Source organism: Thamnophis elegans, chromosome 5 (assembly GCF_009769535.1).
Source record: "Thamnophis elegans isolate rThaEle1 chromosome 5, rThaEle1.pri, whole genome shotgun sequence".
Classification (NCBI taxonomy): domain Eukaryota; kingdom Metazoa; phylum Chordata; class Lepidosauria; order Squamata; family Colubridae; genus Thamnophis; species Thamnophis elegans.
In genome coordinates, this window is record NC_045545.1 from 38730623 (window position 1) to 38793200 (window position 62578).

The 62578-nt window shown below is 42.0% G+C and overlaps 1 protein-coding gene across 7 annotated transcripts; it reads right to left on the bottom strand.

Annotated features, from left to right (window-relative positions):
• Positions 1 to 12473: 12473 nt before the first annotated feature.
• On the bottom strand, positions 12474 to 53941 carry LOC116509090 (vitamin D3 hydroxylase-associated protein-like). Of its 7 annotated transcripts, XM_032218041.1 has the most exons (18): positions 53774 to 53932; positions 42962 to 43060; positions 35483 to 35561; positions 34205 to 34470; positions 32476 to 32589; positions 30464 to 30607; positions 30022 to 30152; positions 27849 to 28055; positions 26333 to 26370; positions 25901 to 26025; positions 24679 to 24804; positions 22985 to 23082; positions 20665 to 20764; positions 18969 to 19012; positions 18108 to 18147; positions 17328 to 17436; positions 16251 to 16396; positions 12474 to 13552 (listed from the first exon to the last, which is right to left on the bottom strand). In XM_032218041.1, exons 4-18 carry the CDS (start codon positions 34433 to 34435, stop codon positions 13418 to 13420), a joined length of 1788 nt encoding a protein of 595 aa, XP_032073932.1. In that variant the 5' UTR covers positions 34436 to 34470; positions 35483 to 35561; positions 42962 to 43060; positions 53774 to 53932; the 3' UTR covers positions 12474 to 13417. The 7 variants fall into 7 exon arrangements, with proteins under 7 accessions (XP_032073932.1, XP_032073929.1, XP_032073933.1 ...); XM_032218038.1 differs by lacking the exon at positions 42962 to 43060; XM_032218042.1 differs by lacking the exons at positions 42962 to 43060; positions 53774 to 53932 and adding an exon at positions 51895 to 51945.
• Positions 53942 to 62578: the final 8637 nt, after the last annotated feature.

A 62578-nucleotide genomic window follows, 5' to 3' on the forward strand; every position in this document is an offset into this window, starting at 1 on the left:
CTAGGAGGGGGCTGGGTGCTAACTTCCTACAATATAAACCCAGATGTGGCAGTATTGTGTCTTTCACTCCACTTGGTTTCCCACAATTCCACTAAAATCAAGCAAAAATATCACAAAGGGACTCCTGCCATTGAGCTTTTTCAGTAATGATGCTTCAGTTACTATGCAAGAAGGGTCCCAGTGGGAGAAATTGCTAATTTTCTTCTTTTTGAATAGAATAAGAGTTGGAAGGGAGCTTGGAGGTCTTCTAGCACAACCCTCTGCTTAGGCAAACCCTACACAAGTTCAGACAAATGATTATCCAACATCTTCTTAAAGACTTCCAGTGTTGGAGCATTCACAACTTCTGGAGGCAAGCTGTTCTACTAATTGTTCTAACTCTCAGGAAATTTCTCCTCAGTTCTAAGTTGCTTCTCTCCTTGATTAGTTTCCACCCGTTGCTCCTTGTTCTACCCTCAGGTGCTTTTCTTAAATCACCCACTATTTTGATAGATAATTTTGAACAAGTCTGATTTGCATGTAACTCTGACTAGTAGCAAGTATGAGCTCTTTGTCTCTAAACCTGGCTAACCTTGCAACCTATACTTATTTTATTTAAAGAGGGAATATTTAGACTGTAAGCCGTGTCAATCTATAAAAATAATAATGTAATTCAAGTGCTATCTATTTTTCCCCATATGTATCAAACTCATTCAGGAAGGCTTTTCTTCCCTTCGAAAAAAATCCAAATCAAACCAGATTCTAGATAGTCTCTTTTTTATTTACAGCTCATTTGAAGTTTGGCAAGAATATTTAGAATATTAACAGCATGATTTGTATTTCATATCAGAAACTCAAGTTTACTCAAGTGAGTGAGTCCTTCCTTCCTTCCTTCCTTCCTTCCTTCCTTCCTTCCTTCCTTCCTTCCTCCCCCCCCCCTCTCTCTTCTCTTTTAAAAGAAAACACCAAACTGTATTTTCTGGGTATGTGAAATCAAATGACTGAACTGGTCAATCAATACTTGCTAGCTGCTGCCATCTAGCATCCATTCTGTATAGGAATGAGAAAGAAATAGAATGGCTCTGTGTTTATCCCTGACAAGTTTATTTGCTTAACCTTTGGTTGTATGCATATAGACACTGTGACACTGGAATCAATATGCAAGCACAGGGCACTCGTATAGCAGTGTTTCTCAACCATGGCAACTTGAAGATGTGTGGAGGTCAATTCTCAGAATTCCCCAGTTAGAATTTCTAGGATTCCCTACCCATCCACTGGCGAGGGAATTCTGGGACTTGAAGTCCACATCTTCAGGAGGGCAAGATTGAGAAATGCTAACCTATGGAATTGAATGCATTCATCTTCTTTGCTGCAGTACAGAATGCCTTGTACAGTAGTTGTATGAATGCCTCAATAAATGTCTTACTGGAACTTGGTAATATTTTTTTTAGTCCTGTCCCTAAGTCAGTTCTCGAAGCTGCACAGCTTCTCAGAGCTCTTTCAGAAGTTGTCACTGAATTATTTGTGAAGTGTCAGAAAGAGGAAAAGATAAATATGTAGGATGCAGATATGTTGATTTTTCTTACGCTGCTGATCTTCACTGGTCTTGAATTAGACAAGCAGGGTAAGAAATGAATAGTACTATGCTATCCATCCAGCTATTGAAATATTTTGTATTGTTTAGGTAAACATGAAAAGCATTTGAATGCCAATCTTCACATTCACCTTTATTGTGGAGAATCATCATCTCCCTCCTCCTCCTCCTCTCTTCCTCCTCCTCCTCCTCCTCTTCCTCCTCCTCCTCCTCCTGTTCTCCTCCTCCTCATTTCATTTCATTTTCATTTATTAAATTTATAGGCCGCCCAATCCCGGAGGACTCCGGGTAGCTTAATATGAAAGAAGAAAAGAAGAAAAGCAAAATAAGTTTTAAAAAATAGTTTAAAATACACAACACACATACGATCTAATCGGGGCTGGACCTTAACACTAAGGTCAACAGCCCCAGGCCTGCCAGAACAGCCAGGTTTTAATGGCTTTCCTGAAGGCCATGAGAGTGGGTAAGGTCTGGACCTCTGGGGGTAGCTGATTCCAAAGGGTCGGAGCAGCCACAGAGAAGGCTCTCCTCCAGGGGCCTGCCAGCCGACACTGACTGGCTGATGGTATCCGAAGGAGGCCCACCCTGTGGGATCTTATCGGTCATTGGGAGGTGTATGGCAGTAGGCGATCTCGCAGATAGGCTGGTCCTAAGTCATGTAGGGCTTTAAAGGTAATAATCAACACCTTGAATTGCGTCCAGAGACCAATTGGCAGCCAGTGCAGCTCGCGGAGGACAGGTGTAATATGGGTGTATCTCGGTACACCCAATATCGCTCGTGCGGCTGCATTCTGGACTAGCTGTAGTCTCTGAACACTTTTCAAGGGTAGCCCCATGTAGAGCACATTGCAATAATCAAGCCTTGAGGTGACAAGGGCCTGAGTGACCATCTGAAGTGCCCCCCTGTCCAAGTAGGGCCGCAATTGGTGTACCAGGCGAACCTGGGCAAAGGCCTCCCTGGTCACAGCCGACAGATGGTATTCAAGTGTCATCTGCGAATCCAGGAGGACCCCCAAATTGTGAGCCCTCTCTGAGGGGTGTAAATTTTCACCCCCCCAGGATCAAGGACGGACTGTCTGAACTGTCCCTCGGGGGCAACATCGAAAACCACTCAGTCTTGTCGGGATTGAGTACCAATTTGTTCATCCCCATCCAGATCCTGACAGCTTCCAGGCATCGGCACATCACGTCTGCCGCTACACTGAGCTGGCACGGGGCAGATAGATACAATTGTGTATCATCTGCATATTGATGGTACTTTATCCCGTGCTGTCGTATGATCTCACCCAGCGACTTCATGTAGATGTTGAATAGGAGGTGGGACAGGACCGAACCCTGTGGCACCCCACATTTGAGGGGCCTGGAGGTCGACCTCTGTCCCCAGACCAACACCGACTGCGACCTACTGGAGAGGTAAGAGGAGAATCACCGTAGAACGGTGCCTCCCACTCCCACCTCCTCAAGATGTTGCAGAAGGATACCATGGTCGATGGTATCGAAAGCCGCTGAGAGGTCAAGAAGCACCAGGATAGAGGAATGCCCTCTATCCCTGGTCTGCCAGAGATCATCGAACAGTGTGACCAAAGCGGTTTCAGTGCTGCACCCAGGCCTGAAACCAGACTGAAAGGAATCCAGATAATCCGCTTCATTCAAGGTCCATTGGAGTTGAAGCGCCACCACCTTCTCAACAACCTTCCCCAGAAAAGGAAGGTTGGAGACAGGACGGTAGTTTTTCAGGACGGCTGGATCCAGGGAAGGCTTCTTGAGGTCCCACCACTTCCTTTAGTGGTTGCGAGAAAGACCCCTCCTGCAAAGATGCATTGGTAATCTCCTGGAGCCAGCCTCGTGTCACCTCCCTGCTGGTCGAGACCAGCCAGGAGGGGCATGGGTCCAGTAAGCAGGTGGAGGCGCTCATCGCTCCCATGGCCTTGTCCACTTCCTCAGGGGTGACAAATTTGAACTCATTGCAGGAAGTCTGACTTTGACCTACCCTCGGCATCTCGGCTGGTATTGCCCAAGCGGAGTCAAGGTCTGTCCGTAACTGAGTGATTTTATCCGACAGAAACTGAACAAATTCCTCAGCTCTTCCCTGCAGGGGTTCCCCCACCCACTCACCTTTCAGGAGGGGGCGGGTCACCCTGAACAGGGCAGCTGGGCGGGATTCTGTGGACGCAATAAGAGCAGAAAAATGTGTGCATTTTGCCGCCCGTATCGCCACTAGGTAAGTCCTAATAAAGGCTCTTAGTAGTGTTCGATCAGATTCAGAGTTACTAGTCCTCCAACGTTGTTCTAGGCATCTCTTTTGGCGCTTCATCTCCCGGAGTTCCTCGGTAAACCAAGGTGCCCTCCTGGATCCACTGCCGCGGAGAGGCCTCAAAGGCACAATCCGGTCCAGTGCCTCAGTCGCCGCAACATTCCAGGCAGCGACTAAGGATTCGGTTGGATTGCGGGCAAGGGAGTCAGGTATCTCTCCAAGCTCCCTCTGAAATCCCATCGGGTCCATCAGGCACCTGAGGCGGAACCACTTAATCGGTTCCACCTCCCTGCAGTGAGGGAGTAGTGTCCTGAAGTCAAACCTCAGCAAGGAGTGATCTGACCATGACAAGGGTGAGGTCTCTATTCCCTTAATTCCAGATCACATCTCCACTGCCCCGAGAGAAACACAAGGTCGAGTGTGTGTCCCGCTCTATGAGTTGGACCCTGAACTACTTGGGTCAAGTTCATGGTTGTCATGGAGGCCATGAACTCCTGTGCCACCTCAGAGTGTTCGCCGAGAGATGGTAGATTAAAGTCCCCCAGCACCATTAGCCTGGGGAACTCCACCACCAACCCGGCTATTGCCTCTAGTAGCACAGGCAGGGCTGTCGTGATGCAGCTGGGAGGTAGGTACGTTAGGAACAAGCCCACTTGAACCCCTAGTTCCAACTTCAAGAGAAGAGACTCACACCCCACAATCTCCGGGGCAGGGATCCTGCGAGGGACTAACAACTCCCGGACAACCACTGCTACTCCCCCACCCCTTTCTCTGATGTTGTGGTTGGTGGAGCACCTGGAACCCATCTGGGCACATTTCTGAGAGGGGGACTCCTCCCTCTTGGCCCAGCCAGGTTTCAGTTATACATGCCAGGTCTGCCCCCTCGTCTAATATTAAGTCCCGGACGAGGGGAGCCTTATTCACAACAGACCTGGCATTTAGCAGCAGCAACCTGAGACCAGGGCCCTGATCTCCTCTGCCAGCAGGTTCTTGAGGTAAGCCTGAGGGGCCAGAACAAGGAATCGCTGTAATGTAGTGAGTCCTTCTTCCCTGGTAATGGCTAGCCCTACAGCTCCTGTCATATCTGCCCCTCCCGGTCGTAACCGAAATGCTCTGACCCTCTCCCCCATCCATAGACCCTCCCCCCTCTCCCATGGCCCCCATTCTTCCCGGCAGGCCACACATACCATTCACTCTAGGGTGAGGGGCGGATCCAGGCCCCCTCCACTTCTGTTTCTGCACTCAGTGGAGGGGGCTCCAGGTCGCAGCCCCAGTCCTATCATGTTCACCCAACAAACATTCTACTCAGGCGCACCCCACAGTAGTCATTAAAAATACAATACAATGATAAAAATAATTAAATTAATTAAATTAAAAGTGGGCACATTCACTCTCACAGTCGTACTATCATACACTCAGCACACTAGTTAAAATGCCGTTCTGGAGGCTGCAAAACAAAGGCGGTCCAGGCGGTCCAAAACAAAGGCAGTTACCTACATGAGTTCTAGGATTAGGGGGGGTTCAGAAATCCTCCTCGCCTCCTCTCCTCTCAATCACCCCTTCCATTTTAAAGTCCTAAATTAGATTCTCCTTTTCACTTGTGCTTTATTAGTGTATACAAAATATATTTTGTTGAGGCGGAGCCTGGATGCCATGACAAGACGATGTGCGATCTCAAAGCTCTGAGATTGCACTCGATACTTTTATTGCTGGCGGGTTCTAATGGACCTAAATCATCCCGAAGAGATGGTGAATAGGAAGATTACATCTTGCTGATCTCAGGGATATCGCAAAATCTCCGAGAAAAGCAGGATTAAAGTCTTCGGCTTGCAGTAAAAATTCCAGTCTTTCAAGGCTGACAAAGTCAGGGCAATTTGGAGAAGAAATGTTTAGCTGGTAAGAAACTTTTATTGTTTAAAGAAAAACGGACTGCCTAAAAAATCTTAAAACTAACTTAAATCAAAGAATAGAAGAACTTAGCAGTGATTTTGATCTTTCTAATGGTTTTGGACAGTGGTTATCTTACTTTTTAAAATGTTATTTACATGGATTGATTCTAAGTAAACCTTTTCAAATGGATGGATTACTCTAATATTTCTTCTGACTCTCCGTAAGCTAATTGACTACAAATTGACTGTTTACACCTTGGAACTTTTATTGCTTGGCTGTTCTGGGTTAAGATCTGATAAGATTGTACAGCTGTTCCCTTTGTAGTCTGCTTTCACTTGCGAATCAGTCTTGCTGAGCTTTTAAGAAAAAATACAACTGCATATAAACATGGCGTCTCTCCAAGTGATACTTTCAGCTTTGAAGAGGGTGTTTGATACAGAGGAAAGAATTCAGAGAAAATTGGATTATTTGGTGTTTTGGGCAACAAATTGTGAGGAAAAAATTGAGGATGTTTACCAAATGCAAAATAAGAAGATGGAAATCCAAAAAATTGAAATGGAAAACAGAGATAAAGAATTTGAGCTTGTTGATATTCGTTACAATTGGTTTATTTCTGAGGGAGGAAAGAATGGAATATTTGAAGAGGAGTTAAATGGAGAGAAAATTTACTTCAAAGGACAGGACATAGAAGGAGAAGAAAATACTAAAGAATTTATGGATTATGAAATACTATTTGCAAAACATTTGATAACACTGCTGAGAATTAAAGACAAGCTGATAAAGGAAACAAAAGGTGGGCGTCAACATTATATGAGAGATACCACAAACAAGAAAGTGTAAAGATTACTTTGTATGGACTCGTTCAAAAAGATGTTTGGAGAATTGGATCCACAAATGGCAGTAGATATAAGACTGTTCTGTTATTGGAGAGATACAGGTTGATAGATGGAAGAGTATAATTCAAAATTAGCTAAACTTAGTTAAATCCATTGGTAATAGGTATAGTTAAATAAAAATTGATAACGATAGTAATGTATACAATGTTAAGTTGTTATGATAAGTAATAATTGGATATGAGAAGGGAAGGTTAGAAATATTTTTGGACTATATATAAAGATTATTAATAACAATAATAATTATAATAAAAAACAAAACTATATACAGTTACATTTTAACCAATAAGGGGAAAATGTTATGATATAGAAATGTTATGAATGCAAAATAATAGTTAAACATCCATAATAGTTAAATAAAGAAAGGATAATGATAATAAATTATATACATGGAGGATTAGAAAATTTTGGTATTAAATATTATGGATGTTTAGCTAAAACAGGATATGAGGACTTAATGTTAATGGAGGATTTTACAAATAAGTAAATGAAATGCCAGCATGTGGCTTTGTATTGAATCTTGGTATACTTAAGGATGAAGGATTTTTAAATAACTGTAGTCAAATAAAAGTGGAGGTATGATGATGTTAATATAGTAAATATTTGAGTTAAGATATTTGAATTAATATGAATTATATTTGATGATGATGGAAGAGATGCACAAAAGCTTTTTGTAACCAGCTGATATACTTTCTACAATGTATGTTTGACACACACACACACACACACATACACACACATATATATATATATATATATTGTTCAGCCACAAAGAAAATGAGTCTATTTGCTCTGGTGTTAAGGTAAGGGATGAACCAGCCTCCCTTGGGTTTGTGGAATAATCAACTTCAGCATCAATGAGCTTTTCCAAAAGTAAATGACATATATGTAAATGTTCTACAATAAACTGTCTCCACCCATCTCTTGTATTCTTTGGAGGGGAGAGATTGCGGTAAACACAGTTCAGTGATGCTGCGCAACACATTTTTGCTGATGAATGCAGCCAATAATAACATAGTTTTATGTATCATTAATTCTTTTAGCATCCAAAACAATAGGTTTTTTTGAGTGCAGATAGTGCAGTAATCACTCACATTTGCCAATAGAATTATCGGCATTCAACTGTGTAAAACAACAGCTAGAATATGAGTTTTTAGTCTTTAAACGGCAGCAAAAGGAAATAAACTCCCCCTACTCTTTAACACTCACATTAAATGCAAAGCTTCATCAAAGCCGAATCCCATGGGTTAATGTCTGGCCTTCAAACATTGGACAGTGTAACAAGCCACAGTTCAAACCATTTTGGTGCAAAATAGCAGAGCTTGTATATTTTTGAACTGCTACCCCTTGTTTTCTACTAAAAAGGAATTATTTGAGATTGACAAGCAATATAGTGTAGCTTTGTCCAATTTGATGCCATCCAATGGTGGATTTCAACTCTCGCCATGTCAATCAATATGAACTACATGTATCCCTTTCACTGACTTCTATACTGTAGATGAACAGATACAGATACCTGAGATTAATACCTGGTACTAATCTCAAAATAGAGCACAAGCCAAGACAGCATTGCTATCAAAGCTTTTCAGCTACGGTACTTCAGTTTAGATCAATATGACAATATGATACCTCTTGTACTTGGCCAAATCTGCATTCTGATTCAAAGATAATGGGCTTCGCTGCAGTAAGACTACTATAATAAGCATAAAGAGAGTGTCTTTGCCCCAGGAAAGATCTAGATCGAGCAAGTCTTTCATGATGTTCAACCCAAATTATTTATAGGGGAAAACATCCTTGCTAACAATAGGGCCACCAATCAATATGTGTCTTAAAGAGTTCTAGGAGTAGAAAAGTTTCTCCAGGAGCCACACTAGATTTCAGAGAATGAATAATAAATTTGATTTCTGAAACTAACACTGGAGACCATGTGTAGTTTGATTAAAAGAAGGACTAGGGGTGACATGATAGCATGTCAAGCCCCCAAGTAACATGTGCCAAAAATGAAGTCCAAGGCTACCATCTTCCTTTTCAAATCCATTTATTAGGAACACATTAAATTGGCCATAACCCGACAAAAGCGCGAACGTCATAAGCGCGCCGACAACACTGCAGCGCTAAAACCGCGATGTCAAAAGCGCGCCGACAACAGCACGCCGACAGAAGCGCGATTTAATTTAAGGTTAGGTTTAGGGTTAGGTTTAGGGTTAGGTTTAGGGTTAGGTTTAGGGTTAGGTTTAGGGTTAGGTTTAGGGTTAGGTTTAGGGTTAGGTTTAGGGTTAGGTTTAGGGTTAGGTTTAGGGTTAGGTTTAGGGTTAGGTTTAGGGTTAGGTTTAGGGTTACGTTACAGCGCGCTTCTGTCGGCGCACTTTTGTTGGCGTGCTTTAGGGCTAATTTGTCGCTCATTCGTCGCGCGGTTTTGTCATCGCGCTTTAGACACCGCGGTTTAGTCAGGCGCGCTTTTGTTGTGTGCGCATTTGTGGTGGAACCAAATTGGCAAGGACTGGCATAATTCCAACTCTGAACCTGATCTGGAATTACACCCAATAAAAACAAAAGTCACGAAGCCATGACTTTAACCACCTTCTTGAACTGGCTTGAACTGGTGTTTACATTCTCCCCCCCCCCCTGCACTGGATCAGCTTTAGCCACTCTCAGACTCTGGACCTCATGCCCCCCCTCCCCTTTTGCATTTTACACTTTCCGGACCTACGAAGGAGGAGAGGGACTGGAAATTCCCCCCCTCCCATACCAACACCAGCTTTGGCTCTGACCTGCACAAATCCGCTCGGGGGAAACTAAGAACTGCGCAATTTTACCGGGGTGAAGTATGTGTGTTTGGTATGAATGATGATGAATGTGCCCACTTTTAATTTAAATTAATTAATTTTATATTATTATGTTTGTAACTCTGTATTTTTAAACTGACTATTGTGGGGATTGCATGAGTGAGTGACTGTGGTATGTATGAGAGGATTGGGAGTGCAACCTGGTGCCTCCTCCACTGAGTGCTGAAGCAGAAGTGGTAGAGGGCCCAGGCCTACCTCTCATCCTAGAATGAATGATATGAATGGCCTGCTGGGGAGAACGGAGGCTACGGGAGGGGAAGTGGGGTCTATGGGTGCGGGGATGGGCCGGCGCATTCCGGTCATTGTTGGGAGAGGCAGGTTTGATGGGAGCTATAGGGCTAGCCATTACTGGGGAAGGAGGGTTCGCCAGGTCACAGCGATCCCTCCTTCTGGCCCTATTAGCTCCACTCCAGGACCATATGGCGAGAGTTGTCAGGGCCCTGGTCTCAAGCTGCTGTTGCTAAATGCCAGGTCTGTGGTTCACAAAGCTCCCCTCGTCCGGGACCTAATATTCGATGAGGGGGCAGACCTGACATGTATTACTGAGACCTGGCTGGGCCATGAGGGAGGAGTCCCCCTCACTGAAATGTGCCCAGAAGGGTTTCAGGTGCTACATCAGCCACAACAGCAGAGAAGGGGTGGGGGAGTGGCAGTCATCATCCGAGAGTCCCTAGTTCCTCGTAGGATCCCTGCTCCAGTGATTGTCGGGTGTGAGTCCCTTCTGGTGAAGTTGGACCTTGGGGGTCAAATGGGTTTGTTGCTAACGTACCTACCTCCCAACAGCATTGCAACAGCCCTGCCTGTGCTCCTCGAGTCAGTAGCCGAGCTGGCGGTTGAGTTCCCCAGGCTTGTAGTGCTGGGGGATTTCAACCTGCCGTCGCTCAGTGAACGCTCTGATGGAGCACAGGAGTTCATGGCTTCCATGACAGCAATGGACTTGACCCAGGTAATTCAGGGTCCAACTCATTCAGCGGGGCACATGCTCGACCTCGTATTTCTTTCGGAGCAGTGGAGACATGATCTAGATTTGAAGGGCATTAAGATCTTGCCCTTGTCATGGTCAGATCACTTCCTACTGAGGCTCGACTTTCGGAAACCAATCCCCCACTGTAGGGAGGGGGAACTGATTAGGTGGTTCCGCCCCAGGCGCCTGGACCCCATGGGATTTCAGATGGCACTTGGTGAGATACCTGACTCTCTGGCCCACAGTTCGGCGGAGTCCTTAGTCGCTGCTTGGAATATAGCAGCAGCGGGGGCTCTAAACCGGATTGCGCCTTTACGGCCTTTCTGCGGCAGCGGATCCAGGAGGGCTCCTTGGTTCACTGAGGAACTCCGGGAGATGAAGCACCAAAAGAGACACCTGGAGTGACGTTGGAGGGCTAGTAACTCCGAATCCGACCGAACACAATTAAGAGCCTTTATTAGGACTTATCTAGTGGCGATACAGGTGGCAAAGTGTGCGCATTTTTCCACTCTTATCGCATCTGCAGAATCTCGCCCAGCCACCCTGTTTAGTATAGCCCGCTCCCTCTTGAAAGGGAGGGATGCAGACAAACCCTTACAGGGTAGAGCTGAGGAATTTGTTCAGTTTCTGTCAGATAAAATCGCTCAGATCCAGACAGACCTGGACTCCACTTGGACGGTACCAGCCGAGGCGCCGGGGGAAGGTCCTGATCAGATTTTATGGAGCGAGTTTCAACTTGTCGCTCCTGAGGAAGTGGACAAGGCCATGGGAGCAGTGAGTGCCTCCACCTGTTTACTGGTCTTTTATCATGAGATACAGATAAACTAGTATCAAATCTGGCTTGGAAATGGACTATAGTTTATGATTGCTGTCTCCCTCACATGTACTTAAGTATCTGAAGGCAGCCCAGTCTTGTTTCATGTAAACATATGTAATATAAAATCATGAATGATATGTAAAAGGATACATAAAACCAGGTTCTTTACCTCCTAAAACATGGTATTTCATTTATAGGTTGAGGACATCAGTTCTCAGTCTGCTGTATTTCATTTGGGGTCTCTAGAAAACCAGGGCAGATCATTTATAAGATAATCCTCAGGAATAACACCCAATTGTACAAAATTGTGTAAAAAGGGCCCTTGGCACTTAAGTCTCCTGCTAAAATTTCATAGTTTTCGGATGACTTGACTTTATTTTTAACATTGTCTTTTCTAGATTCATCCAAATATTAGGAAAACAGTGAGGAGGCAAGTGGGGTGGCCGATTCAGTAGAAATATTTCAGAGGATTTATATGAAAATTTCATTCTAAATAATTGGAAGAGTTATCTCCAAGAACTAATTCCAGTCCTTGTTAGCCCAACTCTGCCTTGGCAAGAGTACTCAGTCCTCCTGATGTCCGCTCTTTAGTCTTGCAGGAACAGGATCAAAATGAATCATTTCCTCATTTGTAGTTGCCCATTTCTCCTGGAGTGCTACGAAGTCAAGATTAAAGAAGAACTTCACCAGTCCCCATCTGTTACTTTGTTCTTCCAACCAGCAATATTCCAAGTCAGTAATTGGATTGAACCCTTGCACTTAATATTAATGAGGGTGGTTGTCAGCACCTCTTCATTGAATAATTAGGAAAGAAAACCACGAGAGTACATTGATAGAAATCTAGTGTACTTTTACTAATTATAAATGATTAGAAGCATAGCAAAGCGAAGTCTGATTATTTAGGCGCGAAAGCGAATGATATATAAAATAACCCATTCCCCACCCCTTGGCATCCCAGTTACAGTCCAATCATAATTCTCCTAAGTGTCAGGTGTGAGATAACTTCGAAAGGCATCACCAAGATGGAATGTCGGTGCCGTTGGCCTTGGCGGGAACCTCCTCCGCATGCGTAGTCCGACAGGCAGCAGAACTCCAGAATCTTCCTCCAGCACAATTAGTAAACCCCTCCCAAATACCATGCCCTCCCTCCCCGTTTCAATGGCAGCCGAAGCAGCAGCAAAGCAGAGGCTGACAGTGGTTGGGAGAGTATTGGAATTGGAACATGAATTTTTCAGTCATTCAGTAGAAGTGATATTACCCCAAATTTAAAAAAACCCAAATGCTACTGAATTCTTGGAAGCCTGCCATTCAGCCAGATCAGCCATCAATAGACACATAGAGCTAAACCAACTTTACCCACCATTCAAAAGAGACAACTAAGAAGGAAACAAAAAGACCAGAATACATCCTCTCTAGCAGCGTATCCCCAAATAAGCAAGGAGTAACACTTCACAAACAATAAAGCAGAAAACAATACCCTAATCAAAGAACTATCAGCACTAGCAGGAAAGGCTACTCTAAATTGCTTAACAGGAGGCAGATCTCACATTCACTGTCACTGATGATGTTACCTAGTCAGGTAATGAAATGTCTGGAGGCAAACAACCAAGAGAACCCCAAGGATTCCACAAATAGGATTTAAATAATATCTCATACTGGAGCAGTATTGAACCTTCTGCATATAAAACTAACTGATAGAAGATCCCCTCTAGAAGAAAAAAAAATCTTGAAGTGAAACCTTCCGAACTCATATAGCCTTCCTCTCTAACTTAGAACCATTGGCCTCCACAAATCAAGCAAAGACGGCTAACCAATATACAGTTTGATCTTGGTATACTTTATATTGCAAGAAAAGTTCTCTAATTTCATTATCTTTTTCTATGCAGTACAGATGAAGGACAGGAATATGGTAGAAGACAGAAAGCATTAATGTCCACCCAGCCATCTCCCATAATGGTGTACGAGTAGAAAGAGAAATGCCTCAACTGGGCACATAAAATACAAAAAAAAGAGGACCAGTCTTTCACAGCAATTTGCAGAGGTGGATCATTTGTACAAAAGGTGACCCCTTTGACAGAACAATAAATATTCTGGGATAAAACTTGTGCTAGAGATTCCTTGATATTCTATCATTTTTATAAGTCCAGCTGCATCTTTGATCTGCAAATTGCTTATCAGGTTCAGATGACTTTCTTATGTTGTACTTTGTTGGAAAGCATCTCGACTTCTTTCATGAAGCGAAGGCATAATTCCTCCTGCCATGGTAAAGCTACACATTGAACTGCCACAGGAAGACCAACAGCACCTTCTACTGCCTGAAAGAGATAGTGAAATAGCAAAAGCATTCAGATAGCGCAGGTCCAAATGTCCAAGCATTTTTGAATGTTGCAAAGTGATCTTGAACAAATATGTTTCTTGTCTCAGGTAAGTTTTCAAAGGACTGCAACTTTTACTTTTCAGATTCCTAGTTGAGATTATTAATAAAACTGTTTGCACCATGTGATTCTTTCTCTTGTATGCCTTCATACAACTGCTGTCTTGGAAGCCAATCACCCCAAAGATGTAAATTGTAAGAGATAAAAGACTTAAGTGCCTACATAGAAAAGTGAAAACTCACACTAACTCTTAACCTTAAACAACCATCTTTAGTTTGATGACCAGAATAGGTAACCTGTTAACCAAATATTTGTTGCCTCCTGCCCCCTCAAATTCATTAGATTTATTTAAAATGGATTTAAATCATTTTTTTGGCCAAGATTTAATCCTGGCCTTGAAGGAAATATAGAAAATATCCTTCCCTAAAATGTAATGGTTATAATCCTGGATTCTTAGATTTAGCCTTTATTTCCTTCCAATTCTCAACTTGCTTGATTTTTTCCCCTCTCTTAAAAACAAGACAAGAATATCCATATATTCTACACCTGAAAATAGATCTACTCTCAGAAGATTCTCTTCATAGCTTTCCTCTGGAATTTTTCAGAGTAATTGTTGTTTATCGAGATCAAGGGTGTCAAACTCATGTTGTCACAGCAGTGTCACATGACGTATTGGGACTTTTCCCTCCTTCTAAACCGGGCATGGGCATGGCCAGAGCGTGACTCATCTGACCCATAGGCTGGGAGTTTGACAGCCCTAATCTAGATTGATGACATTTTTGGGATTCAGGATCAATACTTTATGCCAGGGGTGTCAAACGCGATTTCATTGAGGGTCGCATCAGTTGTGTTTGACCTTGGATGTGTGTGTAGTGTATGACTGGGGTGGTGGTGATCATGGTAGATGTGGCCATGGTGGACATTTGACACAGGCTCAAGATGCATTTTGCCCCCTTCTCTTCTTTTTTTCCAGAGGTTTTTTTTTTTTACTATAACCATTTTCCTATCTCTTCTACCAGATATTACTGGCAAACATTTATTACTTATTATTCATACTCCACTAAACTTTTTATTTCTAAATTTACACCCCATTGTTTAATAATAAATTGCGTATCAAGCATTAAAGTTTATTTATAATATTGTATTTTTATTATTCAACTAATAATAGAAATACAATAGCATAAATAACATGATAATACAAGAACTAAGAGCAGTGGTAAATTTTCAGGATAATAAATAGAAATGGCTGTCAATTATAGATTGTTGATTATAGATTAAATGAACCTACAGCATGTAAAATCTGGCATTAAACTGTAGTATTAACTTAGGATGTTGCTTGTTTTCTATCCAGATCAAGCACTTACTTGAGCCACATAATTGTAATCCAGTCCAATCCAATCCTCCTACAGAACTCTGCTGGCCAAAAATGGGCTGTGTGGAGGTCACATGTGCCCCCCAACCCATTTTGGTCAGCAGAGGCACTTCAGACCGATTCTTTGATATATCCAGGCCAGCCTTGTGGGCCAGATTTGAGCACTCCACAGGCCGGATCTGGCCCATGAGCCTTGAGTTTGACACTCCAGCTTTATTAATAAATAATAATACTAATGTCAATGTATTTTTCAGCAATATTAAGTCAATGTCAGGCAATATGCTCAAATTATTGTTTTTGCCAAACTCCTGTAAGTTCTACTACTTTGGAAGCAATATAGTTCATCTACACATGCAAGAAAAAAAATCTACAATCATCATGAATGTTTAGTGGTTGACAAGCATTGGGAAAATCAGGAAATCCCGGCAGTTCAAATGAATATAAATGCTTATTGCAAGTTTAAGTTGTCTACAAGAATCTGAACTACTAACAGTCAAAGCAAATTGGTGGCAGATAAAAGTCAATGGAACTCAAGATGGGCTGGACTCTTGTGGGCATGAAGGGACTCAAGAATGATGGTGAGTTTGACCCACACTACCTCAGGCTCAGGCAAGTCATCTTCTACAGTTGTAATATATTTTCATGCCATAATGTCCTCATGTACATTATTCATCCATACTCATCCCTTTTTGGGAAAATTACTTATAAAAGAATTGCTAAATAAGATGATATTAGATCATATATATCCTTAATTTAAACTCTATTGTTACCAATTTTGGGTAATAATAGATTAATTCATTAGAATTTAGGAAAGTTTGCTGTTGTTAGTTGCAAAGTTGTATCTGACCCATCGCGACAGCATGGACAATGTTCCTCCAGGCCTTCCTGTCCTCTCCCATTCTCTGGAGTCCATTTAAGCTCATGCTTACTACTTCAGTGACTCCATCTAGCCACCTCATTCTCTGTCATTGCCTTCTTCTTTTGCCCTCAATCTTTCCCAGCATTAAGCTCTTTTCCAGTGAGTCCTTCTTCTCATTAGGTGGCCAATGTATTTGAGTTTCATCTTCAGGATCTGGCTTTCAGGGTTGATCTCCTCTAGGACTGACTGGTTTGGAAATTTTAGTTAACCTTATTTATTTATCCAATGGCATCATATAATTTTCAAAAACTAATATTAATTCTTTTGTGAAATCAAATGACTTCATGATCTCAAATATTATCGATCCACAAATATTTCTGTAACACCTCTCCTGAGTTCATACAAACCTTTTTCAGGATCCTATCCCAGAAATCACCATAGATTCCCTGGTGTTGTGCCATCTCTTCTTCATCTGCTTCTGTAACTGTGGTGACTGGTACAACTCCAGCAGGGAAGTTCAAAGCATTGTACAGCATGGTATTAGAGACAGCAGCTAGGAAAGTGAACACACAGAATAAAAAGTTAGGTGAAATTAAATACCTTCTCCAGGGATGGGCTGCTGGGGGTTTGCAGGGGTTCAGGAGAACCTCTAGCTAAGATTCTGTGCAGTTCGGAGAACCCCCAAATCCAACTCCTGGCTGGCCTCACCCATCCCACCCTGCCCCTCCCAGGAGTCCCCACGCGGCCTGTTTTGGATGCAGGTAAGGGCAGGGCATGCACGGAGGCTTGGGGAGGACAAAAAACAAACCTATTGAAGTTCAGGAAGTTCTAAACTACAGTTTAATGCCAGAACTTCAGGTCAGTAATGGGCCTGTTTCTGACCTCCAGAGGGCCTCCGGGGCCTGGGGAGGCCATTTTCATCTTCCGGGAAGCTCGAGGAAAGCCTCCAGACACACACACACACATCCCTGTGGTGCAGGAGGCTGACTAAGCCATACCCACCATGGCCAGGCCCACCCACCAACAGGCAGAGAACCCCTTGCTAAAATTTTGAAGTCCACTCCTGACCTTCTCCCCTCCCCTTGGAGTCCCCTTCCCAAATCCTTCTACTGGCATAATTTAGTTAAGATAGAATTGACCAACTTTCTAAGATTGGTCTGTTCCATTTTTTTTCTTGGTTTTGAAAGTGTACAGTGAGCAACGATGCTGTGGTCAGCTATACTAGTCATCCCATGGACAGAAAAATTATCCTGAAACCAAATTTTCAATCTCTGTGTGACAATTACGTGTAAGATATATTCCCACATAAGAATTGTGAAAATTTCTAGATCATATTACTCTGCTAAGAGAATGGCAAAACCACTCTCTTTGGAAACAACCCTTGTTCATCTACCTGTAAAAGATTAATTGTTGGTGGATGCTCCTGAAATATGATATTTTTTAATGTAATGAAAAGGTATACATTATGCCACAGTAAGGCTTACCAAGTAATTTTGAAGAATATCCAGGAAGGAAGGCGGGACCCAGAACTGGGCACAGGACAACATCAAGCTTCTTTTTTCTCCAGTGCTCAATAAACTTTTTCTGATAGACCTGAGCCCAAACAGCAATAGTGGTTAAAGTCCTGACAAAATCTAGACTTGATAAAGTGTAGCTGAGTAGCTAGAAATGTGTTGAAAGCTAGCAAAGGCTGTTGCCAGATAGGATATATACCATCAACATGATCTATCTTATTGGAAGATTATTGGAAGGTTTGATTTTTCGTGACCCATCAAAAGCGCGGACGACAAAAGCGCGATCGACAAAATCGCGCCTTTGACGTCATCACAGCGCGACGAAAAAGATCGAAAAATTCAAATAAAAATTAATAAAAATTAAATTAAAGCAAGCCGATTCACATAAAGGTAAGGGTTAGGTTTAGGGTTAGGGTTAGGGTTAGGTTAAGGGTTAGGGTTAGCTTTAGAGCATTAGCGTTAGCGTTAGGGTTAGGTTAAGGGTTAGCGTTACGTTTTTCGTTACTTTAACGGTTAGGTTTAGGTTAGGGTTAGGTTTAGGGTTAGGTTAAGGGTTAGGGTTAGGGTTAGGGTTAGGGTTAGGTTTGGGGGGCTTAGGGTAAGGTTTTCGCTTTATTTTTACATTTTTCGAACTTTTTCGTCGCGCTGTGATGACGTCACAGCGCGCTTTTGTCGAGCGCGATTTTGTCCTACGCGCTTTTGTGGTGGAACCTGATTTTTAAATGTTATTATCACAACAAATGCTTTTACCATCAATTCTTTATGGATCTTCCATACGTCCTTCACATTCCTGAAAGACAGAATATGTAATATAGAAGCCAAACCTTCTTAAAATAGAACAGATTGCAATTCTGCTGAATAATCAAGATGATCATGTGTGTGCCTGAAACAAGACAGGTCTGGGGCAATATAGATAATCATTTTGAAGAAACAAGATCAGAAGAATATTGACGCTTTTGAGTTCTGATGCTGGAGAAAACTCTTGTGCACAGCCAAAAAAACCAAACCAATGGAACATCAAACCAATCAATCCAGAGTTCTCATTAGAGGTACAAATAACCAGGCTCAAATTATCCTATTTCGGACATGTTATGAGAAACCTGGCAAAGGCGATAATGCTGGGAAAAGTGGAAGGAAAAACAGAAGAGGATGACCAAATGAATGGACTCAGTTACAATGACAATGGGCACAATGTTGGAACTTCTGAAAGACCAAGTCAGGGACAGATTATTATGGAGAAAGTCTATCTACATGGTTGCTAGGAATTGAAAATGACTTGATGGCACACAATCAATGAGATAATCACATATTTTCTCAATTTCATCATAATTGGTGGAACATCAAAATCTTATCTAATGAAATGGCTAAGTTGCCATTATCAAATGGCACATCATAATGCAAAAAGTACCTCATTTTTTTAAAAAAAAATACTTGCACAGTGCATAAGTAATGAACTTAATTATATTAATCCTAAAAACCGTACGACTGCTTTGTTTTGTCTAGTGCAAACTCTTAAAGTTCAATCCCAGTAAGAAATTGAAGGGGTCCAAATATAAAGCTTTTATAGTGTCTCATTTTGGCACAGTTGTAGTAATATAATGCTGCCATTACCTCACTCCACACAACGCATTCAGCTGCCCAGCCATTTGGGGAAACTTGAAAAAAAACAGCATTGAGTGTAAATCCCAGATTCATTAGCATTTCGTTTAAAAATTATACAGATTTTTTTTAAAAAAAGGTATCTCTGATCTGTAAGGTCTGGTGAAGATACACAACGTTATGTCTGTAGAATTGCAATTTCACCTCTAATTTAAAGAGAGCATTATGTGCAAGTCCTGAGAAGCAGGTATTCCAACCAGACAGACCTGCTGGCTATCAGAGCAAACTAGTGATACAGGAAATAAGAGGCCATGTAACTGTAGAGTTTTTGCAACAATTCAGAAACAGCCCAGGACCACTTCACTCTCACTAATTCTTGGTTTGGGCAGATAAGTTGATAATGGCATTTTCCCCCTAACACTGCAGCTCTGCAGGGAGTATGTATAGGCCATTTCCCATTAGTGAGAATTTATATCTCCCTTCTGGTGTCTTACTTCTATGTCAAGCTGTAGCTCCCCACATACATGTCCATCATTCTTGTATCCCAGTCCACCTGTCTCCCATTCACCCACCCACCCTAATATGTAAGGGGGTAATAAAAATCTGCTTTCTTTTCCTTGAACAATTAATCAGTGGAACGACCTGCCTCCAGAAGTTGTGGGTGCTCCAACACTGGAGGTTTTAAAGAAGAGATTAGACAATGATTTGTCTGAAATGGTATAAGGGTTTTCTGCCTCAGGTGGGGCTTGGACTAGAAGACCTCCAAGGCCCCTTCCAACTTTGTTATTCTGTACAGAGTGAAGATTTTCATCTTTCTGGGACAGGATACTGCCTGCCTGATATTCTTTGCACTCTGTTTGTCAGATGAATGGATTCTCTACATGTTCTCATCATTTTGAGGCTTGAGGTGGTATAGACAATCAGCAGCAGCTTCAAAATGTTTTGAGATAAAGTGGAATGGAAATGATAATACAGAGATCCTGTGAAGGGCCTATAAGAATGCCTAAAGTAAGGAGTAAATACTCCATATCTTGAAGTACACAGATCTTTTGCCAGAACTCTTCAATTACCTACACCTAACTCCTACTCTGTTCCAAAATTGCAGTTTGACTATGCAAACTATAGTCTACCTTAATTGCTTGGGAAATTCCTTCCAGAGATCTACTAGTTTGAGAGATGGCTATCCTCATATTATTTACGTGACACCTGCTCTTTTGGTTATTTATCAATTAAATTCATTTTTATGACTGCCCAACTCACAAACTTGGTTTTGGGCAGCTAATAACATGTTAAAATAATAATATTTTTTAAAAAAATCATTGCCAAAGGATATGGATGGACTTAGGAGGATAAAAATTGGCAGAGCTGCCATTTATCTATAGGCAATCAATTCAAATCATTTTAATTACCAAAAGGAACTTCATGAATGTGTTAGGGAAATGGTCAGTTGAACATTTTCTCCAGAATATATTCAATTTAAAATTTATATTTCCCATGGTTAACGCTGTTCACTGGAGTACTGAGGCATTGCTTCATATTGCTCCTTTGGGGCATGTGATGTCACAAGGAACACAGAAGGGGTGAGGGGTTTGCATTGTAATTTATCAATTCCATCAGTCTAACCCCTCCCCCCCTCCCCCACATACACCCAATGCTGATGCTCACAATTGACCCCCATACACACCCATCTAAGATAGCTAAGACTCACCCTGAGCTTGATGAACTTGGCCAAAACTTTCTTCACCAATTTTGGGATTTTAAAGATTTTCACCTGATCTTTCAAAGCTGGATCCACTATATCTTTTTGACTGACAGGCAATAGAGAAGGAAAGCAAGATTGGAAATTATCTTTGTATATAAATGTATTTACCACAATCATTAATTCTAGAAAGAAGCTATGTTGAACATTTTACAGAGGAAATTGGACACTAAAGTTATCAAGGGCTGTTCTAGAACAGACAAGCAGATCAGCAATCTTTGCCCTTCTCCCCAACATTTGCTTAAAACATATGGCACACTATGTGGAAATTGCATAGTCATGCAAGTAGCAATATACTTTCCCCTTAATAAGAAAAGGTGAATTCATTGATATAATAAAGAAAATGGTAATGATGATGATATTACCATCATCTTCTGGAAAACAATGACCTTACATTAATATGTGGTTGAATGAAAACACGGTGATATTGAGCAGTGTCCTTATTTGCTGCTTAAATGTTCTTTAGCATTCTCAACAAACTACTTTAAGGTGACCAGACGTCCCGCTTTTGGCAGGACAGTCATGATTTCTAACAATTTGTCCCGTGTCCTGCGGCGTTTTAAAAAAGTCCGGATTTTTCAGGTGGGCGAGCTCTGATGCGGGCAAAAGAAAGCACTTTAATGAGTGGGGTGCATGCTGGGAGGAAACTCTCCTCTCCTCCCTGCATGCACCCCACTGATTAAAGTGTTTTCTTTCCCCCACCCGAGCTCTGATGCAGGTGAAAGAAAAGTGCTTTCTTTCCCCCACCCGAGCTCTGATGCGGGCGAAAGAAAAGTGCTTTCTTTCCCCCTTCCAGTTCTGATGCGGGCGAAAGAAAAGTGCTTTCTTCCCCCCCCCCCCCAGCTCTTATGTGGGCGAAAGAAAAGTGCTTTCTTTCCCCCGCCTGAGCTCTGATGCGGGCGAAAGAAAAGTGCTTTCTTTCGCCCGCATCAGAGCTCGTGCGGGCGAAAGAAAGAGCTTCACCCCACTGATTAAAGTAATTTCTCCCCCCCCCCCAGCTCTGATGTGGGCGAAATAAAATTGCAGCCCGATTGCACCAGGGGCTGCGCTGGTGGGGACAGGCGGGGGGATGGGACTTGGAGTCCTATGATCTTGGCGAGTGGGGATTCCTGCGATGGGATTTGGAGTCCTAAGGCACTGGGCATTGGGGGCTGCTGCGATGGGATTTGGAGTCTGATGCCCCTAGCGATTGGGGGTTCCTACAAGGAGATGTCGGAATAGGGGGAAGGGGTCTGCACAAGCCCCCCCAACACCCTTCTTCAGAAGAGCTGGAAGCATTAGGGGAGGGGTCTTTGCACATCCCCCCTCCCCCGAAGCCCAGCACCAGCTTACAACAGCCCCAGATCTCCAGTGGCATCGGATTCCAGCTCCGATCCCAGTCCTCTGCACATGCTCAGAGGCCAGGGTGACGCTTGCAAAGGAGAGATGCGAGAGGCGCTGGGATTGGTTAGAATTGGATGAAGCTTGGCTTTGGAAAGATGGGGGGGGGGGATAAGCGAAAGTGAAAGCCCCAGAGAGTGACGCAACCAAGAAGAGTTTTGCAGTGTTCCACGGCCTTCCCCCCTCGGGAAAGGAGGGTTGGGATCACAGGCTTTGGATGTGCATCATAATGTTGTAAGCCACCCGGAGTTATCTGTGTGTGAGGTGGGCTGCCCTAAGCATTTGCGTGTGTGCGCTGGAGAGAGAGAGAGTGAAAAAGAGAGGGAGAAATAATTATATTAATTAGATAGATCAGTGTTTCTCCACCTTGGAGACTTGAAAGTGTGTGGACTTCAACTCCCAGAATTCTGGGAGTTGAAGTCCACATACTTTTAAGTCTTCAAGGTGGAGAAACACTGAGATAGATGATAATGAGATGAGGGAGGGAGAGGGAGAGAAGGAGAGAGGGAGAGAGGGAGAGAGAGAGGGAGAGAGAGAGAGAGAGAGAGAGACCATAACTACATAGACAGATAGGCAGGCAGATAGATGGATGGATAAAGAGAAAGAGGGAGAGATAGGTAGGCAGGCAGATAGACGGATGGAGAGAGAGAGAGAGGGAAAGAGGGAGAGGGATACCATAACTAGATAGACAGATAGGCAGGCAGATAGACAGACAGACGGATGGATGGATAGAGAGAGAGAGGATATGTATAATTAAGGTGATCAGACGTCCCTAGCGAGGCCGCGGGCTGGCAGTAACCGCTGCGGCCTAGCTCCCCCCTCCTCCCCCCCCCAGTCAATGGTGTCCCTCTTTACCAATCTGAAAATCTGGTCACCTTAAATTACTTACAACAAGGCCAAAAAACTTGAGCTTCCATCTGCAAAAGCACCTTTCAGATAAATTTCATTGACAACATATTCCACAGAAGGTGGGTCGAAGGGAACTAGCTGCAAATAACAAAGGGGGGTTTCAGTTAAATCTCGAAGGTGCCAAGTAAATACAAGTCTATATTAACTATTTTCCTGCATACTATTTGTCCACTCCATATGGCTTTCTCTGTACAGGCAGACACACACACACACACACACGGCTCCTCGTTGTGGTTGTTAGTGCTATTCACCTGATCTTCAGCTGACAAAAAGTGCCAACTGGCTGATCTGTCTTCCTAGCCTGCTATTGGAAGGATGTCACCAAATGCTGATCTCCAATTAAGAGCAAATTAAGGAAAGGGATTGGAGGTTTTCCTCTGTCAGCCACCCAAAAGCTGGCAAGGAAGCATCCACCAGTTACTCTTCATAACTGACTTGGATTTGGACCAGAGAAAAGCAAAGTATTTTCAAAAAATAGACCAGAGGATGTAATCAACTGTTAGAAGTTGCTCCAGGATTTTTCCAAACTTCTGGCAACTGATTACAAGGCTGTGAGGAGTGTCAAGAGGAGGAGGGGAGAAAAGCTCTCGGGTATGCTGAGACACTAGAAGAAGAGAACTGTGTACAGTCCCAGAGAGAGGATTCCCAAGATAGTCAGAACTGGCAGATCAAATCTCCCTTCTTTTCCCACCCCATTTAGTTGGGATGGAGGGAGATGGCTCTTTACCCATCAGGTTTCTTAGCTCCTAATTATCTCATCCTGAGAGCTGATTCTACAGGTCTCCAGGGCTTGAAGGGAAGGGCAGGAGATATAGGGCATCTAAACCACCAGCACTTGTCTGAAAATCAGCTGAGTAGCTGTAGAGGGGATATTACACAATGATTTGCATGATATCCCACTTTAGCACCTGGTTCCATTGGCAGCTTTTTTTCCATTTTTAAATATGGGCTTTTGATGTTTTAACTGCTTTTGAACATGGTTGTTCTGCTAATTCAGAAGAGCACCAAGCCTATGTTTAAAAGCAACCCATTAAGAGTGGGTAGGTGTGGATTTGCTTGCTCCTATGGGAAAGCTCCCTCCCCAATCACTTTTCAACCACCCCTTTCCCACATGAACATCAAGCTTTTCTAAAACAAGGGTTTAGTGCTCTTATAAAATAGCAATAAATCCCTGGTCAACATCAGCCTGAACAACTGCACCATGGAAGCCTATCAGCCCCACTACACAGTTGCTATTCATAGTTAATTAGTAAGAGGCCACTTTTGGCCCAGCCAACTGAATGTTCAGGAGAGCACATCATTCTGCACAAAAACTAAGATGTCTGGTTTCTTGGGTGCTTAAGGGGCCAATTTAAGTTGAACATGACATTACTGTGACTCAGTTGATAAAATGAAGACAGCATCACCAGGATACAGTAGAAAAGGGGGCCACAGAATCATGTTTACACTGTAGCTAGGTGGTTGTAACATCCCAAGCCATATTGCCTTCCAATTTGTTCCCCTTCTATATTTTATTTTTTTCTTTATTTATCAAACATCACTAAGGAGCATATGCCTTTCTCTTAGCTTTGCCAAAAGCCACCTCTCCATATAGAAGCTCTCTGACTATTCTGTATCAAACTATTTTACATGCATATAAGTTGTCTAGTAAATAGTAGTAGCAAAGATACACACTGAATGGCCAGCTTCCTGAAGAAGCTTCCTGGTTTTATGCACAGCCCTTCTCATGCATGGTGGAAGCAAGAAATAGTCATCTGTGTCATAATACCCAATCCGTAGAGGTGTAGAGCTTGAATAAATCTAGAAGGAAAAAAAAACCTCTTGGTTACTAACATTAATGGATTAAGAGCTACAGCATGAACTCTGTGGTGGCACTTTTGTTAATCACATTATTGTGATTGTCATTGTTGTGATTGGAACTTGGCATGTAGAAGCTCACAGAGTTGTAAGCTCTGGTTTGGGTGGTAGGGTACTTAGAACAATGGACGAGACTTTTAAATATATTTCAGCAAATTAACAGGAATTGACCATGACGATAATTCTCAGGTGGCACTACATTCTTCTTAAATTTAAGTGAAATAATTTTAATCTAATTAAATATAATGTAATTTTAATGTAATTTTAATATGTGATTTTTCTGGAAGGGTGATAAGCAAGTTGGCACATATTACTAGCTTTGATGATAGTGTGCAATTAGCTGTACTTTTCATTGAAACTTTCTGAAGAAATTTAAAAATCTCACAATCTTTACAATGAAGCCTGCCGTGAGTTAACCTTTCAGTAATATACATAAGTAGATGCAATATTAACAAATTGATTTGATGTCTTTCATTAGTTGCCAGCTTTGTTACTGTGAAATGTTTAAAAATCAAGCACCTCTTTGACATTCCTAGTGGAAGAAATGGCTCCAATTGAAAGTACGATAAAGGAGGACTTTCTCAAACTGGTGACTATTTATTAACTATGTTAATAATGTTTTTCCCAGGACAAGTTAAATAGATTTGTCCTTTACTCACATGTATGTGTGTAGATATATATATTCCCAAAATTGTTCTTTTTTATTTTCCATTTGGTTTTGGTTTTGGAGAGGTTTATTTTTAGTGTGAATAGGGTTCTAATCCTAATAGTGTGTGTGTGTGTGTGTGTGTGTGTGTGTGTGTGTGTGTTATATTATCTATATATATTATCACATATATTATCTATATAATAGATAAGTAGGTAGGTAGGTAGGTTGGTAGGTAGATGATTGATGGATAGATAGATAGACAGACAGACAGACAGACAGACAGACAGACAGACAGACAGACAGACAGAAAGACATGGCATCTTTTTTATTTGTTCAGCAAAGGTCCTATACATATATATATACACACACATATATCCTTTTTTTATTTACCTCTTCATTGAATGGCATAGGTGGTACAGTGGGATCCAGCTGGAACATGTAATCACATAAGAGAGCCTTCATGCATAGAGCAAGACTATCCACATCCTTTGCCATTGGTCCTATTGTTCCTAAAACTTGTGAAGATGAATATGTGCATCAAGTAATAGTAGATAGCTAATCCAGTTTTGGATGTATTGATCAAAAGCAAAATACGTGTCAAATTAAGATCACAACTTTGATTATCATGGTTTTGTTTAAATTGCTCTACATTCTTTTTTTCTGAAAAATCATGTTATATTTCCACATTTCGTGTTAATATTTATAATTCAATCATTATCCACCCAATATCCATTGTTCTTCAGCTCAGACAGTCATTTTTTACACTAATTCAGAACTGATCTCTCACTCTTTCCCACTTTCCACAAAAAAGATGATATTTACTTAACATAAGATGAAAAGGCTCCTTCACTCCAGAAACACTGCAAAACAGAGACACATAAAAGGCAGACAATTCAAATGTATAACATACATTCACAAATAGCTTTTTGGAGGACATTATCAACTGAATCATCACTCAGTGTCAAATGTGAGTGGGTGTTCTTGTACAAGACACAGTTGCTTATATCTGTTTGTATCTGTGTATGACCTTTGTTTAGAGCAATGTTTTTCTGCAACTAAGTTTAGCGCTTGGTTTCCTTAGAATGAAAGCATTTGCTTTCTCACATTTACACTGGATGTTCCTAGCAGCCTAGAGCCCTGGTGGCAAACCTATGGCCCTCTCTGTGGCATGCGCCCTTTGCCCTACCCTCCCAGTCACCCCAAAGAAGTCTTTGAGGGTTGAATGCCGAAAGGCACAGATTTCCTCCACCTTTTGCGTTCCCACCCACGCTGAAGTGAACCAAACAGACCAGGTCTCCCTCCCCGCTAGGTGGCCCTGCCAAGCCCTGCTCGCAAACTCCACTGAGCGCATCTCCAAATGTGCGGCTCGTGCTTCCCTCCCAGCCAGCGCCAGCACCACAGTGGCGATGGTGGGGAAGGTGTATGCCCTGCCTGCTCTACTCTCACCAGTCAGAGGTGGGGCTCTGCACCGCCGCCCCACAGCAAGGAAGAGAGAGGGAGGGAGAGAAAAAGAAAAACGATATTACAAAAGTTTTTCTTTTTTATTGTTGCTAAATTTCAAAAGCAGGAAAAAAAATGAAGGAGCCTAAAAGTGCATTTATCACATTTTTCTTAGAACGATTAGCTGAACTTCTGCCTTGCTTATCATTATTTTAGGTACTGTGTTTTTTTGGAGTATAAGACGTACCTTTTCCTCTCCTAAAAGAGTGTGGAAATGTTGGTGGGTCTTATGCACCTAATACAGCCATTTTTGGCCTCCCAAAGCCCCCCCCCAAAAGAAAATACGGCAGTAAAACCTCATTATTCAGATTAACTTGCAGTGTTGGCCCTTTGCGATAAGTAAGTGGGTTTTGGGTTGTAGTTTGGGCACTCAATCTCTAAAAGTTTCACCATCAGTGTCCTAGGGCAGTGGTCTCCAACCTTGGCAACTTTAAGACCTGTGGACTTCAACTCCCAGAGTTCCTCAGCCAACTGACTGAGGAACTCTGGGAGTTGAAGTCCACAGGTCTTAAAATTGCCAAGGTTGGAGACCACTGCCCTAGGGGATGTTCCTTTCCTAGGGGAAAGTCTAAATCAGAGTCCATGATATCTTTACTAAAATTTGTGAACATTGATCAGCTATTTCATAATTTCTCCAAGATCACCAATATCTCCAACAGGTTTTTCAACAGAAATTAAATGTCAGGGGTTTATTTTTAGATATTTTATAATCACAGCATTCTAACACCAGCAGGTTATTCTGATAGATGATTTCTGAGGTCTTTTCCAACGCTACAATTCTACATTTTATAAAAGTGTGATAATCGGTTGCATAGTCTATGATAACTTTAGTACTTACCTCAATCTACCTGCGGTTGGCTTCAGCCCACAAAGGCCACAGAAGCTGGAGGGTAGACGGATACTTCCCCCCAAATCTGATCCAAATCCCAAAATGGAACCTCCTCCAGCAATTAGAGCCCCTTCCCCTCCAGATGAGCCCCCAGGAGTCCTCCTATGATCCAAAGGATTTACAGTCTGCCCAAAAACTACATTGCTGCAGTCATAGCTGAAAGGTGATAGAAATACATCAGATTGGGGGGACACAATATTTAAAACATAAGAAATCTATAATCGTGTGTCTTTTGAAGATAAGAGTTTTTAACTCAACTACAAAAATTTAAAAGTATTTATCTCAGTGGAACTTTTCTTATTGCATTATGAGTCTGGTCCCTAATTCTGATATTTTAAATAATGTTCTACTCTAAAGTACTCATATATCAAAAAGATTCATCTGCTTTTTCAGATTTATCAGATTATAATATATTTGAAGCAGAAAGCAAGAATCCTAAGGGTATCTGAGTAACCGGAGTCCTCCGGGATTGGGCGGCCTATAAATTTATTAAACAGTTAAACAGTTAAACTAAGGAGAGAGAAAAGCCTGAACCAACCCCCCTCCCCAATTTCAACCAAAAGCCAGCTCTTACAACACAAAACATTCCTACCACATGTTCTGAATATAAGGGTTTCAGCTGAATGCAGCTGAATATAAAGGTTTCTGGGTTCTTATTATTTAAGTGGATATATCGTAATTATAATTATATTTCTTAGGATCACTGTGATTCTGGAAATTTTCTTGATAAGCCAAGCAAAACAACAACAAAAATGTTCAACCTGGGTTACTTTTTCTTCACCAAGTTTTGAAGAAAAATACTACAGTACATATGACAAACGGCCATAGATATTTGGTACTTGAGAGTTCCTTTAAGGCAGTGATGGCGAATGGAGCGGGCACATGTGGGCATAGCATCAAGTACCAAAAAGGAAGCACTTTGCTGAAAGGGAACACAGACTTTAGAAAAGGGAGCACTTCACATGTGTCTGGGCTGCAACCAGGAAGAGGAGCTGCCCAAGAGGCATGTGCGCATGCGCACACACCAATCAGTTGGTTGGTGTGCATGCTCACGCCAGTGGTGAAATTCATTTTTTTTGCTGCCGGTTCTGAGGCGTGGCTTGGTGGGTGTGGCTTGGTGGGCATGGCAGGGGGAGGATACTGCAAAATCTCCATTCCCACCCCACTCTGGGGCCAGCCAGAGGTTGCATTAGCTGGTTCTCCGAACTACTCAAAATGTCTGCTACCGATTCTCCAGAGCCTGTCAAAATGTGCTGGATTTCACCCCTGGCTCATGCCAAAAAATGAAAGACCAGCTCTTCCAGTTTCCAGCACTGTCACATGCACAAAGGCCAGCTGATCATCACGAGTGCATGTGCACCAGAAACTCGGAAGAGGAACAGGAGATGCTACACATGCCAGGGGACATGTCTCCGCATGTCTCTTCGAGTACGCATGCCATAGGTTCGCCATCACAGCTTTAAGGCTTTTCTCCACTTCTCCAGTGGGGTGCTTTTCTCCTGTATTCAAGATGAGAGGAGAACACACTACCTTGAGAAACACCTGGATATGACCGGTACGCCCTGGTATGGGTGTACCAGTGCCTGCTGGGAGCACCTGATACCATTTCACCTGCCCACCTGACCTCCTTTCCTGTATTTGAGATGATTGGGGCTTTCATGCATACGCACAGTGCATACAGTGCCTGCGCGATGCTCTGCCAAGCAGCTGGAGCGTCATGGGTGGTAAGTAAGCATGCGCATGCTGCGTGTGTGCATGTGGTGAATGTCCTGTCCCATTGCACTGTACCGATTGCACCAGGATCTGGAACCCACTACTGACCTGTTCCTACAGTATACCTCTCGCTGTGCCTCCAAAATGAGGTCAACAAAATTGCCATCAACACATGATTATATTGACCCCTTTTAGTTAAGACTTAGATCTAAACCAGAGACTGTGGTTCCATAAATGCAACCATTACCAATTATTCAAAAATAGGAAGCCATGACTAATAAAAGCCAAGAAAAATTGTGAACCAATAACAAACAGGTGTATGTTTTTACAACTTCACAATAAGGAGATAAGGTTTATCAATACACAGCAGTGATCAGTAGCTATAAAAACTACTGGCATGAAAACTTACTTGAATAAAGATTGTGGCACATTGGTGAATACAAATGGATTTGCTCCCTGCTTCTTTAATACCTTGACCAATACACTGTCTTCTTCTTCCACATCAAGAAAATGAGAAAAGCCACAAGTTGTCAAATGGCCCTAAAGGTGAAGGAAATATTAAGGAAACAGTTGTAGATCAGCTATTTATCTTAACCTCTAATACAAACTGGGTGAGACCAGGCTTAATAGCAGTGACTGTGAGAGGGATCTTGGAGTTTTAGTGGACAACCAGCTAAACATGAGCCAGCAGTGTGCAGCGGCAGCCAAAAAAGCCAATGCAATCCTAAATTGCATTAACATAGGGATGCAATCAAGATCAAGTGAGGTACTAATACCGCTCTACAAAGCCCTAGCAGTTGCTTCTTGTCCACCATTTTCTGAAAACCAAGATATCACAGCAATGGAATCACCTTGTATGCAATGTGATCCTTGATGCTGACAGGTACCCCATACAATAAACCTTTTTCTTCCTGGTTTTTCAGTTGCTGAAGAAACGGCTCACATTCTGGAATAAAATGGCGCACACAGTTCACTTCCTTGGTGACCGTTAAAGCCTTTTTAGGAAAACAGTAGACAGACAATTCAGGGAAAATAATTAGAAGTGGAACAATGTGCTTGCTTCCGTTAATTACTCCCTATTCCTGATCCACGATTCCCAGAAAAAAAGATCTACCGAGTCTGCAGTTTCACTTTCAATATCTTGTATCGCTTTACTAAGATCAGTCTATTAAACTATTATTATAGTAAAAGACCATGGATTCTAATCAACATTATTGTAGTGTTTATTAAAAAATGATGTAAGTATTTCCTCCCCACCCACCCCTCACGGGAAGATAGAGGAGGAACAAATGCAAAATTCTATGGCAGCATGATACCACTAGGGGGTGCAGATTGACCTCCAAAAACATTTTAGAAAAAATATCATTTTACTATTTTTTTTTTCTAAATTTTTTGGTTTTACTATAAAAAAAATTCAATAAATAATTTTAAAAATTACTTCCACCAAGACATAAACATATACATGCATGCATGCATGCATGCATGCATGCATACATACATACATATACACACACTGTGTTTTCCCAAAAATAAGACAGGGTCAGCATTTGGCCTTATTTTCGGGAGATCTTATTATTTTTGAGGTGCGGGAGATGCTGAGTGTAGTCACCTCATGACTGCTGCTGTGTTGCAATATTTTCAGGGAGGGATTATTTTGGGGGAGGGATTATTTTAGCGCATGTGCTCAAAAGCCAGATTGGCCTTATTATCTGGGGAGGTATTATTTATCCAGAAAACAGAGTACATACATAGTAGTACATTTACACGGACACATTCATTTTTTAACAGAAGAATTTAATGTTCTGGCAAAACTATGCTTTACTAAGAAAATATTGTAGATTATCAAGAAAGTAAAGAGTCTATACTTTGAGATATAATACTAAAATAACCTTTATTGTCACTTTTTTCCTATGAACACACTGGCATACCTTAAAAAATCTGATGCCCACTCTCAAAAGAAAATAAATATATAACTATACGCATATGTGCATATACATATGCAACATGTAATTATGGAAATTGTGTACACAAAATAAAAATAAATAAACTGGAGCAATGTTTAACTAATACTAGTACAATGTGCATACATATGTGCCTGCACATATATGCAGACATACACTCTCCCCATGCATTTTTGGTAGGGAATAAATTAAGTAAGGGTCTGGCAAGTTTTGCAGACTGAGGGGAATATTTGGAATTTATGGGCATTTTCACCAAATGATAGCTATAGCCTTTTGTGGCATGTTAGAAAGCATCCATTTTCTATTGTTGTTACAATATTCAAAGCCATTTTGTATTGCCACTTGAATATTTTCGTTCCTATTTTTATTATCTATTTTTAATCCCAACTGTATGCCACCTTGAGTCATCTGCAATTAGGAAGTTTTATAAATTGAATCGATAGTAAATTGCAAATTAATAGGGAACGTTGATCTGTTGTATCAACTTTCAGCTTTTCCTTCATTTTCATTATTTCAAATTACTTTGATTAAAAAAAAGACAGGATAGGAAGACTGAAGGGTTGCCAAGTGCTGCTGGGCATACTTTTTGTTTTCTTTATTTATCTCAGGAGCATCTTCAAATCGTAGACATACAATGCTCAACACGGAACAAGTAAAATAAGTATAAAATAGGCCTGAAAGAAATAGCCCGCTTACAAAGTATGTAAAATAAATAGAATTAAAACTAAATGACATTTGCCAGTATTGGGCAACATAGACAGCATTTTCCATCATCAACGTGAGGTCTTCCTCTGTCATGTTGAAGAGACATTTTGTGCACTGTAGCATATATGAGATGGGCATACTGATGCATATAAACAATATTTCTTTCTGTATTTATGTTCTGTTTCAACTATGTTCACCTTTTCCATGTAGGTGTAGAGGACAACATCTGGGGACAACATGTCTTCTTTCAGCTTCTTAACCAGTTCTACCAGAGGTAGAGAAAGGATATCATCACTTGGTAACCCAGGATTCTGTAATAAAAAGGCACAGTACAACACTTCCCATAGATTTGATAGAGCAAATCTGAGAGGTATGGCAGAGGGATTTATTGGCTGTTGTTAGCATAAAAATAATGGGTCAGATCAGGACACTGAAAAACTGGGGAAGTTTCTTCACTTTGAAAAAGGATGAAAAAGTGGGGGGGGGGGGACCAAGATAGTCACATTGCCTTTTGGAAAAGCACCTTTCGGACAACACGACTTGGATTTATTTATTTATTTATTTATTGTTTGTTTGTTTGTTTGTTTGTTTGTCAAACATGTAAAAAATAACAGGTGTAAGTATAAACATGATTATGAATATAGGAAATGGATATGAATAAGTGGGGACAGTAGGATGAGGACGGTAGGCACGCTGGTGCGCTTATGCATGCCCCTTACAGAACTCTTAGGAATAGAGTGCGGTCAACAGTAGACAGCCTTAGGTTAAAATTATGGGGGTTTGGGGAATGTAACAACGGAGTCAGGTAGTGCATTCCAGGGATTGACCACTCTGTTGCTGAAGTTGTATTTTCTGCGGTTTACCTTGAGTTTGTATCTATTGTGTGCTCGTGTATTATTGTGGTTGAAGCTGAAGTAGTCATTGACAAGTAGGACATTGTAACAGATAATTTTGTGTACTACGCTTAGGTTAGACCATAGGTAGCGTAGTTATAGGTTCTCTAAGCCCAAAATTTCAAGCCTGGTGGCATAGGGTATTCTGTTGTGAGTAGATGAGTGGAGTACTCTTCTTGTGAAATACCTCTGGAAATTGAGAATCTCCATAGACATCAGGATGAATTACCTAATTTCACTGACGTTGCATTAAAATTATTACAAGGTAGATGCTTATTTTTACAGACATGTATTTGATTGTTTCCCCCTTTTATCTATTTACCATTACCATTGCATGACATTTTTGGATGGGACTTGTTCCAAGGTTTTCATGGGCCTTGTCTGACCTTTAAAGATCCAACTTCTGCACCTCTGCTATAGAATGTAGGTGCTGCAAATCATTTGAGACATTTTTCTGTTCTACTTGACCAAAACTTTCATTTTGTGTCTACTAAGATGATAAACTAAGTTGTGACAGTAGAAAACCACACATGGATCTCATCCTTAATGTGGACAGCAAAGCTGCCACTTAATTCAGTAGCAATCCTTTTGGTTAAAGTTCTATTTAAAAGTAAAGTTCATCCCATGAAAATTTTCAGATGTCCCTCTCACCCTTGTGTAGTCATGAAATATCCTTCAGTTTTATTTAAGAGAGAGATGGTGACCAAACCCAACCTTAATAAACAAGCGCCAAACAACAGGGAAATAGCAGAAATCAGAATTTGGATGCACAGAATTCATCTGTAATTATTTGCTAAAATTCTGTCTTATCCATTAGCATATTATTCCTCCTGTAAACTCTTGTAAACTTCCTGAAATCTGCAGGAAAAAATATATCTTATCTAAATACATTTAAATACACATGTACACAAACATTATATATAATAAGTAACTGTAATAAGTACTTATGCAAGTAGAAATAATACAAGTTATAAATACTTATACAAGTATTTTTACATGTACTTATACTATACAAGAAATAGGAAATATGTACCTGGCTTTTAAATGTTTGCACTGATTTTTCCATTTCTATCAAGCCGTGATCCCTTTGCCTTCTTGTTTCTTCTATTTGTTTTTTAATCCTTTTCCGGCCTAACCATTTCAGTATCAAATAACCTGCAGTTGAACCACAGATCAGAACCACAGCAGTATGAAGATGGATTTTATCCCGAGGCCAGGATGGCTCCAACCATTCTTGGAGTGTAGTGGAAGCTTCGTGCAGCATTCTGGAACCAAATCTATGGACAATTTTTGAATACTCTGAAATGCAGAGGAAAGCTCATATAAAGTCTGAGTCCATTACAACAAGATATATAGCATTGGCTTCTTCAAGTCCTAACATGTTATAAGTAATGTCCTGTTCGTGTTTGATTATCACATCCCCGTCCTTGAAACATGCTAAAGTATTTCAGGAGAATGCAAAGCATCTCTCCACTTAGTTGAGAAGATGCCTCTGGACAAAAGGTGTCCCTTTGCTGCATATATGTAATTTTGAGCTTAACCTGGAGCTAACACAATCTCTGTGAATAACAATAATTAACAAGAATACCAAGAACAATATGGGTGAACTTTGGTCAGGAACGCATAGATGTTCAAAAGTAGCCACAAAGAACTTAATAGTCTTCAGATAGCATGACAGGATAAGAAGTATCAATGTGGATAAACATAGACAAAAAAGCTTCTGTTAAGATAATGATGATTTAATAGCTCACCAGCTGCTGTAAGGCTGTAAACTGAGATGATGAAATGAGAATAAGTCAACAGGGTTACTGGCACTTTAAAAAGCTGTCTATATAAGAGAGGCCCTGTGAGAGGCCCTGTGAGAGGCCCTGTGAGGGTACACACACACACACGCATGTGCACGCACCTTGTAGATAAATCACTGTTTTGAAAGACAAAACTTCTGTGTACTGTATTTTGTTCCTGGGTTGTCTTAAATAGTACTCACACTGTGCACTCTCTGACAGCTTCAGAGAAGGAAGATGCTAATGGCTGAAGGGAAAGGACCAGAAATTTAATCTAAAACTGATATATATGAACCAACTGCTTATTTGGGGGGAGTCAAAAGAAAGACCCTCAAAGATGACCTTACCTAACCCTGATATGAAAAGATAGTTAGAGCTTTTTGATAAACATCAATGTTTATGGAGACCGTCAGATTTCTCAGATAACATTCTGTGAACCCTGAGCAAAACATGCTTGGCTACTGGTATCATCACTTCTAAGAAGATTAAAAAATTGTCAAACATGTCATACTAAGGAAGTTGCTTACCTGGATGTTATCAGTCACAGCTTTCTGCCCCCTGTTTTCACTGAGTTTGTGAGCTCATCTCTTATTTTGCATTGATCACCTTAAAAGATCAGAATAGATTGTATGGTTACAGAGTAGTTAGAGATAAACATGCTCAGGAGTCTGAATTAGGTCAAGAGTTTTGTCATAGTATGCGATAAAAATCATAAGATGACTTCAACTAATATCTGAACTTCAAAAACTCACTTCAGATTTGAATTCCAAAGACAAATTCCTTGTGTGTCCAATCACACTTGGCCAATAAAGAATTCTATTCTATTCTATTCTATTCTATTCTATTCTATTCTATTCTATTCTATTCTATTCTATTCTACTCTACTCTACTCTACTCTACTCTACTCTACTCTACTCTACTCTACTCTACTCTATTCTATTTCTAAATAAGCCATATCACTGAGAGAACACATCTATGCAAATCATCATGTTGAGCTTCTAATCCCACAGTTTACTTGTCAGGCGTGCAGTTATATTCCTTTTAGGATTTTTGGCCTGCCACACTCTCTTATTATTTTCCTATGCTGTTTCATTAGTGTAGTAATTGGGAGTGGGAATAGAAAGGAATAGAATTGTGGAATCTGTTGTTGTCATTCCTTTCTAGAAGCCAAGGTCATCTTTTGTCTCTGCACCTCTGCACCTGACCAGAACCAGCTGGGTGGAGATGCCAGCGTGACCAAAGAAAATTGGACCATGTGATGGATTTTTGGGTGTGGGGATAAGATCATGAACTTTCAATTGGATGGAATCCCAGGAAGTTTTCAGATTTGGGATTCCACAGTTCATTGCCAACATGTCTGTCTTATTAAATTGGAACTTTAAGGATAGCTCTGCCTTGGACTCTGATTTAATTCTGCATGATATTTGGAACTTTTACAGTATTGATTGGAATTATACATAAAATTCCAAACACAGCCACACCGCAGACCTTCTCATTCTTTGTTAAATAATAACTAGTGTGGGATTTAACTTTTTCAAAAATTTGAATAAATAAGTTAGATAGGCAAGCATGTGTTTTTCGTTTTACTACATATCTAAATGTCTGTTTTTTGTGAAACATCCCTGTAATTTTTTTCTTTGCTCGGTTTCCATAAATTCATGATATTAAAAAAATAGCAGTTGATCAATAAGGGTTTGGATTACTATTATTTTAGAAAAGTCAATAAATTACATGCTGAAGGCTTTTGGCTCCTCATCTCTAGCACATTCCTGTATGTGAAAAAACTAGCATTCCTAATCCTGGGGAAAGTAAGTTCATACACATTTAGGCTTAATTATGAGTATCTTCATCCCCAAGCCAACCTTTTACTCTTGCTTTTTGTTCAATATCAAAAGCATTGTTTTCCATATCAGTGATTTCCATAATATAGTCAGTATATACTGTAAAAGTATAGGTGATCATATATTCTAATGCTGTTTGATCCCTAAATAATATTTCATAAGAAATGTTCTACTGTCCTCTTCTGGTGGAAAACCTGAAAAGCAGTCAAAATAGTAAATACAGCATAATGATCATGTAGTACAGAAGCCCAGAATAACGTTTTAAGTTTTCTTCAGTGTTGCATTCATGAGTTCAGTTCAGAAACCTAGTGGGTTATTTGAAATATGTAGTTGTCTATGAATTTTTAATGAATCACAAACTGTGCCATAATATTTGAAACAAAGGCACAGCCCTTATTTCTGATCAATGCTTAGACAATCCTAAATCTACAAAAGACTTCCTGATATAATTTCTGCAGCAATATATCATTTGGTGATACATTCCAACAAACCAGAAAATCCATTGACTATACCCCAAAATAACTGATATCTTCAGATGTTTGTCCATATGATCCAAATATACCACAGTTCATGGTCCCATTAACCTATTGCTTGTAAATATGGAGAATATGGTATTATTCCAAGTGCTGCAATGTCAGCCCCACTAGATAGACCAGGCCAGGAAATCAACTCTACAGGAATACTAAAATTGTTTCACTTCTCATCCAAGAAGCTTCTTCAGCTTCAGCTTTCAGAGCTGAAGAAACTTCTTGGATGACAAGTGAAACATCTTCAAAGAAAAGTCAGAAAGTCCGGTTGTCTCTTGAAGAACCACCTTTGGGTATCTTGACCTGACTGATGACCTGGGTGACTGAGGATCTTCATAGATACTTTTACTGAGATTGGCTATAGTAACAGAATCTTGTAAGTTTGATTGTGCTGTGTTTCCTCCCCTTATTACTCCAGGTTGTCTATTAGAGTCACTTCTGAATATAATCTCATTACTCTGAACTTAAACAGTATTTTGTTCTTTTTGTCTAAGCAAATGTTATCACATGTTTTCATCAAGGTTATTTTTATTATTCTTCGCGTGCAAACAAAAGATGCAATTTTGCACTTTTCACCTTCTCCAAGAGGTTTCTTCTCTCTTTTCCAAAAAGCCAGATTAGCATAGTGGTTAAGATATCAGGCTGGAAACTGGCAGACCATGAGGTATTCTTAAGGAACCCAAGGCCAGCTGGGGGACCCTGGACCAGTCACTCACATTCAGCCTTAGAAACAAGGCAATGCCAAACAACATATGAAACGTTGCCAAGAAAATTGCAGGGATTTGACTTCTGATGACTTCTTGTACCACACTGACTCAAAGACATCAAATCAAAGATAATAATAATAAAACCAAACCCACTATTCTCCAAATTTGTTCCTTAAACTGTCTAAGCCCACCTCAAGAATTTCCAGAATTCCTGGATACACTTCATTTACAACACTTAAGAAACCTCTCTAATGCGGGTGTAAAAGGCTTGCTTTCCAAAATAAGTTGTTGTATCTGAGTAAGTGTAAACCCAGTTAATATAATGGTGATTTCTGCCAGATTGAATCTTAAACACTTCTCTGAACAAGAGCAAGATATTTACATATAGTTGAATGCACAGTTTTCAAAGAAAATTATTGGGGCTGTGGCCATATGTCTCTATAAAGCCCCAAAGTCTATCAAATTTCCTCTTGTTGTCACGGTCCCTCATCTTTGAACAGGGACAAAAGCCTTAAGAAATGTAGTGAACTCACCATGACTTAAATACATTCCAACAATAGTTTGCATACTTTGTAGGTTTGCTCTAAAAGTTGACCCTAAATGTGTCTTTCTTTTCAACAATCTTTGAGCATCTGCAGAGGTGATTTCTATGTTGGGGTGAACAGTTATCTTTTCTTGCAATGAAATGGCCTAGTGAAAGGTTATATATTCAACTCTTCTTTCTAATGGTTTGTGTGAAAGAAAAATCAGGAATTTGAGTATTAATAAATGTTTTAGCCTGGAGCTCTTACACATACGTACTTCTAGGCTGCATAAATAGAGGGATAGAATCAAGATCCCATAAAGTGTTAATACCATTTTATAATGCCTTGGTAAGGCCGCACTTGGAATACTGCATTCAATTTTGGCTGCCACAATGTAAAAAAGATGTGGAGACTCTTGAAAGAGTGCAGAGAAGAGCAACAAAGATGAGGCTAAACATATGAACATTGTAGGAACTGGGTATGTCTAGTTTAATGAAAAGAAGGATTAGCGGAGACATGATAGCAGTGTCCCAATATCTCAGGGATTGCCACAAAGAAGAGAAAGTCAAGCTATTCTTCAAAGCACTTGAGGATAGAACAGGAAGCAATGGGTGGAAACTAATCAAGGAGAGAAGCAATTTAAAACTAAGGAGAAATTTTCTGACAGTTAGAACAATTAATCAGTGGAACAACTTGCTTCCAGAAGTTGTGAATGCTCCAACACTGGAAGTTTTTAAGATGATATTGGATAACCATTTTTCTGAAGTGATATAGGGCTTCCTGCCTAAGCAGGGGGTTGGACTAGAAGACCTCCAAGGTCCATTCCAACTCTATAGTCAGAGAATAAATTGTAGTAGCAAATATTTACCTAGGAGGAAGCAGTTTCGTCATTGTACTAAACTGTTAGAGTTAGATGTAAGAGGAAATGGGCTCAGCCATTGGAGCACGGGGAACGTTTTGTAGTTACATAGTGCAAAGCTGACTCACTTATATTTGTTTTTGGGGTTTTCTCTGTAATCAGTCAAATATTACTTTCTTATTGTTCAATTATAAATGCAGCCTATTTCTTTGTATCAGGGCCTTGCCCATGGGATTTGACTAAACATGTTCATATGTGCAAGAAACTTTGTCATTAAGCAATATGATCATAAAGTGAAAACTCACTTGACTGACAACTTATGACATCTGTTCTTCTTGCAGTCATTAGGCAAATGACCCACAGTCATTAAACACCAGATAATTTGAATATGACTTGCAATTACCTGCTGGATTCCCATTGACTTTTTTTGTGGGAAGCTGGCAATGAAGGTTGCAAATGATGATCACATGACTATGGGATGCTGCAACTATTGTAAATATGTGCCAGTTGTCAAGCACCCAAATTGCTATCACTGAGCACAGAAACACAGCAATGGCTACAACTCGGGGGGGGGGGTGTCTCCTTTTTAAATGCCATTGTAACTTTGAAAAATAGTTGAACAAGTAGTCAATAAGATCTTTCCTGTATCATCTAGTTTGGCCTGTAAAACACAATTTTATTTCCTAACCTTTAAACTGACAACATAATAAAGTATTTTTCACCAAATCCTATTTTTCTTTTAGGGTCAGAAAGAAAGATGTTCTAATCTCTTCTAATAGAATTGAGATTTCAGATATAAAATTAATTTAAGAAACTTAAGCAGGCAAGTTTCCTTAAAGTTGCATATGTATCCTACCTAACTCTAAAACAACAACCTCAATCTCTTTATACTTCAACTGATTTAATATCAGCCCTAATGCTAACTGACCCAAGGGGTTTGTTTATATCTCCAAATTTGGCTACAACTGGTCTAATTCAAGCTTCTGTTTTAGCCTTTCTGATAGCCTTTACATACACCTATTTGATGTGCCAGGTTTATTTTGTACTACTCAAGGTAGCATGCAGAATGCTCCTGTCAAGTTTCCCAGAAGAACAACCCTGAGGGATGGGTTGGTCTCAGTGACATGCGGTGAGGTTTATGGCTGGTGAGGCACTGACATACCCCCTTCCCTCTCTCACTCACTCTCTCTCAAACAAACACACACACACAAAAGTTGGATTAGATATCTTTTCCAATGGCTTGAAGGCAGCTCCTCCACCATCCCCCCCCATTCCCCTGCTGCCTTCCCCAAACACCTCCCCCATTGCAAATGCAGCCTGCTGTCTGGGTGGGAAATGCCTGGAATGGAATAAAGCCCACACACTCACCTCCTGCTGGCAGGAGAGGGGAGAGGAGAGGCAGAGAAGCCGGAGGGGAGCCAATCTGAGCCCTCCAAAAGAAAGAGGCTGGGGGAAAGTGTGTGTACTACAGCATGTCTCTTTGCCTGGCTTCCTGCCTCCTCCTGTGGTCTCCTCAGTGTTCGCTTGTGCTCTACCTCCTCAAGTGTAGTTTGATTGCAGGCAGAGCCACATTGACTTTTCAAACTTGTAATCAGTGAAGCTGGGCTGGATTTTTATATAGTTTTATCCAGCTGTTTGTGTGAGAGAAAGAAATGGATCGGGGCTTGGGGAGGAAGTCATTACACTTGGGGAGGGAGAGCACCAGCAAGGAGACCACAGGAGGAGGCAGGAAGCCAGGCAAAGAGCCATGCTGTAGCACACACACTTTCCCCCAGCCCTGGAAGGATCCACTATGTAAAAATCCAGCCCAGCTTCACTGATTACAGGTTTGAAAAGGCAACGTGGCTCTGCCTGCAATTAAACTACACTTGGGGAGGGAGAGCACAAGCGAGCCAGGGTTCTTCCCTCCAGCTTTTGCCCAAAGCCCTGCACCAGGAGGATGACGTTTGAATCTCCCCTCCCTCCGACCCACACATACCTTTTCCAGAGGACTTAAAACTCTGCTCTTGCCTCGGGTCCTCTGAAGAAGCCCCACCCAAATGAGCACCCTCTACTATGAGGCAGGAGAACTGTGTGCCTCATCTAGTCTGAATTTTTAGGTGTTTTATGATCGCACAGCACAGGAAACATGTTTCACCCATAGCGATCATAAAACTCCTAAAAAGTCTGACTAAGTGAGGCATGCAGTTCTCCTTCCTCATAGTAGAGGGTGCTTTTTAGAGGCTTTTTTAAACAGTTAAGCAGAGTCATCCACGGTGAGGCAGCAACTAGCTCAGCTTTTTCCTTTTACATTTTTTTTCTTTTCATGAGAGCGGTGAGGCTGTGCCTCACTTGCCTCACCTGACTGCAGGTCACTGGTTGGGCTACAAGATGGTGTGCAGAGTCGTAAAACCAGATTTCAAACAAGTCAAAAGAATTGTGACCTTTGCTACATGTTTGAAGAACAGTATTCCTGTAAGTCAAGGTTGGATCTGCCAAGTACCTGGCAATTTATAGCCAGAAATTAATTTTTTTTCAAAGGCTGAAACAAATGTTACTAACTTAGCTTGCGAACACAGGAGGCAGATTGCCCCCTTAGTACTAAAAACTGTAACTAAGCATCCTCAGATCTAAGGGTATGCAGCTTACCTTAAAAAAAAATCACTGAAGACTTTCCCAACCTTGACAACTTTCAAATGCGTTAAAATATTCATGACTGGGAGAGACATGGGAACAAAGTCAGCCAATGAATTGGCACAGCAAAAGGCCAGCCAATGGGAGCTTAAACAGATCTGAATCTGTGCAGAGAATTGAAACAGAAACTTAAGAAGAAAGCAATCTGCTACTCTAAGAAGTAAAATAGCAGTCTGTCTGGGCTTGTCTGCTGAAATGAAGCTAACTGCTTGTGTTTGCCTGTAACTCTCCTGCCTTATGTTTCCTTGGGAGAACCACCTGATGGTATTATACACTTATTCATCTATTCTTATGTATATAAAGAAGTTAATGACTCCTGCTGCATCAGTTATCTGTCTGTGCTTCTGGATTTGAATTTATGCAACAAACTCTGACAAAATGTTTGACTTCAACTCTCAGACTGAGAAACACTGGCTTAGTGTATTAAGTGGCTTAGCTAACTTGTAATATAAAATGATCACAAAGTTCTTAGAAGAAACTCTCCAAAACTCTTACATCCAGCTACATTCTAAGAAGGAGGCCAAAGGATCTTGCTGGCAGTTCCAACACCAAGAGAGGCAGAAAGGAGGTGGGGAGCAAAAATGATGATTTTAAACTTTTCAAAAATAAGTTTGTTAGATTTTCTACTAATAATGTTCTTCTGCAAACAATAAAAGTTTTTCTTGTAGTCCTATATTCTAACACATATTTCAGCAATGAAACATGAAAACTGTATCAAAAACAAAAACAATACCTTTCACTTCCCCATCCTCATATTCTCCAAGTATCAATTATTTTCTTCTCTGGAGCTGCAAGGTTACTTTTCAAGATATCCTGTATCTAAACTGCTGATTTTCCCATGGTCCCAAATCACTCAGTGCACTGTAATTAATTACCAATTCAACAAAGATATGCTAGTTGCGAGCCTGCACCCTGGAGACGCCGCTGACTGTGCAAAGTGGTGCTCGATGATCCGAAAAGCAGACCCTGCGCACCTGCAGGAATATGAGGAAGAGGAAGAACAAGAAGAACAAGAAAAACAAGAACAAGAAGATAATTGCAGTGAAATACTGCACCTCTTAAGTTCAAAACTCGTAATGTCCACATTTCTTCTTTGTTCAGGTTCCTCAATGTCACTGGGAACTTTCCAACAGATTCCAGAAGGTTTCAAGGTCATTTCACCTTCTGGTGTTTAGTTTCTGTTCAACCCTTCATTCTCTAATCCTTCTCATTCCACCCTTTAGGATATCTGATCTTTGTCAAAAATAGATTCTACGTAAGAGAATATTGACACGGTCTGCAAATTCAACCAAGTCAAGGACAGGGTTTCAACAACTGCAGTCTCTTCTGCAACCCCTCAGCTCAGACACAGAAACATTTGATCCTGTGAGGACCAGGCTGTGTTTCTCAACTTTGGCAGCTTTGAGTTGTTGGCTGGGGATTTCTGGAAGTTGAAGTCCACCTATCTTAAAGTTGACAGGTTTAAGAAACTCTGCTCTAATGCCTTCTTCCTAGCAAGCACTGATTCTTTGGATAGCCTGTTGTGCAAGGCAACCAAGCCACCCTCATTTGTGTTATCAGTATCAGGACGGCAATAACAATCACTACAGACAGTAACAAGGCAGACATTCAGTCTAGGAAACCAAACACAGTCCAGGAATTACATTAGAAGACATTTTGTGTGCAAGATTGAGGAATGCAGCAAATGTCCGCTAAAGAATCTGTCAGGTAATGACGATTTAATAGCTGCCAGCTGATGTAAGGTTATAATTTGAAAGCTGATGCAATGAGGATGATTCAGCAATATGTGGTATCACCTCTTTAAGACTCTGGTGGGGTCTACACAAGGCATTTCTCCTTTAAAAGGTGTCTATATATAAGTGGCCATTAGAGGATGTTTCTCTCTCTCAGCGCGTATTCAGTTAACTGTAGTGAATGGTAAGGGAATTTATCTCCTGAATGTATATGCCTGTATATAGTTGTATATAAACCACTATTAATTGTCTTAAGGCTCTGTGTGCTGTGTTATTGCTACTGGGTTTATCACATAATATTAGTCACACTGCCAAAATTCTGACAGAATCAGTTGTTGAAACTACATTTTTCGGGCTGGGAAAGGTGTGCTTGCTCTTTAGAGAAAAGATTATCTTTTCTAAAAATGTTTTCGTTGAAATGCACTTCTTCCCTGTGCAAAGTGGTGATCATCTAGCTCCATTTTGTTGCACATGATGTTCTGCACCATTTATACCCATTGTAGAATAAGGAATCTTTTTTAATGCAAAACCAGAGCAAAGTCAGTGAACAGCATCTAACAATAGCTGGAGGCTGCTGATCGTGGCCTCAGTACAAGACCACCAAATATGGTAGAATGTGCCATCCCTTCTTCCACATTTCCAACACAGTGGAGATAACCCAGGAAACATTTTGGCTAACCTCGTTGGGGGGAAGTGCCATCTATAAACCATCTTGTATATGTTTTCTTTAAAAGCTGTAGATATTGTAAGTTTAATAGTCTTACTCCATAGATCCCACCATTTGCCCATTTCAATCTCATAGCCAAAGTTTCTCTCCCATGTTATTAGAAGGCTTTTGTCCATCTCTTCTTTAGCATCTTGACAGGTCAAAAATTGATAAATCTTCGATAACATTTTCTTATCTCCGCCAAACAAAATCTTATCTAGCCCCTGAGGGTTTGGGTAGATCCCAAACCGTACCTTATTGCTTTTAAACCTATTTCTAATCTGTAAATATTCCCACCATTCCAGATTCCTGCCTTGCTGCTCTAATTCCATCTTTGTTTTCATGTTGCCATCTTCTGTCATAATGTCTTTATATGTTATGTTTCTTGTCCAATTAAATACACTGGGATGTGTTAAGGCCTCTAACAGTGCCAACCAGCATGGAACCCTATGATAGTATTTTTTCCTCATCTTTTCCCAGACCCCCATCAAAATCTTCCGAATATAATGTCCCATGAAGTACCTATGAGGGGTATCTCTTTCTTGCCAGAGGGAGGCATGCCATCCCTGGGGGAGGTCATGTCCCTCTATAGCCAATAGGCGCCTTCTACTCAACGTCACCCAATCCTTCACCCATGTCATAATTGCTGCATTATAATATGTTTCCCAGTTGGGTACTCCGAAGCCTCCCAGTTCTTTACGTTTTTGCAACATTTGGGCTTTGATTCGTGCTTTCTTGCCTTGCCATATAAATTGAGCCGCTATTGTCTCCAAGGATTTTTTTAAAAAATTGTCCAATTTAGTTGGTGCCGTTTGAAACAAAAACAAAAATTTTGGTAGTATATGTTTCTTAACTGTCGCCATTCTGCCCATCAAAGACAGTTGTTTACCACTCCAATTAGTCATATCCTTAGATACCTGTTATAGTAATTTCATATAATTATCTACCTTGATAGAGGAACATCTCTCAATGAGCCAAATTCCCAAGTATTGTATTTTATGGGCCATGTTAATCCCTAACAGGCTTTGTACTTCCCTTTTCTGATTCAAAGTCATATTCTTAATTAACAGTTTTGTCTTCTCTTTATTTATACGTAACCTCGCTATCATACCATACTCCTCTATTTTATGTAAAAGTTGTATCCCAGAAGCCATAGGATCCTCCAGAATAAAAACAAGGTCGTTGACAAAGGCCTGGACCTTAAATTCCTGAGCTTTAGCTTGTAACCCTTTAATTTGTATATCACTCCTCACTATTCTAAGAAGGGGTTCTAATGTAAGGATAAACAGTAGAGGGGATAATGGGCATCCTTGTCTTGTGCCTTTACCAATCTCAATATCACTCGCCTCTTCTCAATTTACCAATAATGTCACAGTTTGTCGTACATAAATTGCCCGAACTGCATTTAAGAAGTTTTCTCCAAACTTCATATTTTCTAATTGTGACAACATAAACTTCCAATTTACCTGATCAAAAGCCTTTTGTGCATCGAGAAACATAAAGGCCACTTGTTTATCCAGCCGGGCTTCATAATATTCTAAGGCATCCAAAATAATTCTAACATTATCTTTCAAATGCCTTGACGGCAGGAAGCCGTTCTGATCAGGGTGTATAAATTTACTAAGGAAGAATTTAAGACTATCTGCCAGTATAGCTGCAAAGATTTTATAATCCACATTCAAAAGTGAAATGGGCCTATAGTTTTTAATTTGGGTATGGTCAGCTCCAGCTTTAGGCAAAAGGGTTATATAGGCCTCAGCCCACGAATTCGGTGCAATAGAATCCATCAAGACAGCATTAAATATTACTATCATCTCTTGTCCTAAGATTTCCAAAAACGTTTTATAGATTTCAACTGGCAAACCATTCATGCCAGGAGTTTTGTTGTTTTCCATTTTTTTGACTGCCTTTTCTAATTCATCTATTGTTATCTTTTGGTTTAGTACCCCTTTCGCTTCATTTGAGATCTTAGGTAGATTTGCATTATCTAAAAATTCCTTAATTTGGTCTTCAGAAATTTCTTCTCTGCTATATAATTGCTGAAAAAAACCTTGAATAATTTCCTGTTTCTCCCCCTTGGTTTCTACTAATTCCCCTTTACTATTCTGCAGTTGAGCTATACGTCTACTCTCTCTTTCTTTCCGAAGTCTATAAGAGAGCCAATGACCCGGTTTGTTAGCATGCTCAAAAAAGTTTTGCTTAATCCCCCTAAGTTTCCGAGCAACATCCTCCTGGTCTAGAAGAGATATCCTGTGCTTAATTCTAGCCATTTCTTCTTTTTTCTTATCATCTAGTGCAGTGGTCCCCAACCCCCGGTCCGCGGACCGGTGCCGGGCCGTGGAGTACCTGGCACCGGGCCGCGCAGCGGCCGGGGGCCATGATCGCTGCAGCGGCCGGGGGCCATATTTGCAACTTTGTAGTCCTCATGAACGCGCCCTTTCTCTGCCCCCCCCCGCCGCCCCAGATGTGCGGGGCTGGGGGGGCGAGGGGAGGCCCGATCTCCCCCCCCCGCCCTCTTGCTCTGCTCACCCCGTGAGGGAAGGGGCGGCGGCGGCGGCCTCGGCCTCGGCCCGAACTTGGGATGCTGCTGGCGGAGGCTGCCTGGGAGACGAAACTTTGTCCGCGGACTCACCCGGCCCGCCTGCCCCGTGGAATGACGAGGGGGGGGCAGGAGGGGGCGGCGGCGCTGCATTTTCCTCCCAAGGAGAAACTAAGGTTGCGGGGGGGAGGGGCGCAGCGCGGCCGTTTCGGGGGAACTTGGGGAGCTTTGCCGTTCCGAGAGGCGCTTCGCACGCAGCCCCACCCAGGTGGGAGATGTTTTCCTCCGCCGAGGCGGGGAGGGGGGGCTTTACGTAAGACTCGCGGCGCAGCTCTGCCCCCCCTCCTGGAGTGTCACCTGCCTCCCGCCCCTCCCCTCCGCCGCAGCGCTTTTTGTGTCAGGCCGGCGGGGCTCTCGGGGGCCCTTCGGCCGCAGCCCGCCTTCTCCCCCTCTTCCCTTCATGGAGCGCGGCGCGGAGGCCCACCCCCTCGGAAGCAGCCGGCCTCCGCCGCGCCAGCCGCCCGCCCGCCCGAAGTAGGACACAGGGCCATCTTTTTCCCCCGCCGAACTGCAGCGAGGAAAAAGGGCTGCCCGAGCGAGCGGATCGCGGGGTCGGTTCCCCCTCCCTTCCCCCGACGGCCAAGGAGGAGGAGGCGGGGCGGCCTCGTGGGCTGTCGGCCTTGGCGTGAAGGAAGCCCCCCCCCCCCTGCGGAACGCACGCCCAGGATGGCCGCCTTCCCACCCGCCGGTCCGGAAGGCCGAGGGAGGCTCGTCTGACTGGTCCGCGGCGATAAAAAGGTTGGGGACCACTGATCTAGTGGGTTCTGTTGCAAGGCTTTTTCCACCACCTCCAATTTGGCTACCCATTTTGCCCTCTCTTCTATTTTTTTCCTCTGTGTGCCTATTGTATATTTAATAGCTAGGCCTCTCACATAAGCCTTGGCCGTATCCCAAAGTATTTGTGGGGTTATTCCCTTCCTATTTTCTTAAAAAAAAACCACCTCATTTCCCTTTTAAACATTTGTTGAAATTCTTGTTCTTTCACTATCTCTGTATTCATCATCCACCTTCTCTTCCTCCCCTGCCTTACTCCTTTCCACACCAATAAGAGTGGATTATGATCGGTCCAGGTATTAACCTCAATTGCTGCTTCCTTAATCAGATCCCCAATTTCTGGTGTCAACCAAGCCATGTTGATCCTAGAACAGGATTGATGTCTATGTGAAAAGAAGGTAAATTGTTGTTTCTGTGGGTGGAGTTCACGCCATACATCCTTTAATTCATATTCCTCCCTCATGTCTTCAAAGGTTTTGGGGAGAGCTCTCCTCTTTTCTCTTAATTTCCCCCCCCCCTTTTGGATGTTTCCTGGGTTATAGTCCATTGTCCTATCTGCCACAGCGTTATAATCACCCACCACACATATGTGGTCATAGCCTAACTCTGCAATTTTTTGATGCAACTTTCTAAAAAAGGTACTTTGATTGTCGTTCGGTGCGTATATGACCACCAGCAAAATTTTATATCGACCAAATTTCAATTCAACCATTAAAAGTCTCCCCTCCCCATCAGTATACACCAATTTAGAATCGATATGATCTTTAACATACAGCACAATGCCCCTTTTCTTTTCATCTGCTAAACTTGTATGCATTATATCCAGCCGGGAGTAATACAACACATTTTGCTGGTGGTTCACTATATGTACTTCTTGCAGGCATGTCAGATCACAATTCTTTTTCTGTAAAGCATTCAGTATTTTATTTCTCTTTCTTAGTGAATTCAAACCATTTATGTTTAAAGAAATTAAGCGGAGTTCATCCACCATGTTTATTTGTGTAGGGCTTTGGATTTTGTTGTTCTGCCTCGTCTGCGGTCTCTCATCTCTGTTTTGATTCTCATTTCCCCCTTTCTCGTCTCCCGGGACACTATTCTTTCGCTCCTCTCCTCGGCTGTTGTTATCCAATTCTCCATCGTTACTCTGAGTTCCCCTCTTCAACTGACTTTCCATAAAGTCTTGTGCATCTTGCAATGATTCAATCCGAAACCTCTGGCCTTGCCAGAGGAAGGGCAACCCTTCTGGGAAAAGCCACCTATACATCACCTGAGGTTTCCTCAGTTGTGTTGTTAGATCTTGATATTTCTGCCTCCTTTCCCTCACTCTTCTTGGTATCTGTTTTAGTACTGTCACCATCTCCCCCGCGTATATGGTATTCTGGTCACGTGCCTTCTGGTAAATTTCTTCTCTCAGAGATCTTTTACTAAACCTCACGTGCACTTCACGTGGCAGTTTCTGTCTCCTAGTATAGGAAGTATAGACCCTATACACGTCATCAATATCACTCTGTATCAACAACTTATCTTTCTGGGCGATCCCTGCAATCATCTCAACCATGATTTCCTTCAGTTCCTCCCCTCTTTCCTCTGGAATATTTTGAAATCTGAGAAAGAAGGCTGACCTTTCTAATTCCAACATAGCAATCTCATCTTCCAACCTTCTATTGATATGAAGCTGCCTCATCTCCCACCTCGCCATGTTCCCTTCACTTTCCTTCATTTTTACTCCTAAATCAGGCAAGAGTACACCAACAGAATTAGGAAAATTTTGAAATCTAAATTGAATGGTGGAAATACAATCAAGGCCATAAATACCTGGGCAATACCAGTTATAAGATACACAGCTGGTATAGTTAACTGGACACAAGCTGATTTGGACATTTTGGACCGAAAAACCAGGAAACTAATGACAATGCACTACAGTTTACATCCACGTGGTGATACTGATAGACTGTACCTGCCCCAAAAATCAGGTGACAGAGACACTTATTACAAGTGAAGCAAACAGTTGAAGAAGAAAAACATGCACTGGCTGATTATTTAAAAGAAAGTCAAGAACATCTATTAATCGAAGTAAAGAACAAAAATCTACTGAAGGCCCAACAGACAAAACAAGAATATAGAAAAGATGGGATAAAATCAAGAATGGAGAGTTGGCAGAACAAAGCACTGCATGGCCAATTTCTGGAAAAAATAAAATATAAAGTGGACAGTGAACAAACTTGGTTATGGTTAACAACAGGTACATTAAAGAAAGAAACAGAGTCACTAATCCTGGCTGAGCAAGAACAAGCTATCCGCACAAATGCCATTAAGGCCAAAATCGAAAAATCCTCTGATGATGCCAAATGCACACTTTGCAAAGAAGCTGATGAAACTGTTGATCACATACTCAGCTGCTGTAAAAAAATTGCGCAGACTGATTATAAATTGCAGCACAATTCAGTAGCACAAATTATCCATTGGAATTTGTGCAAAAATTATAATATTAAAACAGCAACAAACTGGTGGGAACATCAGCCTGAAAAAGTCACCGAAAATCAGATGGTCAAGATCTTGTGGGATTTCCATATACAAACGGACAAAATACTGGCGCATAATACACCAGACATCACACTGGTTGAGAAAAATAAGGTAACAATCATAGACATCGCAATGCCAAGTGATAGCAGGGTCGCCGAGAAGGAACATGAAAAAATCGCAAAATACCAGGACTTAAAAATTGAAATTCAATGACTATGGCACAAACCAGCAGTGGTGATTCCAGTGGTAATTGGCACACTGGGTGCTATTCCAAAAGCACTGGAATTACATTTAAAACAGTTAAAAATTGACAAAATCACCATCAGTCAAATGCAAAAAGCCGCACTGCTTGGATCTGCACGCATATTACGAAAATACGTTACGACGTCCTAGGCCCCTGGGTGGGGCCCGACTAGTAACCAATGCCAAATCCGGCGAAACAACTGGCCTCTGTGATACAATTCTGTTGTTGTGAATAATAATAATAATAATAATCTCGATCATTCAGATCATTTGTTTAAAATAATATTCTCGTCATAATGCCAAGGGAGAAAAGGGCATGGAAATTAGACTTTTCTTCTCTCCAACTCTCTATATATGGATTACCTCTACTTTTTCTACTTCTTTGGTATAATTCACCTATTTTTAGTGGTCATTCAACTAGTAATCTGGTCTTTAAGATGTTCTTTGTTGTGATTGTAGAATGATAATAAGGAATACAAGCATAGCATAAGCAAAATTCTCTGACAGTTTATATCTTGTCTTAGAATGTCTAATCTTCTGTATTTATTTAAAAAGGCCACCCATCTTACACCAAACTCTGGGTGGCTTCCAACCAACAGTTAAAACAGTATCATTGTGCAATTAATATAGACATATAACTATTAAAACTACAACTAGTAAAAACCTGGCACCTTAATTTTTTATTTAAATTAATATTTGTTTGGGTGTGCACAATAATTATTCATATTTTTCAGGTTTCTTTTCAAGTAAACATAACTTTTTATCCCTTTAGTGTTTGGTCATTCACTCATCCTACAGTACAGGACTAGTCTCTCAACTGTAAGAAGCATGCAGAAAATACATTAACATTGCTACATAACCTGCATTATAAAAGCTAACCAACCGTACTAAGTTTCCAAACCTAGACAAATCTGACCAGATTTAGCACCTGTTGAGATCAACCTAAAAAGAATAACCGAATTCTCTTCTAAACCCAAGAAAAAAGCCACCCACATTCGATATCCCATGCTGTGTTAGTACCCAACTATTTCAACCCTTGCCTTCTCAGATCCTCAAAATGCTACTCCAATTTTCAAAATGTAGTTCAGACCTATGGTAGAAGCTCACACGATGATAACATTTTTCCTCACACATAACACAGGGAAGAACAAAAACCACACATTTCAGTTATCGTTTATAAACCTAAACACTAGCAAGATTCTTAGATACATCTTTCTTTTTTGAGGTTACCTTTCAGTAGAAGAGTTCAGCTAAGAATACAGAATGCATTACATTTGCTGGCTAACATAACTGTTGGCTGGAGCCAATCAAACTTAACAATTTGACTACACCCAGTTCTTCAAAAGGAGTCTATTGCATCAAACTTTACAAGATTATAACTACCAGTTTGTCAGGCCTGCATTTATATTCCTTTTAGAATTTTGGCCTGCCACACTTTCTCTTATTTCATTATGCTGTTTCTTTAAGTATAGTCAATGGGAGGGGGAAATAGACAGGAGTGAGATTATGGAATGTATTGTTTTCATTTTTTACTAGAAGCCAAGGACATCCTTTGTCTCCGGACTTTCACACCTGGCCAGAAGAAGCTGGGCATGGATGCCAGTGTGGAAGAAGAAGATTGGACGATGTGATGGATTGTGGGTGTGGGGACAAGATCATGAACTTTTAATTGGGTGGAATTCTGATGTCATTGCCAGTATTGGGATTAACACAGATGTGCCTAAGATGTCTGTCTTATTAAATTGGAACAAAAAGGATAGTTTTGCCTTGGACTCTGATTTAATTCTGCATGATACTTGGAATGCTGACACAGTTATTTATTGTGCTATCAGTATCAACACAAGTCCATGCATGTGCAAGTTCGGTTCTCTGTGGCTGCTCCGGCCCTCTGGAACGAACTCCCCGTGGAGATTCGGACCCTCACCTCCCTCCAGGCTTTCCGTAAAGCCGTTAAAACCTGGCTGTGCCGGCAGACCTGGGGTTGATGAGTTCCCTTCCCCCCCCTCGAATTGTGTGACTGTTGATTGTTTTTTTAAATTCTCTTTGTATCTTGTTTGTTGTATTACCTTCTTGTTTTACCCCCCCCCCTTGGGTTTGTTAGCCGCCCTGAGTCCCTCTGGGAATAGGGAGGCATATAAATGCAATAAACCTTCAAACCTTCACGCAGGCACTACATGCTGTGCACATGTGAGCAATTTGCCTTTTGCCATAAAAACAGGTATAGAGCGGGCCAAAAGAGCCACCATACCGGTTCGCTCTCAGCTGCTCTGGGCCACTACCAGTTTGGCTGAACCAGGCTGAACGGGCGGCAACCTACCTCTGAAGGCAAGCCTGGGCAAAGCCTGCTTTGTCCAGTCTGGGCAGAAATCAAAAGAATACTAAGCGAGAAATGAAAGGCTTAACTGGAAAATGAGCTTTAGGATTGAAGATAGTTCAGTGATTTCACAGACTAGTCGCTGCAAATTATAATTTTAACTGTTAGCCAGCAGAAAACATAGTTGCCTGCAAACTAGGAAAACCTGATAGTCTTAACAAGCCAATCATGGTATCCCAGTGTTTCTCAACCTTGGCAATTTTCAGATGTGTGGACTTTGATTCCCAGAATTTCTCAGCTCTGAGAAGCACTGCTGAGGTTGAGAAATACTGTGGTAGCCCATCAGAACTGGGGCTTCTACTAGAACTGGGGCTTCTACTAGAAGGACCTGAAATGCTGGAGATTCTCTACAGAACCCTAAAGAGTTAAGGCAAGTGAAGTCAGAGAGCAGCGGTTTTGAAACAACGTTGGGGGTGCGCATTTACAATGGGCTAGGAATGGGAGGAAGATTAGGTCATCTCTTCTGCTCAAGAAACAGGGAGTTGCCCATAGTGACAATGGCCCAGGCAGAATGTATGAATCTGTGCTAAGGCTAAAGTTGGGTTAAACATTTATGGGAAAGTCTTTTATAGATGCCTGGTTCAAGCACTTATCATGGGATGTAGCTACAGGCATGGCCGCCAAACCCATTTGTTTGTACCAAAAATCTGTTAAGGACAAACATAAGGTGGTTCTTTTATTGTCCCCTGTCCCCTTTTGTTTGTACTAAGTAGGGAAGAATAATTATGCACTTACTTTTTTTATGCTCCTTTTCTCCATTTCCCTTTAGCATGCCTTTCTCTTGTGTGCAACCCTTCTCTTGTGTGCATTAGGAAATCAACCTTGATCCTTAATGACCACTATCTAGTTGGGAAATGTTGCGCTATTTCACAATGTCAGAAAAATATTGGAAGTTGAGAAAAATATTTTTAGACGTGGGCTTTCCCAGTATTAAGGCCGTGCTGGTGAAGGAATACTGAAATGAAAATGAATTAGCATACTCCACAAAAGCTGATTGTCTCTTCTTTCAAAGCAACTGTGTTTAATTTCAAGTGGCAGGGAGGGTATTTAAGAGAAACAATTGGGAAGTGGGGAAGGGGGACACTTCACACCATTAGGCTTTTTAGTTTCAAAACCCTCAGAAGCAGTTTGGCAGTGATCCACATTTGCAATGTATTATTGAAAAAGAGAAAAATTACTGGTCAGTGACTGGTGGCCTCATCTCCTGCAACAAGAAGAATCTCCATTCAGGTGAAAGAAAGAAAAGTATTTTCTTTAAATGTTAAATGTTTTAACATTTGGGAGTCAAGCAGCATGCAAATGTAATGAATTAGTACTTATTATTATTACATGCTTTAACTTAATAAAATGTTTAATAAACTTCCTCATATTCATACATTTCTTAGTGAGTTGTTAAAGCGAAATAATATGGTCTGCGTATTCCATGATCATCATAAAGCCAAATTGCACTTCCCAAAATGTGTTTATTGTCACTGCTGATCCTCTATCAATCACAATCCAGGCATACTTAAACGAACCTCCTATATTATTTTTGCTTTCAGTCTTACTATCAGTAGTAGAAAACAATAATGGCACTCTTCCGATTGTCAGGCATGTGTGTGTCTTTATACACACATTAAACAAGTTGTGGCATATACATTTATTAAATAAATTAAACAAGTTGAACAGCCATAAAGGATTAGAGTAAACAAACTACATCTATAAGCATATATAGAGTTATTGTCAGCTTCTGCTTTGCTGTTGCTTCAGCTGCCATTGAAACGGGGATGGAGGGCATATTATTTGGGTGGGGTTACTTATTGTGCTGGAGGAAGATTCTGGAGATCTTTGGATGGACGTACTACGCATGTGTGGATGTTTCCCGCCTGGGTTAACGGCACCGACATTCCATCTTCGTGATGTCTTTTGAAGTTATCTCACACCTGACACTTGAAGGACTTATGATTGGACTAGGCCTATGATGCCAGGGGGGAGTGGAATGGGCTATTCTATATATCAACTGCTTTCGCGCCTAATTAACTAGACTTTGCTTCGCAACCGCTCTTTAGCCATTTTTAATTAGTAAAAGTACATTTGATTTTCTACAAATGAAATCTCGTGGTCTTCTTTCCTAATTATTAAATGGAGAGGTGCTGACAAGTAGCAAAGTCTCAAACCCACCTTTCCAGGAGATCAACATCTACCGTGGAGGGTGCAAATGTCTTCTTCACCAGCCAGAGAAGAAAAGGAGGCAGAAATCCCCGCTGAGGAAGAACGTCCTCCCCCTGAACTCTCGCTTCATGAAGATTTGTGTCAACTGCTGATATCAAGCCCGGCTGATCCACCTCCCCCCAGATGGTCTACCTCGGTAGGACAAAGAGAGGAGGGGGCCAGCTGGGATGCGGGGGTTACCAGAAGAAGACCCCAACAAAGACCGCTGGAGGCGGGAGCCGAAAGGAGACCCCAGGAGAGAGATCTACCTGATTACTGGGGACAAAGGTACTTTGGGAAAATAGGTGGGGAAGATGGAGAGGTCAGGAGGGGCTGGGGCTGAGAAAACCCACGCGCTGATTCACACACCCCCCTCGCACTGACTCACCCCCTGCAGCTGGGGCTTTTGCCGGAGTAGTGGGCCCACCTCCCAGGAGACGCAGGATGGCTAAGATTCCACCCTTGCCTGTGAGATATGATGGAAGTCCTGCAAAGCTGGGGTCTTTTATCATGCAGATCTTTAATTACATGGAAATCTACAGCCCAGATTTTGAATCAGACACTATGAGGATAAGAATGATTTTATTATCTTTGGATGGCGAAGCGTCTGACTGGAGTGCTGGTTTACATCAGACAGCCTCCCCCCTCCTGAGGAATTTTAACAGGTTTATGGAGGCCTTCAAAAGGCGCTTTGATGACCCCCTCACTGAAAAAAAAAGCAAGTTGAAATTTATTACCCTCGAACAAGATGACAGACTGGTGGCCCAGTATATTCAAGAGTTCCAGCGCCTGTCTCAGTACATGAGAGGGTGGAGTGAGGAGGCCCTTTTGGACAAATTTGCTTTGGGCCTAGATGAAGATATCTATCAGCAATGTGTCAATCGGAATCTCCCCAGATGCTTAACTATTTGGTTTGAGCATGCTGCTGACATTGAGCTGGATTTGGCCAGGCTCCATTGCGCTAAAGAGGAGAGATGCAAAAGAAAGCAGCAGGCTGCGAAAACAACACCCCCCCCTAGCCGGAAAGCCACTTTCAGAGGGAAGGGTGAGGGGAGATCCAGACCAATAACGTGTTTCCGTTGCGGAAAATTAGGCCATCGCGCCCCAGACTGCCATGCTAAATTACCATCAACCTCCCAACCCCCACCCAAGCGGGAGGAGAAATCTGGCAAGCCCTCGGACAAGAGGAAGAAGGAAGCTGCTTTCGTTGTGGATTCCACACCCCCACGCTTCAGCCAAGCCTTGGAGGGGGAAGCAGACACCTCCCCCACCTCTTCTGACGATTCAGATGATGACACATCGCCTCGCTGGGTGAGTTCAACCAAGGGCCCCATGCTAATCCCTATAGAGTTAAAAGTGCTACCCGATGGGAACCCTGAGTCCCTACACGCCTTGCTTGACTCAGGGTGCTCCCGGTCAATGATCAACCCTGCTATGGTGGAGAAATTGGGCCTCAGATTACGTACTTTAAAAACCCCCATTAACTTTTGCCAAATAGATGGGTCCATTGCGGGGGGGGGACCCGCTCATTTCTTTACTGAGCCCTTAGAAATGAAAATGGGCTCCCACACTGAACTCATCTCCTTCATTGTAGCCCCAGGGATGGACAGGCCTCTCATTTTGGGCCTACCCTGGCTTCGGAAATGGAACCCTCGCATAAATTGGAGGGAAGGCTGGTTACGCATTCGTACAGCTCAGCCCCCGGAAGGGGAGGGCGTTCCCCATAAACCTGTTAATTGCGATCCCGAGGTGGCCGCCAGAGGGCAGGAGAGGATTGAGGGAGAGGAAAAAATTCCTAAAGTGTATTGGGACTTGAAGGAAGTTTTCAGTGAGAAGTCTTCTGACAAGCTTCCGCCCCACAGGCCTACTGATTGCTCCATTGACATTCTACCTGGGGTTAAGTTACCAAAACCCCAAATATATTCCATGTCACCCAGGGAGATGGAGGAAATGCGTAATTTCATAGATAAAAACTTGAGCCGTGGCTTCATTGAACCTGCTCGCCCCAAAGTTGCTGCCCCTGTGCTTTTCCGTGAGAAGAAGGATGGTTCTCTCAGATTATGTGTTAATTTTAAAAACTTGAACGGAATATCTGCTCAGAATGTATACCCGCTTCCATTAATGAAGGACATGTTGGCCCAATTGGGAAGGGCCGCATTTTTACTAAATTGGACCTCAGAGAGGCTTACTATAGGGTACGCATCAAGGAGGGAGATGAGTGGAAGACTGCTTTCAACTGCCCTCTTGGATGCTTCCAGTTCCGAGTCATGCCTTTTGGCCTGCAGGGGGCCCCTGCTGTCTTCATGCAATTAATCAATGAGATCTTGCATGACCACCTCTACAAAGGAGTTATCGTATATTTGGACGATATCCTTATCTATGCTCGCTCCTATGAAGAACACGTCGCTCTTGTGCGCACTGTTTTGAAAAAACTCAGAGCTGCTGATCTTTATGCCAAATTATCCAAGTGTGAGTTTCACCAAACCAAGATTGACTACCTTGGGTATCGCATCTCTCCAGCCGGCATTGAAATGGACCCTGAAAAGGTGAGGGCGGTCACTGAGTGGGACGCGCCTAGAACGCGTCGACAATTGCAAAAATTCTTGGGATTTGCTAATTTCTACCGTCAGTTTATTCCTTCCTTTGCAAAAATTGCGCTCCCTATAACTAACTTGCTGAAATCCAAAGGCGGTCCTAAACCTAAGCCAAGCAAACCTCTTGACTGGACCATGGACTGTCAGGCGGCTTTCGAAAAGCTGAAACGCCTTTTTGCTGCGGAACCAGTGTTGAAGCATCCCGACATGGACAAGCCTTTCGTCGTCCAAGCTGATGCCAGCGACGTCGCTGTTGGGGCCATTTTGTTGCAATCCAATGACCAAGGTAACTTGCAACCTTGCGCCTACACCTCCCGCAAACTCACAGACACCGAAAGACGTTGGGCGGTTTGGGAGAAAGAGGCTTTCGCTGTACGTTGGGCCCTGACCACTTGGCGACATTTTCTGGAAGGCACTAGGCACCCTTTCGAGGTGTGGACTGACCATAAGAATCTGGAAGCTTTGAGAACACCGCGCCGACTCTCCCCCAAGCAAATGCGGTGGGCCCAACATTTCAACCGTTTCAATTTCACACTCAAGTACATCCCCGGTGGGAAGAACTTCATGGCAGACGCTTTGTCCCGCCTCCCACAATACAACTGCTCTAAACTGAGCATCGTGCAACCTGTGGTTCCTACTTCCAGCCTGGCGGCTCATGTGATTACTCGCAAGCAGGCACGTGCGAAACTTGACGTGCCTCAAGATTTTCTTTCTGCCCTCAAACTCGCCCTCCCCCAGGATGACTGGTTCCGGGAACATCAGGATGAGTGCACTATGAGGGACGACTTGCCATGGATCGGCGCCAAATTGTATGTCCCCACATCTCTTCGCCCAGTTGTCCTCCAACGGGCTCACGACTCCAAGTTGGCAGGTCACTTCGGTTTTGTAAAGACTTTGCATTTAGTGAAAAGACAATTTTGGTGGCCATCTTTGAAAAAGGACATTGAACTTTATGTTGCAAGTTGCCCCGTTTGTGCGACCGCGAAACGCCCCCCTGGGAAACCACAGGGATTGCTCCAGTCCGTTGCCCGACCTGTTGCCCCTTGGAAGGAGATCTCTATGGACTTTATTGTTGAACTCCCCGAGAGCCAGGGGCACACCGTCATTTGGGTCGTTACTGATTTGTTTTCGAAGCAAGTTCATTTTGTGCCCTGCCACAAGATTCCTTCTGCTAAAGCCCTAGCTAAGCTCTTCATTTCCCACATTTACCGCTTACATGGGGTGCCTGATCGCATCATCTCCGATAGGGGTGTCCAGTTCACCTCAATGTTTTGGAAGGAGTTTCTCAACCGTATTGGCTCCGCCCAGGGCCTTAGCTCCGCCTACCATCCTCAGACTAATGGCGCTTGCGAGAGGACTAATTCTGTCCTTGAACAGTATTTACGTTGTTTCATCAATTATCAACAAGATCACTGGGTGGACTTATTGCCGCATGCTGAAGTGGCCTACAACAATTCTGTCCATTCCAGCACTGGGTTCACGCCTTTCCGGGTGGTGTATGGTCAAGATTTTGTTCCTATTCCTGAACTGCCTCGTGACCAGCCGCAGGTTCCATCTGTCGCTGACTGGAGCGAACGTCTCAGCCGCATTTGGCCTCTGACCCTAGCAACTCTGGATGCGGCACATCGTGCCCATAAGAAACAGGCAGACAAGAAGCGGACACAGCTTTATAAATATCGGGAAGGTGACATGGTTTATTTATCCACTAAGTTCCTTCACACCTCGCAAAAGTCCAAAAAGTTAGGGCCGAAATACGTGGGTCCGTTCCCCATTGTGAAGGTCATCAACCCTGTCTCTGTCCGTTTGCAACTGCCCAAGCACCTAAATCGCGTTCATCCGGTTTTCCACATTAACCTGATTAAGCCTGTTCGTGTTTCCCATTTACGTCCGCCTGATCTCCCTCCGCCTGCCCCTTTGCTCATTGATGGTGAACGGCACTTTGAAGTTCGTCAAATTCTTGATTCCCGCAAGAGGCGTAATCGCATCCAATACTTGGTCGCTTGGAAGCATTTCCCTCCCTCTCATACCGAGTGGGTTGACAAGTCCCATGTTCGTGCCCCCCGACTACTTCGGAGGTTTTATGAGGCGTATCCTGATAAACCTTAATTTCTCTCTTACCCTTCCCTGTTTCTCTTTGTGTTTTGTTGTTCGTCTGTTTGTTTGTGTTTTTTTTCCTAGGCCTGACAGCCTTTTTCCGGGGGACGGCCGGATGTCAGCTTCTGCTTTGCTGTTGCTTCAGCTGCCATTGAAACGGGGAGGGAGGGCATATTATTTGGGTGGGGTTACTTATTGTGCTGGAGGAAGATTCTGGAGATCTTTGGATGGACGTACTACGCATGTGTGGATGTTTCCCGCCTGGGTTAACGGCACAGACATTCCATCTTCGTGATGTCTTTTGAAGTTATCTCACACCTGACACTTGAAGGACTTATGATTGGACTAGGCCTATGATGCCAGGGGGGAGTGGAATGGGCTATTCTATATATCAACTGCTTTCGCGCCTAATTAACCAGACTTTGCTTCGCAACCGCTCTTTAGCCATTTTTAATTAGTAAAAGTACATTTGATTTTCTACAAATGAAATCTCGTGGTCTTCTTTCCTAATTATTAAATGGAGAGGTGCTGACAGTTATGCTTGCAACCTTACCTTTAAAAAAAACCATTTTCACAGCATTTATGATTTGCTTTTCACCATATTTCTCTTGAATGCTAATTCTAGTACTATTTGTTCAGTGGTGGGCTGCAAATTTTTAACAACTGGTTCTCTGCCCTAATGACTGGCTGGGTGGCCGTGGCTGGGTGGCAGTGGCCAGGGGATAGCACTCAGACTCCTGCTGCACTCTGCCAGTCAAAATGGGGCACGGGGGTTAATTACAAAATTACAAAATGTGCGCTTTGCTTTGGGACATCCAGATTCAGCAAGCAAGTGGTGTGAACTGCACAGAAAATACATTTTTGTTTGGTTATGAAGAAGTATCCTCAAAGTCAGATATACACTCAGTGTAGACTGGCTTTTAGCTACAAACAGCAAACAGCAAATTTTGAAGCTCTAGGTAAAGAGGATTCATTTTAGGATGAATAACCACAGTTTGCATGTTGGAGGTTCCTAAAGAAATACTGGGAAACTCTGTATTTTAAAGAACATTTGAGAGAGGGGTGCAGAGAATAGCCCTTCTCTCTCCAAGGCTGTAGAGACCTGGCACCAATCAAAACACTGTTTGTGAAGCAACTAATCAACGCTGCCAGAGTAATCCACTAGTATATGAAAATAATAGCAAACTCCACTCCCTTCTGCTACTGATGATGTTACCTAGTTTGGTAATTAAACATCTGCAAGAAAACCATCAAGCTCAGAGAGCACCAATGACCCTATAGTTCAACCCTGAGCTACAAATATTCTCTTCTATCAATAAACGTTTTGGTTAGAGACTCAGAGCCTGCCTTATATGAGATGGCTCCCAGTGGATTTCATTCTAAATCTTGATATGATTTTTATAAATAAGGAATGTAGAATTATGATGGCTGAGTATTTTATCCTTCATACATAAAAAAATACAAGGCTAAGGGATAAATGAATAAAAAACAGATTTGAAAAAAAGGCTCAGGAAAAAAAGAGTGAAAGTATAAGAAAGAAAGAGGAATAGAAGGAAAACCAAAAAAGAATGACTTCCAACTTTCTTTGGTACAGATATAAGTAAAAATATATCAAACTCTTATTCTAAGATTAACATTTGTCTATATTATTTCCATAATCCCATCTCTAATCATCAAAGCCCAGATTAACTTTTAATTTGTTTCTCACAAAAAATCCAGTAATTGTTCATATCACTTTAATCACTATTTGTTAGGGAAACTGTAACTGATTTATTAAATTGCACCAAACGCTAAATAAAACAGGAATGGAAAATCCTAAGCTGTAGTGTAGAACCATTCTTCTCAACTTTGGCAATTTTAAAGTGCATGGACTTCAATTCCAGAATTCCCAAGGCAGCATAAAGTTCGCCCATTTTAAACTTGCCAAGACTGAAAAACACTGATCTACAGATTAGGGATTTTTCCATTCCTCATTTACTGGTTCTTACTTATGAACAATCATAATGCAAAATCCTGACTTCCACCACATTCCAAACCAATGATAATACAAAATCCTCACTCCCACCCCATCCCATTCACTGAATAACCTGCCTTCCAGCTCTGTTCTCCTGCATGCAGGGCAACAAAAGAAGACTTTCAGTTTAAAAAAAGTTCAGTCAGACATTCCAACTTCTCAGGGGTGGAAAAAATATCCCATGAAATTGGAAGGTCTGACTGAACTTTTTTTAAAACTGGCGGTCACATGGTCTTCTTTTGGGCTTCAGGGGGTGGCAGCCTCCCAACTGATCAGCGCTGCAGGTTTATTCACATTTGCACAGCCTCCCAGCTGATCAGTGTGGCTCGCAGTCAGGCCCCTGCAACTTCCCCACCATGAATGGCAACCCCAGGTGGGGGGAGGGGGGAGGGGGAGAAGCCAGCCAGTGGTGGGATATGCCAGTTCCCTGAACTAAGCAGAATCTTAACATCCAGTTCACCTGAACTGGTGCGAACCGGCTGCAGCCTACCCAGTGGTGGGTTTCAATTTTTTTTTAGAATCTCTTCTGTAGGTGTGACCTGTTTTGTGGGAGTGACTAGCCGGCCATTTGACCAGGTGGGAGTGGCTTACCAGCCATGTGACTGGATGGGCATGGCCAACTTGTAAAATGTGGTGAAACTCACTTAA

Excerpts from the sequence above, each read along its gene's own strand:
- LOC116509090 (XM_032218038.1), bottom strand. The coding sequence starts at position 34,435 with ATGCTGCACGAAGCTTCCACTACACTCCAAGAATGGTTGGAGCCATCC. Across the intron at positions 30,153-30,463 it reads AGGATCACATTGCATACAAG|GGCCATTTGACAACTTGTGG; the intron begins GTGATTCCATTG and ends CTTCACCTTTAG. Across the intron at positions 26,026-26,332 it reads GCCTTTTCATCTTATGTTAA|TTTTAGGAACAATAGGACCA; the intron begins GTAAATATCATC and ends CATCTTCACAAG.